Source organism: Aegilops tauschii, chromosome 1 (assembly GCF_002575655.3).
Source record: "Aegilops tauschii subsp. strangulata cultivar AL8/78 chromosome 1, Aet v6.0, whole genome shotgun sequence".
Taxonomy (NCBI): Eukaryota; Viridiplantae; Streptophyta; class Magnoliopsida; order Poales; family Poaceae; genus Aegilops; species Aegilops tauschii.
In genome coordinates this window covers 464,577,698-464,649,786 of record NC_053035.3, presented here as the reverse complement: position 1 = coordinate 464,649,786, position 72,089 = coordinate 464,577,698, and the positions used below count along the sequence as shown (strand labels likewise).

The window sequence follows — 72,089 nt, the reverse complement described above, 5'->3', positions numbered from 1 at the left end:
GTACAAAACGGACAATCTCTTTCAAAGTATCAGGATTTCATACGGAAACTCGTCTGTTACAAAGGGATTTCATTTTTTAAAACTTATTTAAACTCCTGACTTTTGTGTGTTTAAAATGCACCATTCAAAGCCACGGCATCATTTTTCAATCCTTTCTGACTTCATTTGTTATTTCTCATGCATTTACTAATTATTTTGAGCTATAAGACCCTAAAATTAAAAAGCTTTTCAAATGAACTCTGAAAAGGTTGAAAGTTGGCATGATATCATCATTTCATCCACAGAGCATGTGCAAGAAAGTTGAGAGGGTTACGGCAAAAACTGGATGCACTTCGTGTACAATACGGACAATCTCTTTCAAAGTATCAGGATTTCATCCGGAAACTCGTCTGTTACAAAGGCATTTCATTTTTTTAAACTTATTTGAACTCCTGACTTTTTGTGTGTTCAAAATGCACCATTCAAAGCCACATCATCATTTTTCAATCCTTTCTGACTTCATTTGTTATTTCTCATGCATTTACTAATTATTTTGAGCTATAAGACCCTAAAATTGAAAAGCATTTTAAATGAACTCTGAAAAGGTTGAAAGTTGGCATGATATCATCATTTCATCCACATAGCATGTGCAAGAAAGTTGAGAGGGTTACGGGAAAAACTGGATGCACTTCGTGTACAAAACGGACAATCTCTTTCAAAGTATCAGGATTTCATACGGAAACTCGTCTGTTACAAAGGGATTTCATTTTTTAAAACTTATTTGAACTCCTGACTTTTTGTGTGTTCAAAATTCACAATTCAAAGCCACATCATCATTTTTCAATCCTTTCTGACTTCATTTGTTCTTTCTCATGCATTTACTAATTATTTTGAGCTATAAGACCCTAAAATTGAAAAGCATTTCAAATGAACTCTGAAAAGGTTGAAAGTTGGCATGATATCATCATTTCATCCACATAGCATGTGCAAGAAAGTTGAGAGGGTTACGGCAAAAACTGGATGCACTTCGTGTACAAAACGGACAATCTCTTTCAAAGTATCAGGATTTCATCCGGAAACTCGTCTGTTACAAAGGGATTTCACTTTTTAAAACTTATTTGAACTCCTGACTTTTTGTGTGTTCAAAATGCACCATTCAAAGCCACATCATCATTTGTCAATCCTTTCTGACTTCATTTGTTATTTTTCATGCATTTACTAATTATTTTGAACTATAAGACCCTAAAATTGAAAAGCATTTCAAATGAACTCTGAAAAGGTTGAAAGTTGGCATGATATCATCATTTCATCCACATAGCATGTGCAAGAAAGTTGAGAGGGTTACGGGAAAAACTGGATGCACTTCGTGTACAAAACGGACAATCTCTTTCAAAGTATCAGGATTTCATACGGAAACTCGTCTGTTACAAAGGGATTTCATTTTTTAAAACTTATTTGAACTCCTGACTTTTTGTGTGTTCAAAATGCACCATTCAAAGCCACGTCATCATTTTTCAATCCTTTCTGACTTCATTTGTTATTTCTCATGCATTTACTAATTATTTTGAGCTATAAGACCCTAAAATTAAAAAGCTTTTCAAATGAACTCTGAAAAGGTTGAAAGTTGGCATGATATCATCATTTCATCCACAGAGCATGTGCAAGAAAGTTGAGAGGGTTACGGCAAAAACTTGATGCACTTCGTGTACAATACGGACAATCTCTTTCAAAGTATCAGGATTTCATCCGGAAACTCGTCTGTTACAAAGGGATTTCATTTTTTAAAACTTATTTGAACTCCTGACTTTTTGTGTGTTCAAAATGCACCATTCAAAGCCACGTCATCATTTTTCAATCCTTTCTGTCTTCATTTGTTATTTCTCATGCATTTACTAATTATTTTGAGCTATAAGACCCTAAAATTGAAAAGCATTTCAAATGAACTCTGAAAAGGTTGAAAGTTGGCATGATATCATCATTTCATCCACAGAGCATGTGCAAGAAAGTTGAGAGGGTTATGGCAAAAACTGGATGCACTTCGTGTACAAAACGGACAATCTCTTTCAAAGTATCAGGATTTCATCCGGAAACTCGTCTGTTACAAAGGCATTTCATTTTTTAAAACTTATTTGAACTCCTGACTTTTTGTGTGTTCAAAATTCACCATTCAAAGCCACATCATCATTTTTCAATCCTTTCTGACTTCATTTGTTATTTCTCATGCATTTACTAATTATTTTGAGCTATAAGACCCTCAAATTGAAAAGCATTTTAAATGAACTCTGAAAAGGTTGAAAGTTGCCATGATATCATCATTTCATCCACATAGCATGTGCAAGAAAGTTGAGAGGGTTACGGCAAAAACTGGATGCACTTCGTGTACAAAACGGACAATCTCTTTCAAAGTATAAGGATTTCATACGGAAACTCGTCTGTTACAAAGGGATTTCATTTTTTAAAACTTATTTGAACTCCTGACTTTTTGTGTGTTCAAAATGCACCATTCAAAGCCACATCATCATTTTTCAATCCTTTCTGACTTCATTTGTTATTTCTCATGCATTTACTAATTATTTTGAGCTATAAGACCCTAAAATTGAAAAGCATTTCAAATGAACTCTGAAAAGGTTGAAAGTTGGCATGATATCGTCATTTCATCCACATAGCATGTGCAAGAAAGTTGAGAGCGTTACGGCAAAAACTGGATGCACTTCGTGTACAAAACGGACAATCTCTTTCAAAGTATCAGGATTTCATCCGGAAACTCGTCTGTTACAAAGGGATTTCATTTTTTAAAACTTATTTGAACTCCTGACTTTTTGTGTGTTCAAAATTCACCATTCAAAGCCACATGATCATTTTTCAATCCTTTCTGACTTCATTTGTTCTTTCTCATGCATTTACTAATTATTTTGAGCTATAAGACCCTAAAATTGAAAAGCATTTCAAATGAACTCTGAAAAGGTTGAAAGTTGGCATGATATCATCATTTCATCCACATAGCATGTGCAAGAAAGTTGAGAGGGTTACGGCAAAAACTGGATGCACTTCGTGTACAAAACGGACAATCTCTTTCAAAGTATCAGGATTTCATCCGGAAACTCGTCTGTTACAAAGGGATTTCATTTTTTAAAACTTATTTGAACTCCTGACTTTTTGTGTGTTTAAAATGCACCATTCAAAGCCACGGCATCATTTTTCAATCCTTTCTGACTTCATTTGTTATTTTTCATGCATTTACTAATTATTTTGAACTATAAGACCCTAAAATTGAAAAGCATTTCAAATGAACTCTGAAAAGGTTGAAAGTTGGCATGATATCATCATTTCATCCACATAGCATGTGCAAGAAAGTTGAGAGGGTTACGGGAAAAACTGGATGCACTTCGTGTACAAAACGGACAATCTCTTTCAAAGTATCAGGATTTCATACGGAAACTCGTCTGTTACAAAGGGATTTCATTTTTTAAAACTTATTTGAACTCCTGACTTTTTGTGTGTTCAAAATGCACCATTCAAAGCCACGTCATCATTTTTCAATCCTTTCTGACTTCATTTGTTATTTCTCATGCATTTACTAATTATTTTGAGCTATAAGACCCTAAAATTAAAAAGCTTTTCAAATGAACTCTGAAAAGGTTGAAAGTTGGCATGATATCATCATTTCATCCACAGAGCATGTGCAAGAAAGTTGAGAGGGTTACGGCAAAAACTTGATGCACTTCGTGTACAATACGGACAATCTCTTTCAAAGTATCAGGATTTCATCCGGAAACTCGTCTGTTACAAAGGGATTTCATTTTTTAAAACTTATTTGAACTCCTGACTTTTTGTGTGTTCAAAATGCACCATTCAAAGCCACATCATCATTTGTCAATCCTTTCTGACTTCATTTGTTATTTTTCATGCATTTACTAATTATTTTGAACTATAAGACCCTAAAATTGAAAAGCATTTCAAATGAACTCTGAAAAGGTTGAAAGTTGGCATGATATCATCATTTCATCCACATAGCATGTGCAAGAAAGTTGAGAGGGTTACGGCAAAAACTGGATGCACTTCGTGTACAAAACGGACAATCTCTTTCAAAGTATCAGGATTTCATCCGGAAACTCATCTGTTACAAAGGGATTTCATTTTTTAAAACTTATTTGAACTCCTGACTTTTTGTGTGTTCAAAATTCACCATTCAAAGCCACATCATCATTTTTCAATCCTTTCTGACTTCATTTGTTCTTTCTCATGCATTTACTAATTATTTTGAGCTATAAGACCCTAAAATTGAAAAGCATTTCAAATGAACTCTGAAAAGGTTGAAAGTTGGCATGATATCATCATTTCATCCACATAGCATGTGCAAGAAAGTTGAGAGGGTTACGGCAAAAACTGGATGCACTTCGTGTACAAAACGGACAATCTCTTTCAAAGTATCAGGATTTCATCCGGAAACTCGTCTGTTACAAAGGGATTTCATTTTTTTAAACTTATTTGAACTCCTGACTTTTTGTGTGTTCAAAATGCACCATTCAAAGCCACATCATCATTTGTCAATCCTTTCTGACTTCATTTGTTATTTTTCATGCATTTACTAATTATTTTGAACTATAAGACCCTAAAATTGAAAAGCATTTCAAATGAACTCTGAAAAGGTTGAAAGTTGGCATGATATCATCATTTCATCCACATAGCATGTGCAAGAAAGTTGAGAGGGTTACGGGAAAAACTGGATGCACTTCGTGTACAAAACGGACAATCTCTTTCAAAGTATCAGGATTTCATACGGAAACTCGTCTGTTACAAAGGGATTTCATTTTTTAAAACTTATTTGAACTCCTGACTTTTTGTGTGTTCAAAATGCACCATTCAAAGCCACGTCATCATTTTTCAATCCTTTCTGACTTCATTTGTTATTTCTCATGCATTTACTAATTATTTTGAGCTATAAGACCCTAAAATTAAAAAGCTTTTCAAATGAACTCTGAAAAGGTTGAAAGTTGGCATGATATCATCATTTCATCCACAGAGCATGTGCAAGAAAGTTGAGAGGGTTACGGCAAAAACTTGATGCACTTCGTGTACAATACGGACAATCTCTTTCAAAGTATCAGGATTTCATCCGGAAACTCGTCTGTTACAAAGGGATTTCATTTTTTAAAACTTATTTGAACTCCTGACTTTTTGTGTGTTCAAAATGCACCATTCAAAGCCACGTCATCATTTTTCAATCCTTTCTGTCTTCATTTGTTATTTCTCATGCATTTACTAATTATTTTGAGCTATAAGACCCTAAAATTGAAAAGCATTTCAAATGAACTCTGAAAAGGTTGAAAGTTGGCATGATATCATCATTTCATCCACAGAGCATGTGCAAGAAAGTTGAGAGGGTTATGGCAAAAACTGGATGCACTTCGTGTACAAAACGGACAATCTCTTTCAAAGTATCAGGATTTCATCCGGAAACTCGTCTGTTACAAAGGCATTTCATTTTTTAAAACTTATTTGAACTCCTGACTTTTTGTGTGTTCAAAATTCACCATTCAAAGCCACATCATCATTTTTCAATCCTTTCTGACTTCATTTGTTATTTCTCATGCATTTACTAATTATTTTGAGCTATAAGACCCTAAAATTGAAAAGCATTTTAAATGAACTCTGAAAAGGTTGAAAGTTGGCATGATATCATCATTTCATCCACATAGCATGTGCAAGAAAGTTGAGAGGGTTACGGCAAAAACTGGATGCACTTCGTGTACAAAACGGACAATCTCTTTCAAAGTATTAGGATTTCATACGGAAACTCGTCTGTTACAAAGGGATTTCATTTTTTAAAACTTATTTGAACTCCTGACTTTTTGTGTGTTCAAAATGCACCATTCAAAGCCACATCATCATTTTTCAATCCTTTCTGACTTCATTTGTTATTTCTCATGCATTTACTAATTATTTTGAGCTATAAGACCCTAAAATTGAAAAGCATTTCAAATGAACTCTGAAAAGGTTGAAAGTTGGCATGATATCATCATTTCATCCACATAGCATGTGCAAGAAAGTTGAGAGGGTTACGGCAAAAACTGGATGCACTTCGTGTACAAAACGGACAATCTCTTTCAAAGTATCAGGATTTCATCCGGAAACTCGTCTGTTACAAAGGGATTTCATTTTTTAAAACTTATTTGAACTCCTGACTTTTTGTGTGTTCAAAATGCACCATTCAAAGCCACATCATCATTTGTCAATCCTTTCTGACTTCATTTGTTATTTTTCATGCATTTACTAATTATTTTGAACTATAAGACCCTAAAATTGAAAAGCATTTCAAATGAACTCTGAAAAGGTTGAAAGTTGGCATGATATCATCATTTCATCCACATAGCATGTGCAAGAAAGTTGAGAGGGTTACGGGAAAAACTGGATGCACTTCGTGTACAAAACGGACAATCTCTTTCAAAGTATCAGGATTTCATACGGAAACTCGTCTGTTACAAAGGGATTTCATTTTTTAAAACTTATTTAAACTCCTGACTTTTTGTGTGTTTAAAATGCACCATTCAAAGCCACGGCATCATTTTTCAATCCTTTCTGACTTCATTTGTTATTTCTCATGCATTTACTAATTATTTTGAGCTATAAGACCCTAAAATTAAAAAGCTTTTCAAATGAACTCTGAAAAGGTTGAAAGTTGGCATGATATCATCATTTCATCCACAGAGCATGTGCAAGAAAGTTGAGAGGGTTACGGCAAAAACTGGATGCACTTCGTGTACAATACGGACAATCTCTTTCAAAGTATCAGGATTTCATCCGGAAACTCGTCTGTTACAAAGGGATTTCATTTTTTAAAACTTATTTGAACTCCTGACTTTTTGTGTGTTCAAAATGCACCATTCAAAGCCACGTCATCATTTTTCAATCCTTTCTGTCTTCATTTTTTATTTCTCATGCATTTACTAATTATTTTGAGCTATAAGACCCTAAAATTGAAAAGCATTTCAAATGAACTCTGAAAAGGTTGAAAGTTGGCATGATATCATCATTTCATCCACAGAGCATGTGCAAGAAAGTTGAGAGGGTTACGGCAAAAACTGGATGCACTTCGTGTACAAAACGGACAATCTCTTTCAAAGTATCAGGATTTCATCCGGAAACTCGTCTGTTACAAAGGCATTTCATTTTTTAAAACTTATTTGAACTCCTGACTTTTTGTGTGTTCAAAATTCACCATTCAAAGCCACATCATCATTTTTCAATCCTTTCTGACTTCATTTGTTATTTCTCATGCATTTACTAATTATTTTGAGCTATAAGACCCTAAAATTGAAAAGCATTTTAAATGAACTCTGAAAAGGTTGAAAGTTGGCATGATATCATCATTTCATCCACATAGCATGTGCAAGAAAGTTGAGAGGGTTACGGCAAAAACTGGATGCACTTCGTGTACAAAACGGACAATCTCTTTCAAAGTATCAGGATTTCATCCGGAAACTCGTCTGTTACAAAGGGATTTCATTTTTTAAAACTTATTTGAACTCCTGACTTTTTGTGTGTTCAAAATTCACCATTCAAAGCCACATCATCATTTTTCAATCCTTTCTGACTTCATTTGTTATTTCTCATGCATTTACTAATTATTTTGAGCTATAAGACCCTAAAATTGAAAAGCATTTCAAATGAACTCTGAAAAGGTTGAAAGTTGGCATGATATCATCATTTCATCCACATAGCATGTGCAAGAAAGTTGAGAGGGTTACGGCAAAAACTGGATGCACTTCGTGTACAAAACGGACAATCTCTTTCAAAGTATCAGGATTTCATCCGGAAACTCGTCTGTTACAAAGGGATTTCATTTTTTAAAACTTATTTGAACTCCTGACTTTTTGTGTGTTCAAAATGCACCATTCAAAGCCACATCATCATTTGTCAATCCTTTCTGAACTCATTTGTTATTTTTCATGCATTTACTAATTATTTTGAACTATAAGACCCTAAAATTGAAAAGCATTTCAAATGAACTCTGAAAAGGTTGAAAGTTGGCATGATATCATCATTTCATCCACATAGCATGTGCAAGAAAGTTGAGAGGGTTACGGGAAAAACTGGATGCACTTCGTGTACAAAACGGACAATCTCTTTCAAAGTATCAGGATTTCATACGGAAACTCGTCTGTTACAAAGGGATTTCATTTTTTAAAACTTATTTGAACTCCTGACTTTTTGTGTGTTCAAAATGCACCATTCAAAGCCACGGCATCATTTTTCAATCCTTTCTGACTTCATTTGTTATTTCTCATGCATTTACTAATTATTTTGAGCTATAAGACCCTAAAATTAAAAAGCTTTTCAAATGAACTCTGAAAAGGTTGAAAGTTGGCATGATATCATCATTTCATCCACAGAGCATGTGCAAGAAAGTTGAGAGGGTTACGGCAAAAACTTGATGCACTTCGTGTACAATACGGACAATCTCTTTCAAAGTATCAGGATTTCATCCGGAAACTCGTCTGTTACAAAGGGATTTCATTTTTTAAAACTTATTTGAACTCCTGACTTTTTGTGTGTTCAAAATGCACCATTCAAAGCCACGTCATCATTTTTCAATCCTTTCTGTCTTCATTTGTTATTTCTCATGCATTTACTAATTATTTTGAGCTATAAGACCGTAAAATTGAAAAGCATTTCAAATGAACTCTGAAAAGGTTGAAAGTTGGCATGATATCATCATTTCATCCACAGAGCATGTGCAAGAAAGTTGAGAGGGTTACGGCAAAAACTGGATGCACTTCGTGTACAAAACGGACAATCTCTTTCAAAGTATCAGGATTTCATCCGGAAACTCGTCTGTTACAAAGGCATTTCATTTTTTAAAACTTATTTGAACTCCTGACTTTTTGTGTGTTCAAAATTCACCATTCAAAGCCACGTCATCATTTTTCAATCCTTTCTGACTTCATTTGTTATTTCTCATGCATTTACTAATTATTTTGAGCTATAAGACCCTAAAATTAAAAAGCTTTTCAAATGAACTCTGAAAAGGTTGAAAGTTGGCATGATATCATCATTTCATCCACAGAGCATGTGCAAGAAAGTTGAGAGGGTTACGGCAAAAACTGGATGCACTTCGTGTACAATACGGACAATCTCTTTCAAAGTATCAGGATTTCATCCGGAAACTCGTCTGTTACAAAGGGATTTCATTTTTTAAAACTTATTTGAACTCCTGACTTTTTGTGTGTTCAAAATGCACCATTCAAAGCCACGTCATCATTTTTCAATCCTTTCTGTCTTCATTTGTTATTTCTCATGCATTTACTAATTATTTTGAGCTATAAGACCCTAAAATTGAAAAGCATTTCAAATGAACTCTGAAAAGGTTGAAAGTTGGCATGATATCATCATTTCATCCACAGAGCATGTGCAAGAAAGTTGAGAGGGTTATGGCAAAAACTGGATGCACTTCGTGTACAAAACGGACAATCTCTTTCAAAGTATCAGGATTTCATCCGGAAACTCGTCTGTTACAAAGGCATTTCATTTTTTAAAACTTATTTGAACTCCTGACTTTTTGTGTGTTCAAAATTCACCATTCAAAGCCACATCATCATTTTTCAATCCTTTCTGACTTCATTTGTTATTTCTCATGCATTTACTAATTATTTTGAGCTATAAGACCCTAAAATTGAAAAGCATTTCAAATGAACTCTGAAAAGGTTGAAAGTTGGCATGATATCATCATTTCATCCACATAGCATGTGCAAGAAAGTTGAGAGGGTTACGGCAAAAACTGGATGCACTTCGTGTACAAAACGGACAATCTCTTTCAAAGTATCAGGATTTCATCCGGAAACTCGTCTGTTACAAAGGGATTTCATTTTTTAAAACTTATTTGAACTCCTGACTTTTTGTGTGTTCAAAATTCACCATTCAAAGCCACATCATCATTTTTCAATCCTTTCTGACTTCATTTGTTATTTCTCATGCATTTACTAATTATTTTGAGCTATAAGACCCTAAAATTGAAAAGCATTTCAAATGAACTCTGAAAAGGTTGAAAGTTGGCATGATATCATCATTTCATCCACATAGCATGTGCAAGAAAGTTGAGAGGGTTACGGCAAAAACTGGATGCACTTCGTGTACAAAACGGACAATCTCTTTCAAAGTATCAGGATTTCATCCGGAAACTCGTCTGTTACAAAGGGATTTCATTTTTTTAAACTTATTTGAACTCCTGACTTTTTGTGTGTTCAAAATGCACCATTCAAAGCCACATCATCATTTGTCAATCCTTTCTGACTTCATTTGTTATTTTTCATGCATTTACTAATTATTTTGAACTATAAGACCCTAAAATTGAAAAGCATTTCAAATGAACTCTGAAAAGGTTGAAAGTTGGCATGATATCATCATTTCATCCACATAGCATGTGCAAGAAAGTTGAGAGGGTTACGGGAAAAACTGGATGCACTTCGTGTACAAAACGGACAATCTCTTTCAAAGTATCAGGATTTCATACGGAAACTCGTCTGTTACAAAGGGATTTCATTTTTTAAAACTTATTTGAACTCCTGACTTTTTGTGTGTTCAAAATGCACCATTCAAAGCCACGTCATCATTTTTCAATCCTTTCTGACTTCATTTGTTATTTCTCATGCATTTACTAATTATTTTGAGCTATAAGACCCTAAAATTAAAAAGCTTTTCAAATGAACTCTGAAAAGGTTGAAAGTTGGCATGATATCATCATTTCATCCACAGAGCATGTGCAAGAAAGTTGAGAGGGTTACGGCAAAAACTTGATGCACTTCGTGTACAATACGGACAATCTCTTTCAAAGTATCAGGATTTCATCCGGAAACTCGTCTGTTACAAAGGGATTTCATTTTTTAAAACTTATTTGAACTCCTGACTTTTTGTGTGTTCAAAATGCACCATTCAAAGCCACGTCATCATTTTTCAATCCTTTCTGACTTCATTTGTTATTTCTCATGCATTTACTAATTATTTTGAGCTATAAGACCCTAAAATTGAAAAGCATTTCAAATGAACTCTGAAAAGGTTTTCTTTCTACTTACAACAAAAAACTTATTTATTTTATTTCTAATTACTTATGTCTTTTACTCTAATTATTTTATTTTTATTTATTTTACTGCTGCTATTTTTATTTATTTTACTTGCTGCTATTTTTACTTAATTAATTAAGGTTTATTTATTGTAGTTACTATAGTTTATTTTATTTTATTAAGGTTTATTTAGTTTTATTTATTTTATTAAGGTTTATTTATTTTATAAATATAAAAAATGAACATAGATGCACTTATAGAGAAAATTCAACCTAAATTCATACTAAATTTCTATGAAATTTATTATGAATTTAAGTCAAATTTCCTGTATAAGGGCATCTATTTTCACTTTAATAGAAGCTCAACAAGGCATAGAGGGACGGGCTTATAAACTGGTGTGAGCGCCCTTCGGTTGGCGAGGTGGGACTAAACACTGGCCGTAACTACGACCAGCCCTTTAGTCCCGGTTTGTGGTATGAACCGGGACTAAAGGGTGGTGGGCCAGGAGCGTGGCCCATTGGTCCCGGTTTGTACCACCAACCGGGACCAAAGGGTCCATACGAACCGGGACCAATGCCCACGAGGCCCCGGCCGGCCCCCTGGGCTCACGAACCGGGACCAATGCTCACATTAGTCCCGGTTCGTGACTGAAACGGGGCTAATGTGAAAACTGCCCTGTGACCAATGCCCTGTTTTCTACTAGTGCATAGTGCTAATTCCTTTTAGGATGTCCCAAGTTTGGTGCCTATGATGTGTCTGGGACTCCCCATATACGCATGTGATGCGCCAAGGATCCTGGCCCGTTTCTGTGACCCTAGCATCAATGTGGTACACAGAGTCTCCCAAGATCTCAACATTACAATTGTTATTCCAAAACATACCAAGTCTGCCGCTTCTTACTTGACTGCTTATTGCATACGAATTATAAAGAACTAAAGTTCCAGCTAAAGCTTCTACACGTGCTCCACTTTTCTGTGTTTCAACAATACATAGCACGGTAGGGGTAAACTTCATCGCGAACTCGCGAATTTCTCGAACTGTTGCAGGTTTACCCGCTCCACGACAGTTCCAACAGAAAGCACTGATTGGGCCCGGCGGTTCTCCTTTAGGGAGTCCGCCAAATTCTTAACAGAGATATTGAAACCAGAATCACCAATCTTGTTCGCTTTGGATCTCTTTTTGGAGGTGGACTAAGCACTGAGTTGCTCCCCACAGGCACTAAGGCCAGCTGATCGGGTCCCAAAACAGAACCATGCATAGAAGCTGAAGCGCTGCTGACCTGTCCTGTGCCGCTCGCCCTTTTACGAGAAAACTCCTCCATGTCTGTATCTTGAGCCGGTTCAGACTGTTCTTCCTCATGTGTTTGCTTCTCCTGATCATCCCCATCAAAGCGGTTATTGCCTGGGTTCTGTCCCCTTCCACCAGTATGCCCTCCTCTGCGGCCACCGCGGCGGCCTCGGCCACCACCAGGCCCTCTGCCAGTTCTCATGTACCAGCGCGCCCCACTACTAGGGAAAACCTTACCAGTAGCGCGGGCGCCAGCTCTACTGCTACGGCGCTACAACTATTTTATAGCAGTAGCGCTTGTTTAGGCCAGCGCTACTGGTAAGTTGAGATACTAGTAGCGCAACACTGGAAAGCGCTACTGGTAAATGAGCGCTGCTGGTAATATTTTGGGCCACGCCACTGCTAACATTTATGTTTTTTTAGCATTTTGGCGTTGTACATGTTTAAACAGATATATCTTTTATACAATAACAACTCATCATGAACTAGTTTGTTTAAATAGCATATTCATTACCACTTTTCATCACCACCAAACAATGTTCGTCAATGAGACATCATATAACAAGTTGGTCACTGGTCATAATCACAACTCCTCATCATCATCATCAACTCTAACACATTATAGCACATAATAACACATTCTAGCTATGACCTACTCCTCTCATAGGACCTACTCTACCCTCTCTTAGGTAAAATATCATAAAACAAGATAGGCATTGACTCTCCATTAAGGAAAATTGACTCTCCATAATAAAGAACGGAGATCATCCTGTCTCCAAGTCTTGGCCTACGCACAATGTTGCTTCCAAGTAGCTCTCTACGATGGTTCAAACATTTTTTGAAATCATTTATTATCATGGCTTCCTCGCTTTTAGAAATCCGGTATGGACAAGAGTGATGTGGATACTGCAGTTGACCTGGTCGTGGTGGCCGTAAGCTCATAACATCAACGCGACCTCTCGGCAACATCAGATGAGGCACACAATCCATCGGGATTTTCTGTTCAAAAACATAGTAATAACTTTGTAGTTAGCAATGTAGTTTAGTTTTAGAAGAATTTATGCAAAAGATGCACGGATGTCGTAATAGTAGAAAATCTTACCATGCTATCTCCATTGATGTTACCGTAGTTCAACACGTGCACTAGTGGCACGTATTGACCATAATGTGGAGGAGTTTGATAATAGCTATTGTAATTCTCAAGATTAGTAAAAAATGCGATAAGACCATCTTTCTCCTTATAAGTTAATTGTGCTTCATCATTGTAGTAGTAGGTTCTGTCTACCACTTTCCGTACATTTTTTGAAGAATGAAAATAAGCTGTCAATGGAAATAAGCTGTCAAATATTTTGAAATAAACAATATAAATTACTTAATAAATATGTTTGAGAAAGTCACACAGCGGTAGAACTGGAAGCGTGTCAACAAGGACCCAAATGGTCATATTATTTTCGTCGATGTCAGGATCACCAAGATCGAAGGTGACAAGCATACCCTCATGAAAATCATACGCCTTGCAAAGGGCTTCCCAATTAAGGCAACCAAAATTGGACGAGTTCACAGAACTGTATAGATTTACAGAAAAATCATAACCATGATGGGTCCTTAGTTGAATCTTTGTCTCCATGCTTTCATGATCTTCAAAACCCATCTTCTTCAAGACATAGCGTCTTGCATGGCATGGGATAAGCTAGTCGAATTGTAAAAGACAGAAATTACACGTTCAAGAAGCAGAGAAGTCGTGCAAAAAATAACAAAAACACTTGTCGTCGTTGCGTACCGTTTCAACATCGAAGGTCTCTTGGAGCTTGATGCTGAAGCGCCGACCTTCTACCAGGTGAGGCCTGTCGCACAGACCGCGCTCATCTTCGCAGTACTCGCACGTAGCGAATTTCCTTTCGTCGTCAGACATTTCCTAATATGTAATTAATAATCCATCATCGAATACATATATAGTAGTTTGTAGCAAAGATCATCATATAACAACTAAAACACCTAAAATTTGTAGTTTGTAGTAGTTTGTAGCAAAGATCATCATCGAACCTAGTTTGTAGCAAAGATCATCATATAATCCATCATCGAATACATATATAGTAGTTTGTAGCACAAACCGCGCTCATCTTTTGCATTCAATAAGCAAATAACTAATAGGTAATTAATAATCCATCATTGAATACATATATAGTAGTTTGTAGCAAAGATCATCATATAATATCACTAATACATCTCGAATAATAGCTCCTCTAGGTTCAGTGGGCCGCGGTGGACACCCAAAGAGAAGGAACCATCACCGGATCATAGCTCCGGTGAGATCCGCAAAGAATCTGCCAGGTATTGGAGAACGTGTCGTCCGCCAACGCAACCATGTAGCGCTGGACGTGTGTGTCCTCCTCCGTGACACGGTGTTGTACCACCTGCGCGGGGGACTCAAGCCTCTGCACCGATGCAGGCCCACGTGACCGCCACCAAAGAAGCTCCGGGTCGACGACGGGCTGGGTCCTCACTAAGCTGCGCTCACCAGAAGGTAGCACAACCCAGTACCAGCCCGGCGGAGCCCAGCCCCGGACATGGCCCCTCGGCTCAAGCAGGAGTCCTCCGCCGAGTCGACGATGAGGATGCGGGATAGGCATCGTCGACGTCGAGAACAAAATGCTTAATTATGAAAACAAAATTAATAAACACTTAGCAAAATTCGGCATGACCTTTGCTAAAAGCAGGACATATCGAGCGCCTGAAATTTCCAGAACGTAAACGAATCGACATTTCTGGCAAAACATAGGCCACTCGGTTAAACAACTAAGATTGTGACATGTTCAAAATATGACATATATCCACTTCAAATTTGCATATAACAAGAATAATTGTTTTTACTAAAAAAATAACAACAAATGTGATAGTTCAAAATATGATCCTAAGATTAACTAGCTAGGGTTCATACTACATTATCCTAAGATTCATACTACATTATCCTAAGATTAAACAACTAAGATTAAACACCAAAGATTAAACAACTAAGATGAAAAACCTACATTATCCTAAGATTCATACTACATTATCCTAAGATTAACTAGCTAGGTCTCATACTACATTTTCATATGATTAAACAATAAGATTAAAAACCTAATTTTTTTAACTTGCTACGGTTCAAAAGAAACTAGGGAGGAGGGGGGAGGAGGGAGGAGGATGTACCTCTCGGTGGAGGAGGGCCGGCGCGGGAGGAGAGCCGGCGCGGGGGCCGGGGCAGCCGGCGGGGAGGAGGCCGACGCGGGGGAGTGCAGCCGGCGGGGAGGAGGGCCGGCGCGGGCGAGGGCGGCCGACGCAGGGAGGAGGGCTGGCGTAGGGGACGACAGCGTGCAGGGGACACCGGCGGCGCGTGGGGGATTGAGGGAGGAGTGTGGAGTGTGTGAGTGAGCTGAGTGATGAGGGCCGGGGGGCGCGAGCAGGCCGGGCCGGGGGCGCGCGAGGGAGGGAGTGGGCTTAACAGCAGCGCGGGTAATGGGCCAGCGCCACTGCTAAGCCCACTAGTTGTAGCGCCGGCGCACATCACACGCTACAGCTAAGTGGCCTGCCCTTTTGGCCCCGGCGGCCGGCTAAATAGTAGCGCGGCCCGCGCCAACCAGCGCTGCTGCTATTCAGTAGCAGTACCGCCCGTTGTGGCCGGCGCTACTGGTACATACCAGTAGCATGGGCGCCCAAACAGGCGCTACTGCTACAATTCTATGTATAAGCATTTTCCTAGTAGTGCCCTCACACTACTAGGAAAAGGGCTATAGATGGAATGGCCACTAATGGCGCACCAGACACGTGGTGCGCCATTGCTATATAGCAGTGGCGCACCATGTGCTGGTGCGCCATTAGTGTGAAAGACACTAATGGCGCACCAGCCACACGGTGCGTCATTAGTAACAATTTTTTTTCCAAACATACTAATGGCGCACCAGGGCACAGTGCGCCATTACTAGTTCTAACTAGTAATGGCGCACCAGCCAGATAGTGCGCCACTACTAAATTTTTTTATTTTTTTTTCTTTTGCAAAACTACTAATGGCGCACCAGGGAACAGTGCGCCATTACTAGTTTAAACTAGTAATGGCACACTGTTCCCTGGTGCGCCATTAGTGTTTTTCTTGCAAAACTACTAATGGCGCACCACCAACACGTGCGCCATTAGTAACCAGGGTTACGAATGGCACATTAGGTGGTGGTGCGCCATTAGTAACCTGGGACAAGCTAGATATTTTGGACAGCCACACCTACCCACTCACTTTCCCCACTTCATTATCTCCACCTCCTACTCCAAGCTTGTCTCGGCTGCCTCCTCCTCCTCACCTCATTTGCACCATAAATTCATCCAAATTAAGTGGTTAAATTACCTTTTTTTTTGATAGGTAAGTAAGGGGGAAGCTATCTTTATGTTGTTCTCCCTCTCGAACAACGTGCACATGCACTTTTTATGGCCTAGCTAGATCTATGTATGCTTGTGGTGTTGCATATGTTTGTGGTGTTGCATATATGTTTGTGTTTGCAGGTACCGGTATTTGAAATGCGATAGTTGCCAATATTTTGCCGGAATGTTGATTCATTTCCGTTTCGGCGAGAATTTTGGCACTATGCATTCTTTTTGGTCCTATTTTTAGGGAAAGTCATGCCAAATTTTTTCTTGGTTCTAAAATATCGTTTTGCTCTACCCCGCAGGCGACCATGGTCCGCACGATGACCGAAGGCATCGTGAATAGGTTTTTGAGCTCCGCGAAGGCCGAGATGCTTGAAAAGAACGAGACAAAGATAAGATGTCCGTGTCGAAGATGCAAGCTGAAGAGCCTTATTGCGGACCGGGATTCCGGGCAGGTGCGGGACCACCTGCTCTTGCGTGGTTTCATGGATGGCTATCGGTGGCAAGGTGATGAAGATGACTATGAAGTCGTCCATGGGGGTTGGGCAAGAAATGAGGATGGGCAGCAAGACAACCACCGCGGCTCGGGCGGGCGAGAAGACGAAGAATCTCCAGGACATGATCACGACGGTGATGCTGTACACAGTCATCATGTAGAAGATGACGGACATGATGATGAGGAAGATGCGGGAGCAGACAAAGGGCATGATCATGAAGATGATGATGCCGGCGGAGCAAACAAGGATGGACCATCGATGGGCTGGGTGCAGGACCCTCATATTCAAGAGCTGCTTCTCAAGCAGACGGATAACGCAAGAGCTGCCGCCCGAGAGAAAGCCAAGCTGGATCAACTGGAGATAGACGCGGTTACTCCATTGTATGAAGGATGCAGGCCCGAGGATACCCGCCTGAAAGTAACGCTCATGGCTCTGGAGATGAAGGTAAAACACAAAATGACCGACGCATGCTTCGACGAGAACATGTCATTCTGGCACGAACGTCTTCCCAAGGGGAACAAGTGCCCGACCAGTTTCGAGGAGGCGAAGAAAATCGTGTGTCCTCTGGATTTACCGCACGTGAAATACCATGTGTGCATGAACAATTGCATCATTTATCGGGACGAGCATGCGGAGTCTACCATATGTCCGGTGTGCGGCGTCACTCGATACAAGAAGAGGAAGAAAGCTCCTCGAAAAGTGGTGTGGTACTTTCCGATCACTCCTCGTCTGCGGTGGTATTTCACGGACCATAAGGTAGCAAAGCTCCTACGTTGGCACGCGGATAGGGAGGAGAAGAAGCGAGAAGATGACGCAAATGATCCAGAGATAAATAAAAAAGACAAGATGCTGAGTCACCCTAAGGATGGGAGCCAGTGGCAAGAGTTGAACTTCGAACAACCAGAATTTGGAAAGGATCCAAGGAACATCGTGCTGGGCGCGAGCACCGATGGAGTCAATCCGTTTGGCAGCCAGAGAAGCACACATAGCACCTGGCCTGTGTTTGTGTGGATGTACAACCTTCCCCCCTGGTTGTGCATGAAGAGGAAGTACATTCACATGAGTATGCTAATTGAAGGGCCGAAACAACCAGGGAACGACATCAATCTGTATCTGGGGCTGCTGAAAGAGGAGCTAGACACGCTGTGGAAAACACCAGCCAATACGTGGGACGCCGCAGAGAAAGAATATTTCCCTATGAGAACCGCACTGCTCACGACGGTGCACGACTATCTCGGTTACGGATATCTCGCGGGGCAGGTGGTCCACGGATTTTCTGGGTGCGTCAGGTGCATGGATGACACAACGTATCGCCGGCTAGATAGAGATCCCGGGTCTTCGAAAACCGTGTTCATGGGACATGGAAGGTGGCTTCGCGACGATGACCCGTGGAGGAAATGCAAGGATCTGTTCGATGGTGAAACCGAACCCCGAAGACGCCCGCGTACGAGGAGCGGCGAGGAAATAGACGAGCTGTTGAAAAATTGGAAAGATTGCCCACTGCCGGGAAAGAAGCGAAAGGCGCCAGAGCCACTGCTGAAGGTATGGAAAACGAGGTCTGTTTTCTGAGACTTGCCGTACTGGAAGATCCACCGTGTGCCTCACAGCCTTGATGTCATGCATATCACGAAGAACGTGTGCGAGAGTCTGCTTGGTACCCTGCTCAACATGCCATAGAGGACCAAAGATGGGCCGAAAGCAAGGGCAGACTTGAAATCAATGGGCATCAGGGAGGAGCTTCACGCTAATGATGATGATGATGGTGAGGCGAAGCAGGACATGGAAAGTCGTCGCAAAGGCAAAAAGGCCAAGAAGACCGGAAATGACTTGATTTTAGTTATCAGCATACTTGTAGTTAGGTATCCCCTCCTGTTATTTTTTTGATGAGATGCTTAAGGCAGCTAGTGGGTTCTGTTGTTATCAATCTTAAGGCAGCTAGTTTCTGTAAATCTAGTCTGAAACTAGTAGAGCTCTTGGTGATTTGCAAATTCAGTTTAAATAAAAATTTGGTACATGACTACTGATCATGTATGAAAGATGTTGCTACTGGATGAGCACAAGAACTACTGTTATATTGCTTGTTTTTTATTTGATGATTCTTAAATTGTTTTCTGAAGATTGCTGAAGAGCACAACTTTCTGATCTTTGAAGACTGCAAATTCACTGACATTGGGAACACAGTAACTACGCAATAGGAAGGGTGAGAGCAGAGTAAAAGTAAACCACCTATTAAGTTTGTTTATTTTATATTTACTGGCATAAGATAACTAGGGCTTGATGTATGGAGGCTTGTCTACTTGCTGCTAATACAACATAATATTTGATATAAGCAGGGTGAACAACCTTCAGGTTCCGGGAATCTACTCAAGGCTACACAGTTGCTGTAAGTATTCCATTTTCTAAAGCTTATCACATAGTACTAGCATTTTCTTCCGGTGCAAAAGAAAAGGGTTGTTGTTTGTCTTTTGTATAAAATGAACTGAAAACACTTAGATACTTATTAATGTTTCCTAACACGAATACTTCCTGTAAAGTTGATTTTATAAAGATGTGTGATATTTGTTTCTGAAACTGAAAGTGCTTCTATCTCAAAAAAAAAGAAGCGAAAAATTAAAAGTGCTCATTCTAGTGGCAGGCACAGCTCCTGTCACTTGTGACCATTGCTGCTGGGAGCTTGATGGCATCTTGCCGCACGCCCTTCCCTTTTAATGTAGCTCCTTAGAGATCTACACCACCTTGTATACTATTCAGAGAAATGTATAACACTTATGTACCCAAATTGTATTTGTTTTTTGTGTACCCAAATATGTACCACCTTGTATAGAGGTACCCAAATTGTATAGAGGTACCCAAATATGTACCCAAATTTTTTGATGGTTTTTGTTTTCTGTGTTACTGACAAAAATGCATTTTCTGAATTTTTGCTGTCAAAAACTGTATGTGCAATCTCCAGAACAATTATGCTTATGCTGAGAACTTCATGTATGTGAAAACTGCCATAGGTGCTGTGTTGTGTGATTCTTCATGCTTATGTGAAAACTGTATGTGCAATCTCCAAATGTGAAAAACTGTATGTGCTGTCATAGGTGTTGTGCTGTCAAAAACTGTATGTGCAATCTCCAGAACAATTATGCTTATGTGAAAATTGTATGTGCAATCTCCAAATGTATCATCATAATGTAGGTGTTGTGTTGTGTGATTCTTCATGCTGAGAACTTCAGCTTTTTCAACTTGCTGCTGTATCATCATAATCTAGGACTTTTGATGCTGCTGCTGTACCCCGAGAGGCCCTTGAGTTTGCCGGAATGTCGATTAACTTCCGTTCCGGCAAATTCGGTACTCCATATGTCCTATTTTCAGCAAAGGTCATGCTGAAATTTTCCGTGAATTTTAGCATGACTTTGCTAAAAATAGGACATATGGGGTACTTGCGACTAATGCATGGGCCGGGGTATCTTAGTACTTAATTAAGTAGGATCAACTGCCCCTTTATTCTTGCTGCATTAAACCATAGGTGGCAATAGAGCCAAGTGATTAGGCCCAACTTAGAATTCTCCTTCCCAGCTTAGCTTTTAGGGTGCCTCGGTGTCGATGAGAACCTAAATGATGTACGCTTAGGCTTTTAGGGTGCCTCGGCGTCGACAAACCCTAAATGATAAAAGCTTAGCTTTTCGGATGCCTTGGTGTCGACAAACCCTAAATGATGAGACCATGATCTTGTTCCTTGACAATAACCAACTTTTTGACCAAACTTTTTTCCTATTTAGAGCGAAACATGGCCCACAACGATGAGGCCGGCGGTTCGGGCGGCAAGCAATTCTGGGAGCTATCCCAGGAGATGGAGGAAGAACCTCACCGCTATGAGGACGCCGCCACGGAAGACACCGATCCTGACTACACAACCCCTAGTGGCGTCGGGGATGACACCACTGATGGTGCCGCCGAGGATGCCACCACTGATGATGGCGGCGCACGCACAGATGGCAGCCAACCGAAGAGGCAACGGAAGGACCGGCGCCCGAACGTGCTCGGCACCGTCAAGGAGGAATTTACTGAAATGAACTCCGACGGGCATCCGACGGCGCCCAAACATTCTCCGGAGCACCGTCTCGATCAACACCGAGAACCTAAGGCATAAGGACCGAGGGAATTTGCGCAGCCTCCTCTTCACAAAGCTGCACAAACGATACAAGTTCCCCGCTGAGTTTGCAAACACACGCCTCTCAGGGAATAAAGTGAACAGTGCCGCCCTCACGAGGATGAGCATGGCCCTATCTACATGGAGAAGCACGGTGAAGGCAATGATTGAAAAAGGTGATAGTTATGAGAAGATCAAGGCGAAATATCCTTTGATGAGCGAAGATGACTACAAGGAGTTCAAGATCAAGTGCGAGAGCAGCGCAACCTCCGAATCAAGTCAGTGGGGGAAAGAAATGCGGGAGTTGAACTTAGGGGTCCACCAACTCGGTCCCGGCGGTTACAGAGTGGCGGAGCCTATATGGGACAAGGAGGACGCGGAGCGTGCCGAGCAAGGCCTACCGCCCCGCTTCGAGAAATTACGTGACAAGCAGACCAGGAACTTTGTCAGGGCCTGGTACAAGGAGGACCCGGTAACAAACGAGCTTACCACGGATCCGAAGACCAGGGCGCTTGAGCTTGTTCTGGTAAGGAATACACCCCCGCGTAATTAGCTCCATATGGTTGCATTCTAATTAATGAAGCCAAATTTCTAAATGGTTCACATTCCTTCTGCAGGAGGCTGAAAGCAGTAGCGCGGGGTCGTCTCAGAGCTCCCCTTTTGACACCCCTTTAAATAGGGCGTTGAACGTAATGAAAAACAAGGATAAGCTCAGTAAGCCGTCGTCAGCTGGTCGTGTGGCCGGCAAAGGCTTGTCCACAAAATGGTCGTCATACTATACTGCTGGTGGGCGAAAGGAGAAAAAGACCAGCTCGGAAAGCCAGTCGCGCGAGGTTCAAGAACTCAAGGCACAAGTGGCGCGGATTCCGGAGATTGTCCAAGAGCAAGTGCAACAACAACTGGGAACGACGCTCACCGCCATTGTGCCTACCTTGATTCAGGGGCTGACGACGTGGATTGCAGGCGGCCAACAGGGGCCTCCCCCGGTTCCCAGCTTCACGGCCAGCAACTCGCACAACGCGCAGTCGGCGCCATTGGTGTCTCCGGCGGAGGCGGTATTCGTGTCTCCGGCGCCGGCACGGGCATTGGACCTTAATGCACCCGGGTGTACGCCGGCCGGCACCTCGCCAGCAAGCGGCCCCTCCGTCAGTTGCACGCGCACGTCCGTCGTTGGCGGTGCCTCGACATTAGCCGAGCTCGACGGCATCACGGTAACTAAGCCTCTCGGCCGATGACTTCATCTCCTTGCCTTTGACTGGGAATCCCTGACGCCCTACATGTTTTCGCAGGGCACCACCGATGTTCCTTGCACTCTCCTGCAGTTCGTGGGCGGCGAGTTGGTCGATGTCGCCAAGGGCAGAATCGTTCAACCGGGCAACCGCGTGTTCCACGGTAATCCGATGCCACCCACCTTGTATAGGGTTGAACTGGTTCGGGTGCTGCCAGGCTGCGACGAGTTGTTACCTCCGATTAGACCTGCTGGGGCCGACGAAGATGATGTGATGACCCTCAGCGCCTGTGTAAGCTGGCCCCTGCTTTGGCCGAAGAGCCAGATTCGTTTGGGGGCGGGGGACACCACCCCACAGACAAGACCGCCAGTCGTGCCAGCGCCAAGCCATGGCAAGAACGCCGCAACGCTACCGGACATGCCAGACATCCCTATGGCACAGGATCCGGACATGCATATGGCACAGGATCCGGACGATGACGACAACGACGGCGGTACATTTTCCAACGTCGATAAGTACTTTGCCGAACATGGGTACGGTGACGAGTTCTGCGGGCCTCCTTCTCAAGAACCCAACCCTGAAAAAGACGACCGCGATCTAGCTGGTACGGCGGAGAAACCCAATTGCAACAGGCGTCGTCTGGCGTTCAGTTCTCAGGAGACGCCTCCAGCTGCCGCCTTCACCGAGCCTCAGATAGCTGAGGTGCCAAATATTATCAGCCCCAACACGCTCAAGAAGGCGGTCTGTGAGCAGAACTCGATCCCATTACAGCAGATCAGGAAGAAGGGATGGAAACAAAAGACTAACAAGGGCGCCAGTGCGAGCCAGACGGCACCGAGTATGATCCGTGCTCAGGACGGGCCACCTTCACCTAAGGATATCTCGAGGAGGGTGCATGTGGCGGGTAGGCCGATGCTACCGACAAATATGCTCAATGCTGCAACCGGTGCTATGCGGAGTCTCCATGACAGTGTTCTTTCTTTGGAGAAGCGGCGTCTCAGAGAGAATGATGTGGCATACCCGGTTTTCGTGGCCAAGGTGCCAGAGGGCAAGGGCTTTGTGGATAGCGCCGTCGGGGGTACGATCGTCCTGCGGTTTGATGACATCTTTGCTATGCTTAACCTTCATCCGCTGCACTACACATCCGTTCGGCTGTTCTCGCTGAGTATGGAGATGCGGATCATTAGAGACAAGACCCCGGACATTGTGATAGTCGACCCCTTCTACATGCGTGCCAAGATCTTGGGCAGCGCTGGGGACCGGCAAGTCGCGAGTTCACACCTCGAAGGCGTCATTCTGGCAAACCCAGATAAGGATAACTTCCTCGTGCCTTACTTTCCCAAGTAAGTCATCTCCTAACCGCCCCGTAACATATGATTTCTTAGATTTCGATCGTTCTTTTTTTTCTAACATTCTGTGTTCTGTGCAGTGACACACATTGCGCACTCATCCTCTTAAGCCCGAAATATTCCATGGCCACGTATTTCGACCCTGACCGTGGCTCCAAGATAGACTACACAAATATCAAGAAAGTTCTTGATGATGCTCTCCCCGGCTACGCCGCATCTGGAAGCACCTTTAAGAGGCCATCTCGTAGGTATGGCAGGCACGTGTTCACCCACAATACGACGTTCCCCTACGTCAAGCAGCCGCCTGGCGGTCAGAAGGATGCCTACTACGCCCTCCATCACATGCGGGAGATCGTACGGGACCATAATCACCTTCTGCTACCAAATAATCTCAAAGATTGGGCCGCAAGCTTGGCGGCAATCCAGGACGCGGACATCCGACAAGAATTCTTTCGCATCCAATCGGAGTTTGCAGAAATCATCCATCAAGATGTCCTTCGTACCTCGGGGCAGTTCTACCTCAAATTTCAACCGTCCAACAGCGAGATAGACACACCGCTACAAATGCAGGCTGACAACGCCCGCGACTTCATGACCATCACGACAGGCGGCGGCTTCATCCACGCTCCGGTCCCATGAGTCGAGTCGAAAGTAGTGATGCTATGTGTAGTTCTGAAACATTGATTAGCTCTTGTTGTAATTAAACTTTAATGAACTTGTATGTCTCTTTGGTTTGGACAGTCGTTCAACTTAGAAGTAATCGATGCTATTTATTAGTAGGACCATGAATCGTGCTATTAATGTCTTGTTTTTCTCTTCCGATCCTTTTGTTGCATACTTATATATTGCTTATGTATTGTCTGTTGTTTGGCTAGTGCATAGAGATGCCGTCGTATGTCGTGTACAAGGGTAAGGTTCCCGGAGTCTACGATGACTGGGAGGAGTGTCGGAGACAGGTTCACCGTTTCAGCGGTAACAGTTACAAAGGGTACACCACTAGGGCGGAGGCGGAATCTAGATACGCGCGCTATCTAGCGGGAGAGAGGAGGGAGCGTTGGAGGAACCGGATGAAGACCAGTTTCATCGCGATGATGCTCATCGTGATGACCGCAGCTCTCTTCTATGTGATGGTAGTTTAGATGATCGATATCGACTTGTAATATGAAGTCAAACTCGCTACTCGCGGTCTCGAGACTTGTAATGTTCTATCTTTGTTCGGTCTTTTGAATTCGGAGACTAATATGATGAATTGTATTCGGAGACTAATCTTCTATTGTATTCGATGAATCTGCTGTTGCTGTGTGGTGCTGCTTATATTCTGTCCAATAATATATTTTGTAATCTGTGCAAAAATCAGAAAAGAAAAAAATCCCTAATATACATACTAATGGCGCATCACACCGCAGTGCGCCATTAGTATGCCAAAGGATACTAATGGCGCATCACCACGCAATGCGCCATTAGTATGCCAAAGGATACTAATGGCGCATCACCACGCGGTGCACCATTAGTATGGCTAGGCACATGGGTAAATATGGCCCCCTGGGAGGCTTACTAATGGCGCACCGTGGCCTATACTAATGGCGCACTGCCTGGTGCGCCATTAGTAGGCAAAACTGGTGCGCCACTTTTTCTAGTAGTGTCAGATCTTTGAACACTAAGGCAGAAGGTGGATGCACACTAGACCCGTGTTCTTTGAAGAGATGTCCCAGCATACCACATACTGCACACCAATCGGGCAACTTTTCATATTTAACCCGATAAATCTGACGCTTTCCTCCCCTTACCATTGACACAGCATTCTTCAAAGGCTTCGTCACATCAATTCTAACCCAAACACGATGGAAATTTCCAGCAAAATCCTGTGAAGGAGGCTCAGCAAACAGAACCTCTCCTACCCTGCCAGCAAGCTGTTCAATAAGGTGAGCAAACAAGTCGGGGACGTCATGGATCTGGATCGAGATATCTATTGTATCCAGCTTGATGGTGGTCGGTTTCGTCACCCCATCGTATGGTTTGATAATGACAGCATCTCCCCTGAAGTGTCATGGCCCGTCTTGCATCATCCTCTCCCAGTCACCAAGACACGAAAATTGGATGGTGTATAGATTATCTTCCAATGGCCTGAATTTGACCTCCTGAGCAAGGTCCCATGCAGATCTCATGTTGCGAAAAAACCACGTCTGGCTGTAGGTTTTGACTGAGTTCACCCTCGCGATAGCAACCCAACGAGCTCCATCTTCGGGAAGATCGGCCTCATCGCATACTACATCGTCCAAGTCCTCTTCCTTGAGCCCAAGCTCTTGCATCATCTTCTCTACGTCGCTAACCCCCGCAGCACTAGGGTTTTCGTCAGAAGCCATGTCGTAGTCTCACCCGATGGAGATCAGATCGGGTTGGAACAAGGGAACCCTAAGAACATCCCGCTCCCACAAGCCAGCCCCGCCCCTAGCGATGAACGTGGAAGGAGCGGCGAAAGCGGGCAGGGGAGGTTGATCGGCGGCGACAGGGACGACCAAAACTCCAGGAGGCAGCGAATCGCCTTGGAGAAACAAAACCCTAACGTGAGGGAACTAAAGGGCTTCAGGAGCGCTCGTTAACTAGTTGCTCTCGCCTGAGTGCGCTGTTTCCAGGAATTGACGAAATCACTAATTAAGGAGTACTCGTTGCAAAGAACACTCCATCTTCCCAGGTCACGACAAGTGGCGCACATGCAACGCGCCACTTGTCGCAACCTGGAAGTTTTCCCTTTTTCGTATATTCGTTTATTCAAAACGTTTTATCACTTAAACTGTGCGTCCAAATCTCAAACCGTTTTCACCATTGGATTCCTCACGTCGAGATCTTCAAAACTAGATCTCATGTTGATAGGTTTTGACGAATTTTTTTTTCACGAAAAAAACCAGACGAAAAAACCAAACCGGGAGCACGATTTTTTTCCTTTCCGAAAGAGGCACGCCCGTGCCTCTCGCGAAATCACAACCGTGCCTCTCGTGGAAGCAAAACCGTGACTCTCGTGGAAAGAAAAAAAAAACAGAAAACGCGTTTTTTCCTTTCCGAAAGAGGCACGCCCGTGACTCTCGCGAAAGCACAACCGTGCCTCTGGCAAAAGCAAAACCGTGACTCTCGCGAAAGAAAAAAATAATAAAAAACGCGTATTTTTTCCCCTTTCCGAGAGGCATGGCTATGACTCTCGTAAAAGCACAATCGTGCCTCTCGCGGAAGCAAAACCGTGACTCTCGTGAAAGAAAAAAAAAAGAAAAAACGCGTTTTGTTTTTCCCTTTCCGAGAGGCACGGCCGTGACTCTCACGAAAGCACAACCGTGCCTCTTGCGGAAGTAAAACCGTGACTCTCGCGAAAGAAAAAAAACAGAAAACACGTTTTTTTTGTTTCCGAAAGGCACGGCCGTGACTCTCGCTAAAGCACAACCGTGCCTCTCGCGGAAGAAAAAACGTGACTTTTCAGGAAAGACAAAAAATAACGCGTTTTTTCGCGCAAAAAAAATTTTTTCCAAATTTTTTTTTGTCGAAACGCTAAGGAAGACCGGGGGAAAACCAAAACGTCGAAAAAACCCAGGGAAAAACTGTTTAAAAAGCCGAAAACGCGTGCGGAACAATAAAAAAACAAAATCTGGAGGGAGCGTCCAGAGCGTGACATGTGGCGAATGGCTGAGAGCGCGCCAAGTGACGCTGATCGGTGCGAGGCTCCCGAAGGAGCGCTCGTTAACTAGTTGCTCCCAGGAATTGATCAAAGCGTAATGGCCTCGCGTCCAGCTGCTTGGGCCTATAAGGATTTTTTATTGCTCTTTAGTAGGTTGGCTGGGCCTCACGTTTAGATGGCTATACTTGTTTCCCCGGCCCAGGGATGGCCCTGGCCGGGGCTCCTTTTCCCCATCGCCTCCTCTTCACCACCACACCCTCACAAACCGCGATGTCTCAAAAAAAAAACCTCACAAACCGCAGCCCCGATTCGTGCCGGGTTCGGATCGCGTCGGTTTTCCTTTTTCGGAAAGGATCGCGTCGATTTGACGCTCCGATTCGCGTCCAATCCACGCGAGGCGCCAATTTAAGCGGCATCTCTCTCCCCAAAATCCAAACCGAGACGCGAGCCCCTGCCCTGCCCCCTGTCCTCCTGCGGCGTTCCAGTTGGAGAGCAATGCCGGGGCCCAGGAGCAGGAAGCGCGCGGCCGCGGAGGCCGGCGGCTCGAGCAGGACGGCGAGGCCGGCGCCGGCGAGGCGGGGGACGGCCAGGCCGGGGACGGCGGCGCCGGAGCGCTTTGCCGAGAGGCGGAACCTGGTGAGCACCGAGCAGACTCGATGTAATTCGCCGCCGACTCTTCCCCGGCTGCGTGCTTGCTTGTTTGCTAGGCTTGTAGCTCCGGTGTCTTCCGAGTAGCGGAGAGCTGATTCTGCCGCGAGGCCTACATTGGTCGGGTCTCACAAGGGAGAGCAGGGGTGCGATGCTGACTACTTGCCGATCAGTAGTTGCAGCCTGTTGGACTAGTTTACAGCACCTGCATTGTTGTATCAGATGGATCAGTAATTACTTGTCGATCAGTGATTTTGCCGCGAGGCTTACAGGGCATGTTTTTGCCAGCCCAATCACAGCATATTTTCCCACTCTAGGAACAGATATAGACGATCGCTGTAGCGGCGATTTTCTACACGCGCACTGGCCTGCAAGATAATGTGCTAATGGTTTTGACAAAGCTGTCCGTCAGAAGTTTCTTTGACCACACTAGTGCTACTATCGCTGACCCTGATAAGCACTTTTTGATGCTCTGTTATATGATTTGAAGTGTCTGACCACTTCATGAGTATGCATAAATGCATTATCCCTTGCGTACAATGTTGCTGTATCGCTTTTTGCTCATCCTGACTTATGGTTTGTTGCTGTGTTCAGGAGGATCTTTGGTTGTCGGCCTTCCCCATTGGAACCGAGGTCTGTGCACATACCTATCTACTGTTGCGCATTATTTTGACAACTATGCATTGTGCAGTTCTGCTTGCTCTTATTGATTATCTATATCTGTTCCTACAGTGGGGAAACATTGACAAGATAAAGGAGTTCAACTGGAACTTTCAAAATTTAGAGGTATATATAGGACATGTGACTCTGCTGGGCTTCTAGTTGATATTATTGCTTCTTTACCGCATGATTCATGGTTCATTGTTGGTGGGCAGAAAGCTCTAGAAGAAGGGGGAGAGCTGTATGGGAAGACAGTTTACTTATTTGCAAACACCGAACGTAAGTATGCTCTCTCTTGGGATACGTTGAAGTTTATATCTCTGATGCATATCTGCATATCAGCTTTCGAAATATTTTCGTAACCGGCAATAAACTGGTGTCACTGAGGGTATCGTTTCTTGTTTGAATCATCTGGGGTAAATTTAGTTGTGAAGTGTACAATATAGCCGAGGAATCTGTTTGTGGTTTAGAAAGTTTCAGTACTGATGCCGTAGAGCTACTTTTGCGTGGTTTATTAGTGCTGAAATGTTTCCTCTACACAGCCAGCAAGTAAATGATCCTTTGTTAGATCTTTTTAAAATTAAAATTACTCCGTTGTTTCCTTATATGATGAGAAATGTCAAGGTTGGTGGCTAGTACATTTTGCACTTTGCAGTTGGTTGGTATTTCTGGGGTTTATGGATGTTAACATTGATTTGTTCCACCATTCGCATCATAGATATACTGGATATTAAAAGTGGATGTGTTGCAGAAACAGAATCATCACTGTTATCTGTTTAATTTTTTCTTGGACTGTACTAGCATGTCGAATAGTTACCACAAAGCAATTTCTCGGATTGACTTATTTCTGTTGGTCTGCAGCTCAGCAGTTGCATGTTAATGGCGAACAGAAGATGGTATTTGTTCCTACTGTAGTCGCTGTGGGTTCTCATTCCTTCCCTTGATTCGAACATTTATTCCATAGTTATGTTTACCATCTTTGTCTTTAAGTTCTGTAGTGCACTGATAAGAAATGCATTGCCTGAACAGGAAAATGTTTCTGCGATACACCATATCTTGAGTTACATCTTCTCATGGTTATGCTAGCCAACTATTTTGTTTATCTCTTGCATTACAGAAAATGCACACCTGTTTCACCATTTGTAGGCATAAACTACAAGAACTATTTTTTAAAATTGCATGTCTTTCTATTAGCAATCCCCTTGTTCTTGCTGGAGATTTTACCACTGTGAACCATGGTACTGCAGGATTAAAAACCTTTAATAGTCTTGATCCTGATAAGAACATTTACTTGTCCGTACCTCTATTATTATTCTGTAATAATGCCAGTCTCAAAGTATTCCTTCCTGGTATACCTCTTATGTATTCCGAAAGGAGTCAATAAGCCCCATATTCTTGCCACATTATTTACTCCAAAACATTTCATTGGTGCGAGTTACTGCCTCTAACCCATGCTCTCAAATGTTTTTCCTATTCTGCTGAAAGTAGCTTGCAGTGGGAAATGTTTCTTGGCATATTTGTAGCTTATGATTGTTTCATCGATTGAGACTAGATATTTTCTACTCCCTCCATTTTTATATACAAGGCCACAAACTCAAATTACAGGTACCAAGATAAAATTTAATACATGTTTTGCAACTTAACTTTTCTGTTCGTTTACTGTGATCATTAATACATCGCATGCATGCAAGAAAGCTGAGTGGGGGAAGTAGCTAGTATCATTATGACTGAATGCATGCAAGTATTAAACAAGTTGCTAGTACGAGGAAACATCATTAATTTTTGTCTCGATTGCTGTTGGTGGCCTTGTATAGATGCAAAATTTATATTTCATAGTGACCTTGTATAAGTAAATGGAGGGAGTATTTATTTTCTGATGCTAGATCTCAGTTAGCTCTTGCAACTATGTGTGTGGTGCAGGTTGATTGTCCTTGCGCCCCTTCAGATAAAGTTGGCATAAATTATGTCCAAAGGGCATATGAAGAAATACTACCAATGAGAGCAATGAAGATGTCCTGGGTGCCCTATGTTCCACTCGAGGACCGGTATGTCCATGCTATCTGTATGAGTCGCATTTGTTTATTTCTGCTTTGGCCTTTTGGGTGACTATATGTTCTTATATTTGTTTGCCCATCGTCGCAATTTTGCAATGTTGTTCACTTCACTTTTTACTTGGTCTACAGGCTCAGCAGGATTGAGGGTTTGAAAACAAAAATATTCACTCTTCATTGCTCCCAGCGAAGGTCAGTTTTATTCGCAGTATTCTCACTCCTCGCTTACAGTTGGTGCTTGAAGGCATACATTCATGTTACTGTTATTTTTTAGTTTACCGGGGATGTTGTCATGCAGTAATATGTGGCGTGTAACTGTCTCGAACCTCAACCTTTTTTTTGTGAGTCGATACATTATCTTAAGTTTGTATTTATTACAGGTCTGCGCTGAAGCATCTGAAAACTGAGCGAGTCAAGAAGTTTGACTACTGCATGCCATGTAAGCTGCATTAATTGGGATTATTTTTCGTAGGGCTGAACTCTATAGTTGCATGTATAAGGAAATAGTTGTCATTGCGTTTGGATCTCCTTACTATCTAATAACTTTAGAGAGGCTCTATTTCTGTACCCATATGTGACTTGGTCCAGCCTAGCATGTTAACTACACTATCTGAATTTACGCATGAAGTTCTGTGAGGCTGCGACTACCTGTAGTTAAATGGTTGCAATGCAACAATATGTTATGGAGTTAGTAGCCCTTTCCTAATCGATTGCTGATTAAACCGAGTGACATTTGAGTTACATGTTATGCTATGGGATTAGTAGCTCCTTCCTACTTAATTGCTGATTATACTGATTGGGAGTCAGGTTACATGTGACTGAGTTGATTGCTTGATTTGCTCTTGTTGGATGCCCATATTGCATTAACAAAATTATAAATTGCATACATTTGTACTCTTATAGGTAACTAATAACATTTTAAGATTAACGCTTGCTTATTCTCCGTCTCAATCAAGACTTCTCTTGCAAAAAATGGTCTTTCTTTCCAATTGTGTATTGCATATGAGCATTGGTTTGATCTTTGATGGTCTTTGTACATTCAATCCAAATTTGTCACCACATGCCAAAGCTCAAGGTTCAGATTATCACACAAATAACCTCAGCTCAACACATCCACCTAAACAATTAAACAGCAGACCGTGGGATTTAAAAAAAATACATGCACACATCCTTACGTTGTTCGACGGGTAGATTAGATGGTTTGAGTTAGATACGTTATATTTGAAGTGTTTGATAATATGGTTTTCTGCAGATTATATGTCGCTTATTTCTCCTGAAGAGGACCATGATACAACTGTCGATATCATATATCCTCTAGAACCCCCGGTAAGCTTCTTTTCGTAGGTCCATTGTTATGAGTATGGCCTAAATAGTTATGAACTTTTGTTGCACCTCTTATATATACTTTCTTAAAGGAAGCAGTTCACTATATTTTCATCTAGGAGTCATAATTACTAAATTAATAAATTAAAAAATCTCGCAAGAGTACTTTTTTGTTTTTGTCGCCGCAATCTGCATCTAAACTTAATCCGCATGAGCTACCTTTTCGGGCTTATATGGGAATAAATAAAGTTGGGGTAGCAGATTAACTCGAAGTGGCGAAAGGTGTGACCCCCTGGCCCCTGCTACGAAATCTCACCCCTAGTTCCACTTAGTAATATAGTACACAGGATTTTGATTGCAATAGCTGTTAATTGTTGTTATCATAAACTTTTGTGATTTCTGTTGCAGATAGTTTGCCCGTTTGACTGGGAAATGGATAACTATGAGGTGTGTGTATATTTGTTCTTTACTCTGATGGCGCACTATCATTTGAAGAGCATCTGTGTCCAATCATTGTGTTGCAATGCAGGAGTTTACTGACGACCTAGTTAAAGCTGAGGAATTGCCAGAGGATGAGAAAGAAAATTTTAAGGTGCACATTGCAGTGATTTATGTGCTTGGTCTATTATAAAGGATACTTAGCATAGCCTATGATCATTTTTTCTTGATAAGTTTTCTTCTTTTTTTGACCTTGAAGACTGCAGGGCTTACACCCCACAGCATTTTGTTAATGATAATAGTAGGAACAATACAGTGCTTCCTCAAGTTGAGGAAAAATAAAAAGAAGAATAAAACAAGAATCTAAAGAAGGCTATACAAGGGAGGGATAATTACAATGTTACACTTAACCAACTCTCCTCAAGGAGGTAGGAAATCAATCCACTTAAGTAAGGCCTCTCTATACTTCCGTTTGATTCTATGAGAGAGCTGAGTGAGATCATGAATGAAGCCATTTCTCCACGCCCTGAAAGATGGTTTCATGTTCCTGAAAGCTCTGTCATTCCTGACCTTCCAAATATTCCACCACGCAGTGAATACCACCTCCCCAAAGAATGGTTTGTTGAAATCCTTTCTAGCATGGCATGCAATCTCCACCATGTCATCACTGTCTTTCCATATAATTTGCAGATAAATCCACACCCGAACACTGAAATTGCATTGGAAAAAGAGGTGGTTTCTGTCCTCCAGTATCCTAGTTGGACAAAGTACACATTCAGACCCATCATTAATCCTCCAGTGCCTCCTCTGGATCATGTCCTTAGTGTTAACCCTGTCCATTATAACAAGCCAAGCAAACATCTTGATCGACATTGTACAGCAACTCCTCCAGATCCACCCCAGGATGGGGTTTGCTACCATTGGCTGATAGACAAAGTCATAAAACTTTTTTGCAGTATATTCAGACTTCTTGCCATGCCTCCACCCCCAAGAGTCATGACAGGTACTGTCTATATGGAAAGACCCCATTAAGGACGAGAGCTGCTGTAGATCCTGAAAGGCTTGTTCAGAAAGAGGCAAGTAAAAAAGGTCTTGGAAACTACTAGCCTGAAAGACTTCCCTGACTGAGAGGTTTTTGTGGAGACAAAAGGAATAGAGCCTAGGAAATCGATCTTGAAGAGGGACATAACTGTTTCCAATTTGCCAATGATCAGACCAGAACAGCACAGTATCTCCACTATGAACATCAACCGAAGTAACTGCTCTGAAATTATCCATCAACTTGCAGACATCTCTCCACCAAAAAGAGCCACAAAGAATAGTATCATGTGGAATCCTTTGGAAATAGTAAGAATCCCAGACTAACTGAACCCAAGGCACATCCATCTTATTATAAAATTTATTCAGATGTTTCAGAAGGAGAGCTTCATTTTGCAAACCAAGGTTTAAGATTCCAAGCCCCCCCTTCGATTTAGGCTTGCAAACAAGTGGCCAGGCAGCCAGAGAATGGCCCCTCTCCTGACCATATTTCCTCCATAAACACTGCCTCTGAATCCTTTCCAACTGCTTCAAAATACCATGAGGAATTGACAAGCTGCAAAGGAAGAAGATAGGCAAAGAAGAAATGACAGAGTTTACTAATTGTAGTCTACTCCCTTGAGGCAAAAACCAAGAACTTGTTGTCAATCTTCTCTCCATACAATCCACTAGGGGAAGTAGATCCACAATCTTGGGCCTGGTAGTCCCCACCGGCAGACCTAGATATGTGAAAGGCATTTTGCCTAACTTACATCCAAAAAAGGCAGCAAGATCAGTAGCAACCTGGTTAATCACATTAATAGGATACATGGAGGATTTATGGAAGTTAATCTGAAGACCAGTTGCCTCTGAGAAAGAATATAACACTGATTTCAGTGCCCCCAATTGACCCTTGTCAGCATTTAAGAAAAGCAGTGTGTCATCAGCATATTGGACAACAGGGAAATCAGGATCATGGGTTGGTAGTGGCCTGCTTATTAAACCCTGCTGAAGAAGATCATTGATCAATGTCTGCAAGAGGTCAGCCACAATAACAAAGAGCAAGGGAGAGATTGGGTCTCCTTGCTTAACTCCACATTTGCATTTAAAATGGTTACCGGGAACTCCATTCAGCAAGACAGAAGAAGTGCCTGATGACAACAACTGCTTAATCCATGTAATCCATCTTTTGTCAAAACCTTTTGCAACAAGAATCCTTATGATAGCCTCATGCTGGATAGAATCAAAAGCCTTTTCAAAGTCTAACTTAAGCAAAAGGATGGGCCGTTTAGACTGATTACACTGATGGATATATTCAAAGGTCCAAGCAAGGCAATCCTGGATAGTTCTTGATTTTATGAAACCATACTGATTTTTATGCACACATTTGATGATCTCCTGTTGAAATCTATTAGCAGCAAGCTTTGTAAGAAATTTCAGACCAACACTAGTGAGTGAAATAGGCCTAAAGTCTCCCACACTCTCAGGTGTCTGTTTCTTTGGGATCAGAGTAATGTATGCATCATTGAGATTTTCTAACTGAACTGTTCCAGCATGAAACTCATGTACCAGCTGAATAAAATCAGCAGATATTATGTGCCAACACTTTTTTTAAAAATTCCATTGAAGCCATCAGGCCCAGGTGCCTTATCAGTAGGCATTTCTTTAATAACCTGTTCAATTTCCTTTAGATCAAAAGGTTTTGTGAGCACCTCCAAGCCCTGAACCCTAGGTATTAAAGACAATATGTTCTCATCCAAAGATATTGGCCGAACCGTCCCCATTCTGCTTTTGAAGGAAGACAAGAACTCTTTGGCCATTTCCTCATGATCTGACATGACAGAGCCATCAGACAACAAAAGGCTAGCAATAGAATTCTTTCTATATCTATCAGTTGCCATGGCCTAAAAGAACTTGGAGTTTTCCTCTCCCACTTTGATATACCTGATGGTACATCTCTTCCTCCAGTATAGATATTGCATGTGCAGCAGATGCTCATGGTGCAGTTTAGTGACTTTCCTGAAATTGCTCTAAGGTCTGGAAAGAGACCTCATGTCCTCAAGATTGTCCAACCAAAGAATTACCCAGTTGCATTTCTCAATTAACCTTTTAATATGTGATAAACCTTTCTTCCATTTCTTCAATGCAAACCGCAAAGCCTTTAATTTATCAACAATAATTGCTGAAATATGGGTCTTATGAGAAGGACGAGTCCAAACCTCCTTCACACAATCCATAAAACCAGCCTGATGGACCCAAAAATTTTCAAACCTGAAAATATGCGCCTTTGGAATTGATGTACTGATGGTAACCAGACAAGGCACATGATCAGACGCAGTCTTAGCCAAAGGAGTCACTTGCGTCATGGGGTATAGGTTAATCCAACTGGCAGAGGTAAAAACCCAGTCTAGTTGTTCCACAAGAGGCGTGTCCTGCATGTTAGACCAAGTAAACTTTCTTCCCTTTAAAGGAAGTTCCAGCAGTCCCAAATGGCCAATAATTTCATTGAAAATAAACATATCATTGATATCGCCACCAGGGAGGTTCCTATTTTCAGTGGAACGAATAAAGTTGAAATCCCCCATCAACATCCACTTCTGGTCCGGGTCGATGTCCAAATTGTAGATCCAGGAAACAAACTCATCACGCAACTCACCCTGACAGGGGCCATAAACATTAACCAGAAACCACTGTTCGTTATTATGAACAGAGGTAAACTGCATAACAATAGCGTAGGGTTTAACTTCTAGCAGAGTGCCATGAAACACGTCAGATCGCCACGCAGTTAAAAGACCCCCAGAGGCACCTCTAGAGGGGGACTCAACAAATTGATCAAAGCCATAGGGACAGATGCTTTTCATAGTTGTACGCGAGCATGAGGAGAGCTTAGTTTCTTGAAGACAAACCACAGAACACTGACTTTCAGTCACTTTCTCCTTGACAGAACGCTGCCTAGCATCAGAATTCAGACCGCGAACATTCCAACATAAAATTTTCCAACTACGCGTTGACACACGATTCATTAATCACTGAGGAATAGAAGAACAGATATAGCATGACACACAATGCCATACCACCCAGAAGATAACAGAGTTCAGTACCACAATGTGCCACTTCCCGAGCCGGACGCAGTTCAACAATAAAGAAAGCAAACATAACAGGCTCTCTAGGCCTTGACATAGTAGCTAACATAATCATTAAGCTGAAGATGCAGAAGAATCCTCCTGTGGATTAGCCATAAGCTTGTCCACCGATAGAAGGGAAGGATCAATCTCCAGCTCCGCGCCCATAGCCTGAAGAACATGAATTGGGGTATGCGGTGGTTCAGCAGGCTGTGCATCTTCAGGGCCATCCGCAGAAGTGGGCTGGGCCTTGTTCTCCATGGGCTTGGCACGGGGGCGCTTCTTTGATGGCTGAAGCGAGAGCTGCTCGAAAACCACATTTTTGAAGCCATCTAACTTTGCCGCGCTCCGAGTGCAACGTCTCAGTGACGTATCAACAACAGGAGCCTTCTTCTTCTCTCTCTGCTTTCTCGCGGTAGTTTGCTCCACAGAGAAAACCACAGATGATGATTCAGCAGAGACAGAGACAGCAGAATTACCAGATGCAACTTCTTTAGAAACAGAAACTGAATCAGCCGGCGGCCACTGGGCGCTTCACCATGACAGGTCTTCTGACAGTAGCAACCATGGGCAAGGAAGCAGTCAAACAAGACATCTTTCTGGATTCATCAAAAGCAATGGACCAAGACCTCTTGGAATAAATGATTGTGCCCATCGGTTTGAAGAAGATAGACCTTGGCAAATCATCATCTGTGGTTCTGGAAAGACCTCTTCCAAATCATCTCCGGAGGGAGAGGAGGTCTAGCCACAATGCGTGACATGCCAATAAAGATCTCATGTTGTTGAATCACGGGAGGTTGGTAAGGCACAATTGCCAGCTGATTCTCCTCGAAGACAGGATGCTGCTGAAGATCTGGGAGAGGCAAATCATGTTGCTGTTGGATATCAATGCCCTGCTCCTGTTGGTCCACAGAAACTGATCCCTCCGGCTGATCAATCACAATAGAAACTTGATCCTGTTCAGGAGCAGCCGGCTGCAGGGCCTGCTCATCCTCTGCTTCATCTCCCCACATGGCATTACCCCAACCAGGCACTTCATCATTCACAGGTGGAGGGGGAGGAACGACAGGTGCATCATTCCATCCCAACATTGGGTATGGTGGCAAAACAAACGACAAGTTATCCGGTACCAGATTACCAGGCAACGGATGGGGGTTTCCATCCAGAGGCATTGGGTCTTCGTCGTTTGGTATATGATCCGCAAAATCCGCACCAAGAACATAACATGCAGCAGTCCAAGACACTTGAGCACCTCCCCATTCCGCATAATCACCAAAAACAACATCTCTTGGAACCAACGGCGTATCTGGAAAGCTAGCCTCAACCAAAGTCCGGACAAGGTAAGGATCCTCACTGTCCCGAGAAATAAACTTTTAGAAAGTGCCTACAGCCTGCGAGATGTATTCTGTAGTGCGGTAATCCAGAGGAATCCCAATGAACATTAACCAGCCCTTACGAAAACCATGTGTTCCCTTGAATTTCCCCCCCTCATCATGCTTCATAAATCTAAAAAAAACGATCGTTGCCCAACGGAAAAGGTGCATGCTGAATCAAGGTGTATCTAACTGACAGATCCCTGACTTGGAACAAACCCACCCCATGAAACGACGGCTGAGCAGATCGGACCAGAATACCTCTCTTTTGCAGAAACTGGACAACCTCTTCCCGCACCGGGCCGAGCGGCCCCTCAGGTGCAGGCATCACCTCTGTGACCATGAAGTCCTCATGACGACGGGGCGGACGAGCAGCAGGCGTGAAGAAGGTGCGAGGAAGCCGACGATCGCCGCCATCAATGATGTGGTGGCCAGTGTGACGCCCGGATAATTAAGCTACAGTAACACTCTACTAATGATGCCACGTAACCTCGATTACTGTTGCTAATTTCACGTTAGTTCAAAACCGATTCAAATTCAAATTCAAGATCAAGCAAACAATAAAAGTTTTTAAATATTAAAACTAAAATGTTCGGAGGGAGCCAAATAAATCCTAAGTAATAATGGTGGAGAAACCAACATTTTTAAAAGTATTTGAATGCGCTAGAATAAATAAAACAGTGACTGAAACAATAACTTAAATACTTTTTAATTAATAAAGAATACAAGGTACTTTACTTTTGTCCCAAACTTTTTGTGAGAACAGTTGATTTTTACAAATCTAATTTAGGAGTGGGTTTCACTTTTTGTAAAACTATAAACTATTAATTAAGTAAGAGAAAACAGAAACAAGAAAATAAATAAAACAAAAAGGAAATACAAAACAAAAAAATAAAATAAAACAGAAGCCCCCCTGCCCCACTAGGCCTTAGCCCAGCAGGCCCAGCCGGCCGGGTAGCGCCTCGGGGCCGTTCCGCCTTTCACTGCTGTAGCGACCGAGCGCCCGAGCGCGCTCCCGCCAGACCACCTCACCGGCGGCGCCGGAGAGGATAAGGGCAAAGCCACGGGTTCCCCTCGTCTCCCCACCCCACATGCCCCCTCGCCCTCCCCCAAAACCCTAGCGCGCCACAATCCCCCTCTCGTCCCCTTCCTCGCATCTGTTCGAGATGCCCGAGCGCCCCCGTCGCCGTCGATCGCCGTAGCCATGGCCACCGTCGTCCGTTCGTCGCCCCGGCAAGTCCTACAGCTCCGCCGTGGTCCTCTACTTCCACTACACCGCTGGATCGAGCCCCGGAGCCCCTCGCGTGGCCGCACTCTTCTTCTTCTCCGGCTCGGCCACCGCATCGTCCTCGTCCTTGATCTACGCCACCGGTCCTCCCCGAGCCCTCTGCCCAGACCCCACGCTCCCCCGGTGAGCCTCTGCGCCGGATGCGCCCTCCCCTGCCTCCTCTGATCGTCTGTAGCGCCCGTTCCACGCTCACCCGAACGCACTGCCACCTGGCCTCGTCGCCGGCGTGGCCACGGTGACCATTTGGTCCCGTGCGTGCCAACGTTCCGCTTCTCGCGTCGAGTAGGCACCGTAGGCACCTCGCGTAGCTCGCTTTGTGCCCCGTAACCCCGTTCCCGTACCTCGCCCGAAGAACCTCGCCGCCGGTGAGCTCGATGCGCACAGCTCCGGCCACCGCAGCCTCCGCCACCGTCACAGATCGCTCCGCCGTCGTCTTGTCGTTCGAACGAGCCCGACCGCGCCCAAAATAGTGCGGTGTGGACGAATCCCGCCCGGCTCCGGCGTAGATCCGCCGCGGAAGAGGCTCGCCGGAGCTCTCTCCGGCGCCACGCCGACGTGGCCACCTGGGGCCACCCCGCTGGGTCACTGACCTGTGGGCCCGGCCCCCTTGTTGACCAGTTGACTAAGTCAACTATGATGACTGGGCGGGCCCTGCCTATGACATATGGGCCCCGCCCACAGAACGTGTAAAAAAACAAGAATTAAAACAATTAGAAAAAAATTTAATAATAAAAATAAATTTAATTAATTAAGTTAATTTATCATATTTAATTAATCTAATTAACCTGTAGTTTAAATAAACAGTAATTAGTTTAACCTAAACCCTAATTAACCTAACAGTGTATGACAGGTGGGTCCCACTGGGCCCACATGTCAGTTTGACCGGTCAACACCTCTGTTGACTGCTGACGTCATGATGACGTCAACAAACACTGTTCTGGATAATGTTGAATTAAAGTAATTAAATAAATCCTAAAATGATTTAAATCTTTTAAAATTAATATAAAATAAACCGTAGCTCGGATGGAAAAACTTTGGACATGAAAGTTGCTCAGAACGACGAGACAAATCCGAATACGCAGCCCGTTCGTCCGCCACACATCCCTAACCTATCGAACTCGCAACTTTCCCCCTCCGGTTCATCTGTCCGAAAACGCGAAACACCAGGAATACTTTCCCGGATGTTTCCCCCCTTCGCCGGTATCACCTACTACCACGATTGGGCACGCCTAGCATCACGCTTTGTCATGTCATGCATCGTCATGCATTTGTTTGCATTGAATTTATTGTTTGTTCCCCCTCTTCTCTCGCTGGACACCGAGACCGACGCCGCTACTACCCAGTACGACTACGGTGTTGACGACCCCTCCTTCTCGGCTGAGCTTCCAGGCAAGCCCCCCGCCCCCTTGATCACCAGATATCGCCTATTCTTCTCTATACTGCTTGCATTAGAAGAGTGTAGCATGTTACTGCTTTCGGTTAATCCTATTCTGCTGCATAGCCTGTCATTGTTGCTACAGTTGTTACCCTTACCTACTATCCTACTGCTTAGTATAGGATGCTAGTGTTCGATCAGTGGCCCTACACTCTTGTCCGTCTGCCATGCTATACTATCGGGCCGTGATCACTAGGGAGGTGATCACGGGTATATGCTTTATACTTTATATACATGACACATGTGGTGACTAAAGTCGGGTCAGCTCGCTGAGTACCCGCAAGTGATTCTGATGATGGGGCTGAAAGGACAGGTGGCTCCATCCCGGTAGAGGTGGGCCTGGGTTCCTGACGGCCCCCAACTGTTACTTTGTGGCGGAGCGACAGGGCAGGTTGTGACCACCTAGGAGAGAGGTGGGCCTGGCCCTGGTCGGCGTCCGCAGATACTTAAAAATAACATGCTTAACCAGATCTTGGTATTTGATCTGAGTCTGGCCATTTGGTCTATACGCACTAACCAACTACGCGGGAACAGTTATGGGCACTCGACGTCATGGTATCAGCCGAAGCCTTCGTGACGTCAGCGACTGGGCGGCGCGCGCCAGATTGGACCGCGTAATGTGACTTCCTTTGTAATGGAGGTTGCTAGGTCTGCTTCCGCCCGCCCTCGCAACGTGCAGGTGTGCAATGGGCGATGGGCCCAGACCCCTGCGCCATAGGATTTAGACCGGCGTGTTGACCTCTCTGTTGTGCCTAGGTAGGGCTGCGACGTGTTGATCTTCCGAGGCCGGGCATGACCCAGGAAAGTGTGTCCGGCCAAATGGGATCGAGCGTGTTGGGTTATGTGGTGCACCCCTGCAGGGAAGTTTATTTATTCGAATAGCCGTGTCCCTCGGTAAAAGGACGACCCGGAGTTGTACCTTGACCTTATGAAAACTAGAACCGGATACTTAATAAAACACACCCTTCCAAGTGCCAGATATAACCCGGTGATCGCTCTCTAACAGGGCGACGAGGAGGGGATCGCCGGGTAGGATTATGCTATGCGATGCTACTTGGTGAACTTACCATCTATTCTCTTCTACATGCTGCAAGATGGAGGTGGCCTGAAGCGTAGTCTTCGACAGGATTAGCTATCCCCCTCTTATTCTGGCATTATGCAGTTCAGTCCACCGATATGGCCCTTTACACATATACCCATGCATATGTAGTGTAGCTCCTTGCTTGCGAGTACTTTGGATGAGTACTCATGGTTGCTTTTCTCCCTCTTTTCCCCCTTTCCCTTCTACCTGGTTGTCGCAACCAGATGCTGGAGCCCAGGAGCCAGACGCCACCGTTGACGATGACTCCTACTACACTGGAGGTGCCTACTACTACGTGCAGCCCGCTGACGACGACCAGGAGTAGTTAGGAGGATCCCAGGCAGGAGGCCTGCGCCTCTTTTGATCTGTATCCCAGTTTGTGCTAGGCTTCTTAAGGCAAACTTGTTTAACTTATGTCCGTACTCAGATATTGTTGCTTCCGCTGACTCGTCTATGATTGAGCACTTGTATTCGAGCCCTCGAGGCCCCTGGCTTGTATTATGATGCTTGTATGACTTATTTATGTTTTAGAGTTGTGTTGTGATATCTCCCCGTGAGTCCCTGATCTTGATCGTACACGTTTGCGTGCATGATTAGTGTACGGTCAAATCAGGGGCGTCACAAGTTGGTATCAGAGCCAACTGCCTGTAGGAAGCCCCATTCCACACTCCTTGGCTGAAGTCGAGTCTAGACATTGCAAAGCTTTTTACTAACTTGGCTGTGCGGCTTACGGCCCACATCACCATTGGGTGGTATTAGGATCTTTTACTCCTCGTCTATGCTCTGGGACTCTGATCTCTCTTCTATTCGGGTTAAATGATTTTGCTAATTCTAACTCTAGGTTCTCGTAACTATTTCTCTCGAAGAGCCCTCATTCCGGAAGATCACTTGCTTCGTTAGAAGATTCTGAGGATATCCCTCGATATTTTCCCGAGACCCTTGTGCTCCTCGCCTTTGCAATCCACTGTCACCGATATATCCCTATGGATATCTATATGCACTTGTCATTCTCTTGATCATCCCTCGTCGCTCTTGTTGATACAAGATGCCTTGAAATGTTCGTCGTTGTCCCGAAAATCCTTGGAGTTTACTGTCTTGCAGTTTTATTTCGCATGAAACCCTTACGGGTTTTTCCTCACATTTAGCGAGGATCCGTTCTTCTCAATTGTTCATGTGTCTCACATAATTCTTCGGAATACTTTTCGATCATTCGAAAATCCTCTGCAGCCGGTTATTCTTGAAATTCTTGCCTGCTTGCATTATGGTTAATTCCATATGACTAGTAGTCCTCGATAACATCCCTTGTCTTAGTCATTTTGAGCCTATTGGTTCAATATGTGCGTACGCACGCAGTCATCAGGTTATCCTTTTAAAATTTTCTTCCCGACTCAGACGTCATTCAGGACATGAGTTGGTTCTCGGCAATTCAAACCTTTATTGATTGTCCAACTAAGTGTTTTCAACTTATCCATCCTTGATCAGAGCGTCTGCTTCTGATTCTTCATTTTGGAAACCATAAATTCTTTATATTTAAGCATCAGACTAATCAGGTGATTCTTGAATCTGATGCCTCTGCATTCTTTCTTCCTTTGAGTGAGTACCGATACTCACATTAGCTCCGTTGCGGATCGCCCGATCCATTGTTGGATTGTTATCCGATAGTGTCATTCATATTGAATCACCTTGTGAGTTCTTCCCCTGATACATAGTGCCTTTGGTAAAATTGTATCCTCTGCTTGGCCAACCATGCTTTGCTTTCGAGCTTGTGTATTTACTTTTGAAACTTGTGGTATATGTTTCTAAGATGCCCCGATGGGTTGAACCTACGCCTTCCCTAATCCGTGTGAACCCGAAAGATTTGATGGGTCATACTTATCTGGTATTGCATCAGGTAAAAACTTTCAACAACTAATGTCATTTTCGAATACGAGAGGTGAATGAAAGGTTATGCGTTGAACAAGTGGGAGTCGACCTTGAACCCTGTGTTCATGCCCATGGACACGATGTATACCTTATCATGGAAGCTTCTCCTAAAATAATTATCCCCTTGTTATAAGTTCATCTTGTATCTGTGGACGTGGTTCCGACCATGTTTCTCCTTGATTCCATTTCTCGTGCTAGTTTGAGCACTTGTCTTCTGCAGAGCAACACCCTAGTCCAACCTCTACTTTGATCTGTCGTCGAGTATTACCCCCCTAGTATCTCGAGATTATCATGGAACTGCATAACTTCTTATGAGTTCTTCATCAGGTGCTACATTCTCACTGATTCCAATATTTCACGGGCTTTGAGTTATTAAACACTCAAAGACACCGATAACTGACTCGAGTCCGCATCGCGATTAAACAACTCTTGGTAACCTTCATTACTTACGAGTTTGAACTCGATCACGTCATTCCTAGCCTGCTTGGCTATATCCTTGTCGTGCCGATTTTAACTGTGCTACCTGGTCCTTCTTCCCAGAGCAAGAATTTCGACGGTGAGCTAATCTTACGTCGATCTTCCTCGTCATACCATTTGTCCTTGAACAGCAAGCTTGATTTCGAGTTTGTGTCGTACTCGTGGTTCCAATAACCTTTCGATTCATCATTCCTTTGACTTGGTGTCATCACCGATTGATTACATCTTCATGAAATCTCTCGACAATTGTGTCGTGATCATCATCAACATTCTGAGCTCTTACAGGATATCAATCGAATTCGTGATGAGAAATACCATCCTTACCCCTCGAGGATTGTGTTATCATCGACAAACATTCTTGCCTCCCCCCAACACAAACTTGTTCATGTTTTGAGTTGTACCTTGATTTCCTTGCTATCTAGCTTATATTGTGTTCTACCTTGAAGTATTACCATCTGTATGTCGAGGATGTTGTGAGAATTGCTCCACCTCTTAGAAATTCTTGGTATGATGATACTTCTCACCATCACCATTCTTCCTTGGTCCTCGTGTTGTTTTTAACCAGGATACTAATATGCTAAGGATGCTGCTTGAGTTCTGTACTTCTAGCAACCCTATTGCTTTGAAGTTAACGATCGACAGTTCGTTCTTAGACTGCTGGTTATTGAATCGTCACTCTAACATTGATCTTGCCGCCTAAGGTCATATTTCGGGCACACCTTTCAACTAATGATTGACAGTGTATGTTTTCCTCGAGCATACAACATTATATCATTTGAATTGACAAGTGTCATCTTCTTGTTCACATTATTGTGGAAATCCATCTGTTTGGAATTCTCGATGAATTGTCGCTGAGCCCATCAGCCACCTCCTCATCCCCTCCTTGGTTTAATGATGAACTATTGTTTCAGGAACCCGCTCCCATAGTTCATTTCCCGAGAATCTTGCAATGTCATTTCATCGATTTGTGTCGCACCTTTTCTTCTTGGACATCCTGAGGCTGAGGTATCATGACACCAATCGGATCTGAAATCTCGGTCAGATATGATGGTGGGGACAACTTTCCAGGAGTTATGATGTTGGTCCTTTGATGACCCGGTAATATGATGTCATGCCTAGCACCCCTGGCTGGAGGACCTATCATTATATTTCTTTTGCAAGGATAACCATTCTTCCTGGAGGAAATTGTAGGACTTATTTTATAAGTTGCTCCTGATGGATCATTTGTGTATCCAAAGTCTGGCCCTTGATTGAAACACCATATCATTGCTACCTCGAAGCATGACTATGATACCCCGCTCTTCAACAAGAACATTGGAGGCGCGATGCTAAATGTTTCTTGGTCAATTATCGAAAACACCATTGTTTGGGTAATGACATGAAATTCCTCTCCCCTTACCTAAATGGTTCTCTACTTTCTATCCTATCATGGATACCATGCTTTGCTTGTCCTTGGGAAGATTGTACCCCTGAAATATGTGTTTAAACACATTTTCCTTTCCATTGTTCTGTTTAATCTGATAATCATATTTTCCTTTCCCTTGTTTGGATTAACCATTCTTGTGATCTATATGATCTAAGCAGTAATATTCTCCTACTTATGTAAACACCTCGGTGTACAATTCTGTCAGTAAGACCTTGTTACTATTGTTGATGGCATTTCGGTAGCCACCGATGGACGAGAACTTTGCCTAATGGTCCGCCTCATTCAACGAGCAGGAATATGGTTCTCTTCGTCCCTCGCCCTTGGTATCGATGTTGTTGCCGACATAACTGACAGGCTACCCTCCGACATGCCTTGCTATCGCGACCGTGCAAGATCTCAGCCCCCTTTCTACTTTATACCACATGGTGGGTCCATAACCCACCGTTCCACAGGATCGAAACCTGACTCTCTTGTACACCCTGCCGCCGAAGTTATTCCTAGAGCTTGACTTCGTATGTAGTTCATGGGCCACCTGCCTAGTGATCTATTCTGGTATCAGACGCAATACTTAATCTCATTGCTCTGAACCCCTTTCACCCTCTGTTTCAGGCAACAGACGGTTGCCTACCCGCTTGGAGCTTCTTGTTGCCCATCTCTAGCTTGCTCTCGATAACTTTCTTGCATTTCAACTCGAGAGATGCTTCTATGCCACGTTCACTGAGATAGCCCCCAGGCACCTAACGTATGTTGAGCTCCGTCCTTCTCGAGTTTTTCCCCCTTAGCTTTCCGTAAGCACGATGGAGATCCTGAAGGAAGAATGACGACTTCATCAGAATGACCTGAAGCAGACAAATGAAGACGTCAATGTAATGGATCGAGAAGAGCAACCAAGACCAAGAAGAATCGTTAGAATTTTGTAACCTATTCTTCCCCCTTACTCCCGTCTTGAATCTCGGGACGAGATTTCTTGTACTGGAGGAGAATTGTGACGCCCGGATAATTAAGCTACAGTAACACTCTACTAATGATGCCACATCACCTCGATTACTGTTGCTAATCTCGCATTAGTTCAAAGCCGATTCAAATTCAAATTCAAGATCAAGCAAACAATAAAAGTTTTTAAATATTAAAACTAAAATGTTCGGAGGGAGCCAAATAAATCCTAAGTAATAATGGTGGAGAAACCAACATTTTTAAAAGTATTTGAATGCGCTAGAATAAATAAAACAGTGACTGAAACAATAACTTAAATACTTTTTAATTAATAAAGAATACAAGGTACTTTACTTTTGTCCCAAACTTTTTGTGAGAACAGTTGATTTTTACAAATCTAATTTAGGAGTGGGTTTCACTTTTTGTAAAACTATAAACTATTAATTAAGTAAAAGAAAACAGAAACAAGAAAATAAATAAAACAAAAAGGAAATACAAAACAAAAAAATAAAATAAAACAGAAGCCCCCCTGCCCCACTGGGCCTTAGCCCAGCAGGCCCAGCCGGCCGGGCAGCGCCTCAGGGCCGTTCCCCCTTTCACTGCTGTAGCGACCAAGCGCCCGAGCGCGGTCCCGCCAGACCACCTCACCGGCGGCACCGGAGAGGATAAGGGCAAAGCCACGGGCTTCCCTCGTCTCCCCACCCCACATGCCCCCTCGCCCTCCCCCGAAACCCTAGCGCGCCACAATCCCCCTCTCATCCCCTTCCTCGCCTCTGTTCGAGATGCCCGAGCGCCCCCATCGCCGTCGATCGCCGTAGCCGTGGCCACCATCGTCCGTTCGTCCCCCCGGCAAGTCCTACAGCTCCGCCGTGGTCCTCTGCTTCCACTACACCGCTGGATCGAGCCCCGGAGCCCCTCGCGTCGCCGCACTCTTCTTCTTCTCCGGCTCGGCCACCGCATCGTCCTCGTCCTTGATCTACGCCACTGGTCCTCCTCGAGCACTCTGCCCAGACCCCACGCTCCCCCGGTGAGCCTCTGCGCCGGATGCGCCCTCCCCTGCCTCCTCTGATCGTCTGTAGCGCCCGTTCCACGCTCACCCGAACGCGCTGCCACCTGGCCTCGTCGCCGGCGTGGCCACAGTGACCATTTGGTCCCGTGCATGCCAACGTTCCGCTTCTCGTGTCGAGTAGGCACCTAGCGTAGCTCGCTTTGCGCCCCGTAACCCCGTTCCCGTAACTCGCTCGAAGAACCTCGCCGCCGGTGAGCTCGATGCGCTCAGCTCCGGCCACCGCAGCCTCCGCCACCGTCACAGATCGCTCCGCCGTCGTCTTGCCGTTCGAACGAGTCCGGCCGCACCCAAAATAGTGCGGTGTGGACGAATCCCGCCCGGCTCCGGCGTAGATCCGCCGCGGAAGAGGCTCGCCGGAGCTCTCTCCGGCACCACGCCGACGTGGCCACCTGGGGCCACCCCGCTGGGTCACTGACCAGTGAGCCCGGCCCCCCTGTTGACCAGTTGACTAAGTCAACTATGATGACTGGGCGGGCCCTGCGTATGACATATGGGCCCCGCCCATAGAACGTGTAAAAAAACGAGAATTAAAAGAATTAGAAAAAATATTAATAATAAAAATAAATTTAATTAATTAATTAATTAAGTTAATTAATCATATTTAATTAATCTAATTAACCTGTTAGTTTAAATAAACAGTAATTAGTTTAACCTAAACCCTAATTAACCTAACAGTGTATGACAGGTGGGTCCCACTGGGCCCACATGTCAGTTTGACCGGTCAACACCTCTGTTGACTGCTGACGTCATGCTGACGTCAGCAAACACTGTTCTGGATAATGTTGAATTAAAGTAATTAAATAAATCCTAAAATAATTTAAATCTTTTAAAATTAATATAAAATAAACCGTAGCTTGGATGGAAAAACTTTGTATATGAAAGTTGCTCAGAACGACGAGACGAATCCGAATACGGAGCCCGTTCGTCCGCCACACATCCCTAACCTATCGAACTCGTAACTTTCCCCCTCCGGTTCATCTGTCCGAAAACGCGAAACACCGGGAATACTTTTCCGGATGTTTCCCCCCTTCGCCGGTATCACCTACTACCGCGATTGGGCACGCCTAGCATCACGCTTTGTCATGTCATGCATCTTCATGCATTTGTTTGCATTGTATTTATTGTTTCTTCCCCCTCTTCTCTCGCTAGACACCGAGACCGACGCCGCTGCTACCCAGTACGACTACGGTGTTGACGACCCCTCCTTCTCGGCTGAGCTTCCAGGCAAGCCCCCCCCCCTTGATCACCAGATATCGCCTATTCTTCTCTATACTGCTTGCATTAGAAGAGTGTAGCATGTTACTGCTTTCGGTTAATCCTATTCTGCTGCATAGCCTGTCATTGTTGCTACAGTTGTTACCCTTACCTGCTATCCTACTGCTTAGTATAGGATGCTAGTGTTCCATCAGTGGCCCTACACTCTTGTCCGTCTGCCATGCTATACTATCGGGCCGTGATCACTAGGGAGGTGATCACGGGTATATACTTTATACTTTATATACATGACACATGTGGTGACTAAAGTCGGGTCAGCTCGTTGAGTACCCGCAAGTGATTTTGATGAGGGGGCTGAAAGGACAGGTGGCTCCATCCCGGTAGAGGTGGGCCTGGGTTCCTGACGGCCCCCGACTGTTACTTTGTGGCGGAGCGACAGGGCAGGTTGAGACCACCTAGGAGAGAGGTGGGCCTGGCCCTGGTCGGCATCCACGGATACTTAAAAATAACACGCTTAACGAGATCTTGGTATTTGATCTGAGTCTGGCCATTTGGTCTATACGCACTAACCAACTACGCGGGAACAATTATGGGCACTCGACGTCGTGGTATCAGCCGAAGCCTTCGTGACGTCAGCGACTGGGCGGCGCGCGCCAGATTGGACCGCGTAATGTGACTTCCTTTGTAATGGAGGTTGCTAGGTCTGCTTCCGCCCGCCCTCGCAACGTGCAGGTGTGCAATGGGCGATGGGCCCAGACCCCTGCGCCATAGGATTTAGACCGGCGTGCTGACCTCTCTGTTGTGCCTAGGTAGGGCTGCAACGTGTTGATCTTCCGAGGCCGGGCATGACCCAGGAAAGTGTGTCCGGCCAAATGGGATCGAGCGTGTTGGGTTATGTGGTGCACCCCTGCAAGGAAGTTTATCTATTCGAATAGCCGTGACCCTCGGTAAAAGGACGACCCGGAGTTGTACCTTGACCTTATGACAACTAGAACCGGATACTTAATAAAACACACCCTTTCAAGTGCCAGATATAACCCGGTGATCGCTCTCTAACAGGGCGACGAGGAGGGGATCGCCGGGTAGGATTATACTATGCGATGCTACTTGGTGAACTTACCATCTATTCTCTTCTACATGCTGCAAGATGGAGGTGGCCTGAAGCGTAGTCTTCGACAGGATTAGCTATCCCCCTCTTATTCTGGCATTATGCAGTTCAGTCCACCGATATGGCCCTTTACACATATACCCATGCATATGTAGTGTAGCTCCTTGCTTGCGAGTACTTTGGATGAGTACTCACGGTTGCTTTTCTCCCTCTTTTCCCCGTTTCCCTTCTACCTGGTTGTCGCAACCAGATGCTGGAGCCCAGGAGCCAGACGCCACCGTCGACGACGACTCCTACTACACTGGAGGTGCCTACTACTACGTGCAGCCCGCTGACGACGACCAGGAGTAGTTAGGAGGATCCCAGGCAGGAGGCCTGCACCTCTTTCGATCTGTATCCCAGTTTGTGCTAGCCTTCTTAAGGCAAACTTGTTTAACTTATGTCTGTACTCAGATATTGTTGCTTCCGCTGACTCGTCTATGATCGAGCACTTGTATTCGAGCCCTCGAGGCCCCTGGCTTGTATTATGATGCTTGTATGACTTATTTATGTTTTAGAGTTGTGTTGTGATATCTCCCCGTGAGTCCCTGATCTTGATCGTACACGTTTGCGTGCATGATTAGTGTACGGTCAAATCGGGGGCGTCACAGCCAGCAGGCACAAAGCGCTGAGGATTGAGCTCATAGTTAGCCATGGAAGAGCCAGAAGCTTGTCGGGGGTTTTCTTTGGCTTGGGGAGAGGGAAGATGCAGTGGGGGCGGCGGCGATGGGACTGGACAGTCTATCCCAATAACTCCGGCTCTGTTCCCATGAGAAGCAGCAGATTCCGATAAAATCATTTTTTGTTGCACCGAAATTGGCTTCCAAACCAATCCATTGGAGCACGCGAAATCATTACAGTCGCGGCTAGAGTGACCTGGGCGAGAGCAAGCCGAACAGACCGCGCGCATTCCACATGCCGCTGACAAGTGGCCCCTCTGCGAGCAAATAGTGCATGTAACCACACGGTCCACCATGTCATCGACCATAGCTTCAAACTGCCTCGCAGCCTCTCGTGAGGAGGGGACATCTTGACAATGGTCGAGAGGGCTCGGACCCGGAGGCGTGGAAGGCCCAGAAGAAATTGGGCTAAGCAGCACAGGTGGGCTAGAGGCCTGGTGGGCCTCCAAAGCAACTGGGTCGGAAACCTGACAATTGATTTGAATAGGAGGCAGACCCGCCTCCGCGAAACGCGCGGGCGTAATCCCAGCATGCACGGGGGATAGTTCCTCAGAAACCGGATCAGTCACCGGCGCAGATGATGCCGGCCGGCTCAACTCCGGCAAAGGAGTGACTGTACCAAAAACAATGGGTGGACGAGCCACCGTCCAAAGCAATTCCGTGGGAGGGATTGCTGTATGACTACACGCTCATGAACAGGAAGATCATACCCAGCATCCCTAATAGGAATTCGTAAAGGAGAAGGTTAGAGAAAGGAAGCGCGAGCTGAAACAGGTTCACAGCTAACCAAGATATTATTTATTTTCGCCTGAGATTTTAGTGTATCCTAATACTATGCTGCTGCGAAACTTCTGCAGGCCAAAGAAGCCAGAAAAGAAGCTATTGATAACATGGACCCTGAGAAAAAGAAGGCATTTGAAAACATCAAATTTCACAAATTTTATCCTGTAAATGCCCTGGACGCTCCTGATTTAAGCATACAAAAGGTACGCACAGATGCTACTCGGTATTCTAGACTGGACCATAAGAGCTTGTGCTGGATTTGATTATGTATCTATAATTGTGTTTTGCAGGCAGATTACATCAATAGATATTATATGAAAGCGCACAAATGGAGTTGAAGACCAAATGACCTATCCTCACATTTTGTGTGAGCATTACGAATTAACTTGCCCTGAAGAGCCAGTAAAGAATTTGAAAGTCATAGGAGATCATCTTGGTCAATATATTCAGATTCGGTCCCTTGTTGAACCATGGATCGGATGAATTATGGCACCTGAAGTGTATTTGTCCTACAGTTACACTCAAGACAGACTCCTGCCAAGCCTTAAGAGCATCTCTTGTGCGTTCTTTTTCGTTGTGCACATTGTAAATTCCAGTAGGGGATGGATGTAACGGTCAGAAGGCAGACCTTGTTACGGTAATGGACTGGCCTAGAAAAGAGCTCTATGTGAATCTTTGAGTCCTCAGATTTTGCAACGTTGTAGCAATAGCTCTATTTGATTCCGTATGGCTTGCTGCTGTTTTGTTAACACGTTTGTAGCAATCTCAGCAAGGTGAATTATTTGGATGCCCATTGCCTGGAACATTTTTATGTATGTATCCTACTATGGCACTCGGTCCCTGGGTGACACCGCAGCGATACCTAGCTCCACCGCCAAACCAAGCCGGAGCGCGAAGGCCGCTTCTCAGCATTGCTTCTGCAAGTTTGGAGAAGTGAAGAGACCAGTCGGTATGGCTACTGGTACAAGCAGCTGCCCTCGTACCGTATGTTGGCCACAGTTCTGGAACTTTGGATGAATTCCTTCAACTTCATATAAAAAAGAAATGAGTCCCGTTTCAGTACAACGGCACCGATGTTGGCTATGTTGTAGCGCGAAAAAAAATATACTTGCACGTCGTAACCGAGTACAGCTAGCCACTAGAGACAACGGCTGCTAATGACTGATCCAAGCGCAAATAATTTATGAATTAACACTAACGGCACATTCACTGTAGCAGCATTCCTTGCTGCACAGTACGGAAATTTCTTTTTTGAACACGCACCGTACATAATTTTGAATTACTTGCAAACATTTTGGAAAACATGACCAGATTTTGGAAAAACAAATCTGTTGAAATTTCTATACATTTTTTTGAGAAAACTGAACATTATTGGAAAGTTCCAACATTTTTCAATAACAGAATGAAAATTCGAAAACTAGATCATTTTCCAATAAAACATTTTCTTGGAGATGTGAACATTTTTTAAAATTCTTCGATTTTCTTTGAGTTTATGGACAAATTTGAAAACATGCACAATTTTCTAATTTGTGATTTTTTTTAAAACCAGACATTTTTTGAAATTCCCCGAACATTTATGAAATTTTCGAACATGAAAGTTTTTCGAATTTGTGTAGAAATTTAGGAAACAAGGATATTTTTTGAAATTCTCAAACATTTTTCAAACTTCGTCAAACATTCTTGGAATTAGCGAACAAATTTTAAACATGAATAAAATTTTAATTTGCGAACAATTTGGAAAACAAGAACATTTTCTACAATATCTGAGCATTTGTTTTATTTTGTGAGCATTGTTTATTTCCTAATATTTTATATAAGCACAATTTTAACATATCCGAAGAAAAAATGAAAATGGGAACATTTCTTAAATTTGGGACAGATGTATGAAAATGCAATATTTTTAAAATTTATGTACATTTTGTAAAGGGATTAAATTGAAGAAAAGGAAAAAAGAAGAAATAATGAAAAAAGAAGAAGAAAAAATGTTATAAAAGGAAAACAAATATATCAGAAAAGAGACAACAAAGGAAAAAACTGATAAAGGTTTCCCGGTTGACCGCACTGTGAAAAGCTGAAAGTTGGCAGGCCCATGTGTCGTCACTCACATCGAGGTCTATGCAAATCCCCGACAGTTTGCCCAACGAGAGGCAAAGACGGCGTCACGCATAGGAGGCCGCCCGACTAGGTCTTTTCCCACCTTTTTTTTTTTCCTTTTGTACGTTTTTTGTTTCTTTTTCTGTTTTTTTGTTTTTCCTTTTTCGTTTCTCTTTTCTTTTTCAAAAAATTTCACGCTTTTAAAAATATGTTCCAAGTTTCAAAAAAATCTTTGCGCTTTTAATTTTGTTCATTAAATACAAATATCCGTAACTTGCATACGGTGTCGGAAATCGTTCAACCCAGGCATGAATGCCTACCACGGGCATGCCCACTTGCTTACAAAAAGTTTGGTCATTTCAAGAATGGCAACAAATAGACAATATTCAATGGAGGATGTCCAAGTGGCTAGAAGGTTTCATCTGAGAGCACGTTGTTTTTTGACATCCTTTGAAATGACTCCAAATCTTTTGCATGGCCTTGTATGAAAAATTTAGAAAACCATGCCAAGTTGTTTGGATTTTCGACAAGTTTTGCATTGTCTAAAGTTTTCTCGCTTAAAAAAGGCCGATAAGTGGCTAGACGTGTTGCAACATGCATATAGTGTCTGAAGTCGTTCAAACATGGCATTGATGCCTATCATGGGCATTACCACCTGCTTGCAAAAGTTGGGATCATTTGAAGGTTGTCCAAAAATACACCATGTTCAACTAAGAGTGTTCGGATCTGTTTGAAAGCACATTGTTTTGAAATCTGTCAAATGGCCCCAATTTTTTTGCACTAGCTTGTATGACCAACACAAGGCACCATGCCAAGTTGTTTGGATTTTTGACAAGTTTTGCATTTTATAGAGTTTTTTCGATGAAAAAAAGGCAAATACATGGCCGAACGTGTCACAACGTGCTTATGGTGTCAGAAGTCGTTCAAACTAGGCATGGCTGCCTAACATGGGCATGACCACATGCTTGCAAAAGTTGGGGCAGTCTTGAGATTTTCGAAAAACAATACTATGTTCAACAGAGAGTGTTCGGGTAGACCAGAAGGGTTCGTTTGGGAGTACCTTGTTTCTGGACATCCCTTAAATGGCCTCGATTTTTTTTCATGGCCTTGTATAACCAATTCGAGGCACCATGCCAAATCGTTTGGGTTTTCGACATGTTTTGCATTTTTTAAAGTTTTCTTGGTGAAAAAGGCCGATAAACGGCTGGACGTGTCGCAAGGCGCATATTGTGTCGGAAGTTGTTCAAACCTGACATAGATGTCTACCATGGGTATGTCCACGTTCTTGCAAAATTTGGGGTCATTTTAAGAATGTTCGTAGACCATGTTCAACGAAGGGTGTTCGGTAGGCGAGAAGGGTCCGTGTAAGAGCACATTGTTCTTGACATCCTTTAAATGATCCCATTTTTTTCCATGTTCTGGTATGAACAATTCAAGGCACCATGTCAAATTATTTTGGTTTTCGTCAAGTTTTGCATTTCTTGAAGTTTCTCGGTCAAAAAGGCGAATAAATGGTTGGATATGTCGCACCTTGCATATGGTGTCCGAAATTTTTCAAACCTAACATGGATGTCTACCATTGGCATACCCACCTGCTTGAAAAAGTTGGGTCATTTGAAGGATGTCCAAACATAAACTATGTTGAACAGAGGGTGTTCGGGTAGGACAGAATGCTTCGTCTGAGAGCACGTTGTTTCTCAACATCCTTGAAATGGTCCCAATTTTTTTCATGACCTTGTATGAACATTTCAAGGCACCATCACAAGTTGTCTGGGTTTTCAACAAGTTTGCATTTCTGGAGTTCTCAAGGTGAAAACGGCCGACAAATGGCCGGACGTGTCCCAACGTGCAAACGGTGTCAGAATTTGTTTGAAACTGACATGAATGCCTAACATGAGTGTGACGCCCGGATATTTAAGCTACAGTAAATCTCTGCTAATGATGCCACGTCACTTCAATTACTGTTGCTAATCTCGCGTTAGTTCAAATCCGATTCTAATTCAAATCCGAAATCAAGCAAGCAATAAAAGTTTTCAAATATTAAAACTAAAATGTTCGAAGTGAACCAAATATTGCATAGAGAATTACGGTGGAGAAACCACACCTTTATAAAATGTTTAAATACTCTAAAATGAATAAAACAATAGCAAATACAATTATTTAAATGCTTTTAAAATAATAAACAATTTCAAATCTAAATTGTTATAAGTATTAAACTATTGAGGCAGTGACATAATTTGTAGCATCTATTTAGGTGCCACTTTGGTATTTTACTAAAACTAAAATAAAAGGGAACTAAAAGAAAACAGAAAAGAAATAAAATAAGTAGAAAGAAAATAAACAAATAATTAAAATGAAATCCTCCACCCCCCGCCTAGGCCTTGGCCCAGCTGGCCAGCCCAGCTCGCCCCCTGGCCTATGACTTCCCCGGTCGAAACCCTAACCGCACCCACGATGCCCACTACCCCCCTCTCGGTCCACTCCTCCCCCCACCCGCACGATCTCCTCGCTCCTCTCCCCCCCACAACCCGATCTAGATCGGGCAACTGCCCCTACCCCATCGCCCCACATCGCCAGCACCCCGATCTCGTCGCCGGACTTCCCCACCGCCGCGACGCCCGCGTCGACCCCCTTCCCTGCGGTCACCATCGCACCTTCGTCGGATCTCCACCAACCCCGCCGCCGCTCGCCGTCCCTGGAGCCGCCTCGACGCCGTCTGCCTCGATCCCCTTCGTCGGACGCCACCGCTACCTCGCCGTCGATCCTCTCGACTCCGGCACCCCCTGGCTCCCCTGAGCCCCCTGTCGGCCCTCTGTGAGCCCCCCACATCCTCCCCTCTTCCCTTGAGCTCTGGCTCCCCCACTAGCTAGCCCCGCTACCGCGTCCGAGAACTCGTCGCCGCCGTTTGACTCTCCGCCGTGGCCACAGCCCGCAGGACTCGCGACCGAGCTTTGCCTCGTGTTCCTGGACTCCCCAGGAACCATCTGATGCCCTTTGGTCGCCTCGCCATATGCTGCAACCTTGAAACCGAGCTTGCCGAGATCCGGCCATCGCCATTGCCCGTCGTCGGCGTCGCTTGGGACCTCCCTCACTCCCACCCCTAGCACCGTTAGACGCGGGACTTCACGCGCGTTCGAACGCAACCAGCGACGCCCGTTTTGGTGGCCTGTAACCGATTTCCGGCGACATCCCATGCGTCGTCGCCGTGTTTTGGTCGCCGGCGACTAAACGTCGGCGCCGCTGACGTGTCCGCTTAACCTAGCCGCTTATGACGCCAGTGCCACTGACTGCTCGGACCCGCCTTCTAATTAATCACAACTTAAGTAAACTGGCTAAATAACTAACCTAAATACTCCCTGACATGTGGGGCCTCCCCTCTAATTAGCCCTGGGTTAAATTTAACCACTGATTAAATGGTTGAGACAATGACAGGTGGGACTACTCCACTGTTCTAGTGGATAAGGCTGACTTGTCAGCGACTGACTCAGCTGACTGGACCCATCAGTCAGCCTCTCAGTCGCATTTGCTGGGTACAGTTCTGTGTACCCATAGTAATTAAATATTAATTTATTTTCAAATTAAATTAAATCCAAAAATTAGTAAATCAGTTAAAAGTTTGAAAATTAATATAAAATAAACCGTATCTTAGATGAAAAAACTTTGTACATGAAAGTTGCTTAGAATGACGAGACGAATCCGAATATGTAGCCCGTTCGTCTGCCACACATCCCTAGCATAGCGAACATGCAACTTTCCCCCTCCGATTCATCTATCTGAAAACACGAAACACCGGGGATACTTTCCCGGATGTTTCCCCCCTTCGCCGGTATCACCTAGTACTGCGTTAGGTCACCTCTAGCACCGCGTATTGCCGTGTTACGCTTTGTGATGCTTTGATTGCTCTGTTATTTATTGTGTTCCCCCTCCGTTACTTCTTTTCGGTAGACCCTGAGACTGCCGGCGACCCCCAGTACAACTACGGTGTTGACGACCCCTCCTTCTTGCTAGAGCAACCAGGCAAGCCCCCCTTGCATTAGAGTAGTGTAGCATGTTACTGCTTTCGGTTAATCCTATTCTGCTGCATAGCCTGTCATTGTTGCTACAATTGTTACCCTTACCTGCTATCCTAATGCTTAGTATAGGATGCTAGTGTTCCATCAGTGGCCCTACATTCTTGGCCGTCTGCCATGCTATACTACTGGGCCGTGATCACTTCGGGAGGTGATCACGGGCATATGCTATATACTTTATACTGTTACATTACTCATGATACTGTTCGGAGATGGGGGCTGAAGGGGCAGGTGGCTCCATCCCGGTAGAGGTGGGCCTGGGTTCCCGACGGCCCCCGACTGTTACTTTGTGGTGGAGCGACGGGGCAGGTTGAGACCACCTAGGAGAGAGGTGGGCTTGGCCCTGGTCGGCGTTCGCAAATACTTCAAAATAACACGCTTAAGGAGATCTTGGTATTTGATTTGAGTCTGGCCACTGGCCTATACGCACTAACCAACTACGCAGGAACAGTTATGGGCACTCGACGTCGTGGTATCAGCCGAAGCCTTCGTGACGTCAGCGACTGAGCAGCGCACGCTGGATTGGACTGGAACGCCTGCTAGGCTAGGCCTGCTTCCGGCCGCCCTCGCAATGTGCAGGTGTGCAATGGGCGATGGGCCCAGACCCCTGCACCATAGGATTTAGACCGGCGTGTTGACCTCTCTGTTGTGCCTAGGTAGGGCTGCGATGTGTTGATCTTCCGAGGCCGGGCATGACCCAGGAAAGTGTGTCCGGCCAAATGGGATCGAGCGTGTTGGGTTATGTGGTGCACCCCTTCAGGGAAGTTTATCTATTCGAATAACCGTGCCCCTCGGTAAAAGGACGACCTGGAGTTGTACCTTGACCTTATGACAACTAGAACCGGATACTTAATAAAACACACCCTTCCAAGTGCCAGATATAACCCGGTGATCGCTCTCACACAGGGCGACGAGGGGAGGATCGCCGGGTAGGTTTATGCTATGCAATGCTACTTGGTGAACTTACCATCTACTCTCTTCTACATGCTGCAAGATGGAGGCTGCCAGAAGCGTAGTCTTCGACAGCACTAGCTATCCCCCTCTTATTCTGGCATTCTGCAGTTCAGTCCACCGATATTGCCCCTTTACACAGATACCCCTGCATATGTAGTGTAGATCCTTGCTTGCGAGTACTTTGGATGAGTACTCACGGTTGCTTTTCTCCCTCTTTTCCCCCTTTCCATTCTACCTGGTTGTCGCAACCAGATCCTGGAGCCCAGGAGCCAGACGCCACCGTCGCCGACGACTCCTACTACACCGGAGGTTCCTACTACTACGTGCAGGCCGCTGACGACGGCCAAGAGTAGTTTAGGAGGATCCCAGGCAGGAGGCATGCGCCTCTTTCGATCTGTATCCCAGTTTGTGCTAGCCTTCTTAAGGCAAACTTGTTTAACTTATGTCTGTACTCAGATATTGTTGCTTCCGCTGACTCTTGTGTATCCGAGCTTATGTATTCGAGTCCTCGAGGCCCTTGGCTTGTAATATAAAGCTTGTATTATTTTAATTTGTGTCTAGAGTTGTGTTGTGATATCTTCCCGTGAGTCCTTGATCTTGATCGTACACATTTGCGTGCATGATTAGTGTACGATTGAATCAAGGGCGTCACAAGTTGGTATCAGAGCCGACTGCCTGTAGGAATCCCCCTTTCCAACTCCTTGGCCGAAGTCGAGTCTAGACATTGCAAAACTTTTACTAACATGGGTGTGTGGCTTACGGGCCCACGTCGCCATTGGGTGGTATTAGGATCTTTTACTCCTCGATCTTTACTCTGAACTCTGATCTCTCTTCTATTCGGGTGAAATGATTTTACTAACTCTGACTCTAGGTTCTCGTAACTACTTCCTCCCGGAGAGCCCCTTGCTCCAGATGATTGCTTGGTGCACCGAAGGATTCCGAAGACACTCCTTGATGTTCTTTCGAGGCTTTGAGCTTGTTGCTTTTGCTATCCCCGACCACCGATAAACCCCTATGGATAATTCCTCGCACATACCAAGTATCCGCTCATCACCAGTGGTTCATGTGTTTCAAAAAAATTCTTCAAAATACTATTCAAATTTCTGAAAATCCTCAGCAACCTATTGCTCCTGGATTCTTTACCTTCTTGCATTATGGTTAAATTCCATATTTCTAGCAATCCCCGTGGACATTCTTTGTAATTATCATTTTGAGTCCGTTGATTCAATATGTTGCGAATGCTCGCAATCCTCAATCAGATCCTAGAATTCATCCTTTTGGCTCAGACGTCATTTTAAACATGAGCTGGATCTCGACCAATCAAATTGCCATCGATTGTATCCCTAAGGCTATTCAACTTATCCATCCCTAATCAGAGCATTGCTTCTGATCCCTTGTCTTGGAATTCATAATTCCTTTGCAATTGAGCTTTGAATTAGTCAGTTGTTTCTATCATCTGATCTCGTTGCATGCTTTCTTCTTCTAGTTGAGTACCGATGCTCACATCAGATCCCTTATGGACCACCAGATCATTTGTTGAATTTTTTATCCGACAACGTCCTTCATATTCAATAACCTTGTGAGCCTTTCCTCGGATACATAGTGCCTTCGGTAAATTGTATCCTCTGCTTTCTCAACCATGCTCTGCTTTTGAGCTTGAGTTATTTACTCCTAAAGTTTGTGGTATATGTTCCTAAGATGCCCCGATGGGTTGAAACAACGCCTTGCTTAATCTGTTTGACCCGTAAGATTTCATGGGTCATACTTATCTGGTATTGCACCCGGTAAAACCTTCAACAACTAATGTCATTTTTGAAACACGAGAAGTGAATGGAAGGTTATGCTTTGGAGAAGTGGGAGTCGACCTTGAACCCTATGTTCATGCCCATGGACACGATGTATACCTTATCATGGAAGCTTCTCTCAAAATAATTATCCCCTTGTTATGAGTTCATCTTCTATGGTTTGATCATTTACAAATGTGGTTTCGACCATATTGTTCTCCTTGGATTTCATTTCTCAGTCAAGTAAAGGCACTTGTCTTCTGTAGATCAATACACCATTCTAACCTATATTCTGCCCTACCATCGAGCATTACCCTCTAGTACCACGATAATATCAAGAACTACATAACTTCTTATGAGTTCTTCATCAAGTATTATTCTCACTGCTTCCAATTTTTCCTGGGTTCTAAGTTGTTAACCACTCAAGGACACCGATAACTGATTCGAGTCCGCACTATGATTCGACAACTCCTATTAATCGTCATTGCTTACGGGTTTGAACTCGAGCATGTCAATCCTAGCCTGATCGGCTATCATCATAGTGCTAATTTTAACTGTGCTACCTGGTCCTTATTCTTGGAGCATAATTTTCAACGATGAGCTAAGCTTACGTCGATCTTCCTCATCATATCATTTTGCCTTGAACAGCGAGCTTGGTTTCGAGTTTGTGTCGTACCCATGGTTCCAATAACCTTTCGCTTCATCATTCCTTTGACTTGATGTCGTCGCTGATTGATTGCATTTTCAAGAAATCTCTCGACAAATGTGTCGTGATCATCATCAACCTTATGAGCTCTTCCAGGATATCAATCGGATTCATGATGAGAAATACCATCCTTGCCTCGATGATTTGTGTTATCATCGACCACTTTATTGTCTTCCCTCCAACACAAACTTGTTCGTGTTTTGTGTTATACCTTGAGTTCCTTGCTACCTAGCATTGATCTTCTTTACCTTGGAATATTACCACCTTTTATGTCAAGAATGTCGTGGGAATTTCACCACCTCTTAAGAATTCTTGGTATGGTGATACTTCTCACCATCACCATTCTTTCTTGGGTCCTCGTGTTGATTCCAACCAGGGTACCAACAAGTGAGCTGTTCTGTTTGGATTCTGCCCTTCTAGCAACCCTATTGCTTTGAAGTTAATGGTCGGCCGTTCATTCTTAGACTATTGATTATTGAATCACCATTCCAATGTTGGTCGTGCAACCCAGCCCATATTTCGGGTGCACCTTTCAACCAATGTTTAACTGTGTATGTTTTCCTCGAGCATACATCATTATACCATTTGATCTGACAAATGCTATCTCCTTGTTCACATAATTGTGGAAATCCATCTTTTGTTAATCTTGATGAATTGTCGCTGATTCCATCAGCCACCTCCTCATCCTCTCGTTGGTTTACTGATGAACTCTTGTTTCGTAACTCGCTTCCATAGTTCATTTCTCGAGAATTTTACAATGTCATCTCGCCAATTTGTATTGCACCGTTTCCTCTCAGGCATCCTGAGTCTGAGGTATTTGGACACCAATCAGATCTGAATCTCGGTCAGATATGATGGTTGGGACATATTTCCAAGCTTATAACATTGGTCTCTACATAACCCGGTAAGGTGGTGTCTTTGCTTAGCACCCCTGGCCAGAGGACCTGCTGTTATAGTTTCCTTTTCAGCAAGGTTATCCATTCTTCCATGATGAAATTGTAAAACTTATTCTATGAGTTGTTCCTGATGGTTCCTTTGTGTATCCAAAATCTGACCCTTACATGATGACCATGTCAATGCTATCTCGAAGCATGTCTGTGGTACTCCGATTCTTTCTACAAGAACACTCGCAGCCCAATGCTAATTGTTTCTTGCTCAACTATCCAAACACCGTTGTATGGGTGATGTCATGAAATTTCTCTCCCCTTACCTAAAGGGTTTTCTACATTATATCCTGTCACGGATATCATGCTCTGTTTGTCCTTGGGAAGGAAATACCCCTGAAATATGTGTTTTAACACATTTTCCTTTCCATTGTTCTGTTTAATCTGATAATCATATTTTCCTTTCCATTGTTTGGTTTAACCTTTCTTGTGATCTATATGATCTAAGCAGTATTATTCTCCTGCTTATGTAAACACCTCGTTGTACAATTCTGTCAGCAAGACCCTGTTACTATTGTTGATGACATTCCGGTAGCCACCGATGGATGAGAACTTTGCCTATTGGTCCGCCTCGTTCAACGAGCAGGAAAATGGTTCTCTTCGTCCCTCGCCCTTGGTACTGATGTTGTTGCTGACATAACTGATAGGCTATCCTCTGACATACCTTGCTTACATGATCGTGCAAGACGTCATCGCCCTTCCTACTTTTAACCCACATGGTGGGCCCATAACCCACAGTTCCACAGGATCGAAACCTGACTCTCTTGTACACCCTGTTGTCCAAGTTATTCCTCGCGCTTGACTTCTTATGTAATTCACGGGCCACCTGCCAAGTGATCTATTCTGATATCAGATGCAATACTTATTCTCGTTGCTTTGAACCCCCCTCACCTTCTGATTAGGCCATCCAATGATTGCCTGCCCATTGGAAACTTCTCATGGCACCTTCTTACTTTACTCTCGATATTTTCTTAAGTATCTACTCGAGAGTTACTTTCTACTGCATTCCCTGAGTAATCTGCTAGATAGTCAACCTTGTAAGGTCCGTTCTTCCGAAGTTACCCCTTGTCCTTTCATAAGTACGATGAAATTTCCGAAGAAAGGATGATGACTTCATCATGATGACTTGAAGCAGAGAAATGAAGACATCAATGTAATAGATCGACCTCTTCGAGAAGAGCAACAAAGACCGGGAAGATTCGTTAGAATTTCGTAACCAGACCCCTTTCCCCCTTGTTCCACCTCTTAAATCTCGGGTATTTAAGCTACAGTAATTCTCTGCTAATGATGCCACATCACTTTGATTACTATTGCTAATCTCGCGTTAGTTCGAATCCAATTCTAATTCAAATCCGAAATCAAGCAAGCAATAAAAGTTTTCAAATATTAAAACTAAAATGTTCGAAGTGAACCAAATATTGCATAGATAATTATGGTGGAGAAACCACACCTTTATAAAATGTTTAAATACTCTAAAATGAATAAAACAGTAGCAAATACAATTATTTAAATGCTTTTAAAATAATAAACAATTTCAAATCTAAATTTTTATAAGTATTAAACTATTGAGGCAGTGACATAATTTGTAGCATCTATTTAGGTGCCACTTTGGTATTTTACTAAAACTAAAATAAAAGGGAACTAAAAGAAAATAGAAAAGAAATAATATAAGTAGAAAGAAAATAAACAAATAATTAAAATGAAATCCCCCACCCCCCGCCTAGGCCTTGGCCCAGCTGGCCAGACCAGCTCACCCCCCTGGCCTATGACTTCCTCGGTCGAAACCCTAACCGCACCCACGATCCCCACTACCCCCCTCTCGGTCCACTCCTCCCCCCACCCGCATGATCTCCTCGCTCCTCTCCCCCCCACAACCCGATCTAGATTGGGCAACTGCCCCTACCCCATCGCCCCACATCGCCAGCACCCCGATCCCGTCGCCGGACTTCCCCACCGCCGCGACGCCCGCGTCGACCCCCTCCCCTGCGGCCACCATCGCACCTTCGTCGGATCTCCACCAACCCCACCGCCGCTCGCCGTCCCTGGAGCCGCCTCGACGCCGTCTGCCTCGATCCCCTTCGTCGGACGCCGCCGCTACCTCGCCGTCGATACTCTCGACTCTGGCACCCCCTGGCTCCCCTGAGCCCCCTACCGGCCCTCTGTGGGCCCCCACATCCTCCCCTCTTCCCTTGAGCTCTGGCTCCCCCACTAGCTAGCCCCGCTACCGCGTCCGAGAACTCGTCGCCGCCGTTTGACTCTCCGCCGTGGCCACAGCCCGCAGGACTCGCGATCGAGCTTTGCCTCGTGTTCCTGGACTCCCCAGGAACCATCTGATGCCCTTTGGTCGCCTCGCCATATGCTGCAACCTTGAAACCGAGCTTGCCGAGATCCGGCCATCGCCATTGCCCGTCGTCGGCGTCGCTTGGGACCTCCCTCACTCCCACCCCTAGCACCGTTGGACGCGGGACTTCACGCGCGTTCGAACGCGACCAGCGACGCCCGTTTTGGTGGCCTGTAACCGATTTCCGGCGACATCCCGTGCGTCGTCGCCGTGTTTTGGTCGCCGGCGAAGAAACGTCGGCGCCGCTGACGTGTCCGCTTAACCTAGCCGCTTATGGCGCCAGTGCCACTGACTGCTGGGACCCGCCTTCTAATTAATCACAACTTAAGTAAACTGGCTAATTAACTAACCTAAATACTCCCTGACATGTGGGGCCTCCCCTCTAATTAGCCCTGGGTTAAATTTAACCACTGATTAAATGGTTGAGACAATGACAGGTGGGACCACTCCACTGTTCTAGTGGATAAGGCTGACTTGTCAGCGGCTGACTCAGATGACTGGACCCACCAGTCGGCCTCTCAGTCGCATTTGCTAGGTACACTTCTTTGTACCCATAGTAATTAAATATTAATTTATTTATGAATTAAATTAAAACCAGAAATTAGTAAATCGGTTAAAAGTTTGAAAATTAATATAAAATAAACCGTATCTCAGATGAAAAAACTTTGTACATGAAAGTTGCTTAGAATGACGAGACGAATCCGAATACGTAGCCCGTTCGTCTGCCACACATCCCTAGCATAGAGAACACATAACTTTCCTCCTCCGGTTCATCTATCCGAAAACGCGAAACACCGGGATACTTTCCCGGATGTTTCCCCCCTTCGCCGGTATCACCTAGTACTGCGTTAGGTCACCTCTAGCACCGCGTATTGCCATGTTATGCTTTGTGATGCTTTGATTGCTCTGTTATTTATTGTGTTCCCCCTCCGTTACTTCTTTTCGGTAGACCCTGAGACTACCGGCGACCCCCAGTACAACTACGGTGTTGACGACCCCTCCTTGCCAGAGCAACCAGGCAAGCCCCCCCTTGATCACCAGATATCGCCTATTCCTTCTCTCTACTGCTTGCATTAGAGTAGTGTAGCATGTTACTGCTTTCGGTTAATCCTATTCTGCTGCATAGCCTGTCATTGTTGCTATAGTTGTTACCCTTACCTGCTCTACTAATGCTTAGTATAGGATGCTAGTGTTCCATCAGTGGCCCTACACTCTTGTCCGTTTGCCACGCTATACTACTGGGCCATGATCACTTCGGGAGGTGATCACGGGCATATGCTATCTACTTTATACTGTTACATTACTCATGATACTGTTCGAAGATGGGGGCTGAAGGGGCAGGTGGCTCCATCCCGGTAGAGGTGGGCCTAGGTTGCCGACGGCCCCCGACTGTTACTTTGTGGCGGAGCGACAGGGCAGGTTGAGACCACCTAGGAGAGAGGTGGGCCTGGCCGTGGTCGGCGTTCGCGGTTACTTCAAAATAACACGCTTAACGAGAATTAGGTATTTGATCTGAGTCTGGCCACTTGCCTATACGCACTAACCAACTACGCGGGAACAGTTATGGGCACTCTACGTCGTGGTATCAGCCGAAGCCTTCGTGACGTCAGCGACTGAGCGGCGCACGCCGGATTGGACTGGAACGCCTGCTAGGCTAGGTCTGCTTCCGGCCGCCCTCACAACGTGCAGGTGTGCAATGGGCGATGGGCCCAGACCCTTGCACCATAGGATTTAGACCGGCGTGCTGACCTCTCTGTTGTGCCTAGGTAGGGCTGCGACGTGTTGATCTTCCGAGGCCGGGCATGACCCAGGAAAGTGTGTCTGGCCAAATGGGATCGAGCGTGTTGGGTTATGTGGTGCACCCCTGCAGGGAAGTTTATCTATTCGAATAGCCGTGTCCCTCAGTAAAAGGACGACCCGGAGTTGTACCTTGACCTTATGACAACTAGAACCGGATACTTAATAAAACACACCCTTCCAAGTGCCAGATATAACCCGGTGATCGCTCTCACACAGGGCGACGAGGGGAGGATCGCCGGGTAGGATTATTCTATGCGATGCTACTTGGTGAACTTACCATCTACTCTCTTCTACATGCTGCAAGATGGAGGCTGCCAGAAGCGCAGTCTTCGACAGGACTAGCTATCCCCCTCTTATTCTGGCATTCTGCAGTTCAATCCACCGATATTGCCCCTTTACACAGATACCCCTGCATATGTAGTGTAGATCCTTGCTTGCGAGTACTTTGGATGAGTACTCACGGTTGCTTTTCTCCCTCTTTCCCCCCTTTCCATTCTACCTGGTTGTCGCAACCAGATGCTGGAGCCCAGGAGCCAGACGCCACCGTCGACGACCACTCCTACTACACCGGAGGTGCCTACTACTACGTGCAGGCCGCTGACGACAGCCAGGAGTAGTTTAGGAGGATCCCATGCTGGAGGCATGCGCCTCTTTCGATCTGTATCCCAGTTTGTGCTAGCCTTCTTAACGCAAACTTGTTTAACTTATGTCTGTACTCAGATAGTGTTGCTTTCGCTGACTCTTGTGTATCCGAGCTTATGTATTCGAGCCCTCGAGGCCCCTGGCTTGTAATATAAAGCTTGTATTATTTTAATTTGTGTTTAGAGTTGTGTTGTGATATCTTCCCGTGAGTCCTTGATCTTGATCGTACACATTTGCGTGTATGATTAGTGTACGATTGAATCCAGGGCGTCACAATGAGCCTGCCCACCTCTTGCAAAAGTTGGGGTAATTTATCCATAGTTTAAAAAAACATCAGTTGAGAGGAGTGTGGCAGACAAGGCCAGATGGGTGCCTCTGTGAGCATGTAGTTTTTCCTAATTTGAATATTTTTGTCATTATCAATGAACTTTTTCTTATGTCCTAACCATTTCTTGAAATTATCAACAATTTTGGAATTTCAAATTGTGTATGAAATTTTACAAACTTGAACCCTTTTTTTAAAATTGTTAAAAATTTCCAACAATAGATGAATTTAAATAAAAATTGAAACCACATAATTTTTAAAAACTTCATTAACTTTTTATGAAACACAAATATTTCTTAAATTCGTGAATATAAATTTGATAACAGGAACATTTTTTTGTTTACTCTAGAATATTTTTTAAAATTGTAAACAATATTTGAGAACAAGAACATTTTTGGTCCAAACGATATTTCAAGTTTTTTAACATGTTACAAAAGGACAATAAATTTAAAAAGAAGAAAGATGAATTAATAAAAAAATAAAAGAAAAATGAAAAAGTAGAAAAAAAACGCTTAGACCTTTGCTCAAGTATGATGGCATTGCTCCCGTCGGGCGCCTGTTGGGCCGGCCCAAGCATTCGCAGATTTGAAAAGAGTTCATCAATTTTGTTTTTTTTGTAGATTTTTTAAAAAGGTTAAAAAGTTGCAAAAAAAGGTTCTAGAAGTTGAAAAAGATCCAGAAATTTCAGAAAAATTAACGAATTTGATTTTTTCTTTTAAAAAGTTTGGGCATATGATAAAAATAAAAAATAAAAAATGAAAAGGAAAAAGGAAAAAAGAATAAAAAGGAACAAAACCCGGTTTAAAATATAAAAACAAAAAAACCCAGAAATACCAATTGGAAATTGGCTTGTTTCGCCTCAAGTTGGTTGCCCCGTGCTACTCATCACGGACTTGATGCAAGGCCGATTGGCAGCACCCTTGTCCATCATCCTGAAGACCTGGGTCTGATCCTTGGGTACTCCCCCTTTTTCTTTAATTTGTGCGCTTCCAAATGGGCTGACCCATTATTGTAGGTGAAGGCTTCTTCCGTATCGGCGGGTGACGTATTCTTGAGAAAGACCATCCTATCTTTTATTATGAAAGGGCATGGATATATCTCCACCGTTGATGTGTTTGGGGGAGGGGGGTGCCGAAGAAGTGAAAAGGAATGTGCAGGTCGCAGATGCAGAGTCGTTTACGAGGACCGGTACGCGCTTCCAAATGGGCCGACCCATTACTATAGGTGAAGGCTTCTTCCGTATCGGCGGGTGACATATTTTTGAGAAAGACCATCCTATCCTTTATTATGAAAGGGTATGGATAGATCTCGATCGTTGATGTGTTTAAAGAGGGTTGTGCCAAAGAAGAAGTGAGCACAGATGCATAGTCGGTTACGAGGACTGGTACGACTGGGTACGATTGTTCCACACCTCTGCTACACTAACAGGCGCCTATGTGAGTCGGAGAGGGACGAGTCTGGTACGAGCATGCCCGCTCGTACTAATGCCATGTTGCATCCTGGATGCCCGGGAAACCCATGGGAGGCTATCTCTTGTTCTTTGTCAATCTATAATCCTCACTGGATGGTTATAAGTTCACCTAGAGAGAAGGAAAACACTTGAGTCCATGGCGCGATCTTGGAACAAACGCCAAACATCTTATCAATGGAAAGATTCTCTAATCTTTCCATCTTTGCGGTGATTCTCCCCTGACCCCGTACCCCCCGCGCCGCCTCCCCGAGCGAGGCTGCCGGGGCGGCCTCCTCTCCCCTCTCCGTCCAGCACTCCCCCGTGCCTCCCCATTCCCGCCGCCGTCGTCGGCTGGCGCGGTGGGCGTTGCCCGCGCGGCGCCGTGGCATGGCCGCCGCCGGCGGCCTCTTCCTTTCCTCGCCGCGGACACCCGACTCGGGTGGGTCTGCTCCGGCGGCGGTGCAGCTCGGTGGCAGCGTTCCGGCCCTGGTCGGGTGGCGGCGGCCTGGCCCCTTGGCGACGGTGGCGGCTGGATGCGAGCGCTAGCCGGCGGTGCCCTGCAGGCCCAGATCTGGGTCAGCGTGGGCCGGTTTGGATTCCATCTGGTCGCTTCTGGCTGGCCTGGCAAGCTTCTTGCAACGGGGGTGGCGGCTACTGTGCTGCGTTGGCTGCAGCGCGGCGGCAGGAGCTTCACGGGCCCGATCTAGGCCCGGCGGGACAGTTGGCCTGGTGTACTCCTGCTGCTGCGTCTGGTCTGCTATCGCCTAAGCCGGTGGAGGTTGTTCCCTCCCATGCGGCTACGGTACTGCCGGCCCCTGTCTACGGTTGCTTCGGTTAGGTCCGGCCGGCCTCGCAGCGTTTGTCATGGTGAGACGTCGATGGTGTCCTCAAGATTGTGCTGGCGCATGTTGGTGGGCGGCAAGCGTGGTGGAGCCAACGATTGGTCCTGGGGTGTGGGGGTAGGGGTTGAGAGAAATCTCTGTCGGCACCGACGAGGTGACGCCTGTGGGCGCCACCATCCTTTTTGAAGGGCGTCGGGTGTACCTCTCCCTCACTTCTCTCCGTGTACCGGGAGAAATCCTAGGATCCGTCCGGGCAGCAGCGTCGTCATCGTCGCAGTCCATCTTGAAGATGTTGCTTGGTACGCGGCAATTCGGCGGCATAGGAGCGTGGTGGAATTCTTCGGAGGACGCAGCGGTTGCGGGATGCCGTCGCTTTTGTCGATCCGACGCTGTTGTCATTCTTTCTCTTATTTTTCTCTTATTGTTCTTTTGGGTGTGACTGTGCTGTTTGCCCCAGCGATGATCGAACAGTTGTGTCGGATGGTTGCTATATTAATATAGCGGGGCGAAAGCCTATTTAAGGGGAAGATTCTCTGATCAATGGCACAAGTTCACCGCATGGCACAAAGCCCCTTCCATGTTGAAGACATCGAGCTTGGTTATGCCATACCAGACATGCGCACCAAAAGAGTGAAGAGTGACCGATTGTGGTGGGATCAAGAAGGAGATACGTCTGTGGAAGAGGATGATCCGGGAGATGGAAGAGGAAGCTAAGGGGGGAAAAGAACCGGAGACACTAAAGACATCAGCTCTAGTGTCCTTGCACCTATGAAGTCAGTCCAGTGCTTTGGGGTGGAAAGCAAGATGCGATATGAGAGGTCTATGACGAGTCTTCATCACGGTCTACACTAATTCACCATCGTCATTAGACTTATCGCTTGGAGTCAAGGAAAAACTCCTGAATCGAATTGGCATTATTAAGATACAACACCGTTCGAGGGATGCTAAACAGGTGGCACACAAGATTGCTAGATTTTCTTATCATTCAGATCCTCTATTTTCCGGGACTGCAAAGTTTCATTTTGTGAGACGTTTGGAACGAAAACATGTATATTTGACAAAGCATGGAGAATCACTTCTCAAGTATTTGAATGACGTCAAGAGTAGGAGTAGAAGAACACAAGTAATACCAATACTGTGTGGTGGATGGGGCGACGTATCCGCATTCTGTGACTACACCGTCTACAACGTTGATAATATTCAATTTATTTCATGTATAACAGCAGGAAACCAAATTAGGGAAGATGTTACAGGCGTCCACTTCATCTGCTTTATTATCCCGATCAATGCTCCGGCTAGCGGTTAGGCGCTGTCCTGCTGCTCCTGCAGCGCCTGGAGCAGCGCCGAGCGGAGGTCGTCGGCGTCCTGCATCGAGGCTGGCATGTCCACGAGGACGTCTTGCAGGGTCACGCCCTGCACGTGGCTAACGCAGGCATGCTGCACCTGCAGCTCCAGTGACCGGAGGGCGCCCATCAGCTGCGCGGGAGCGTGGTTGGCAGTGGTGGTCACACGCACCGCGGCCCCGTCTCGTCCCACCATCCGCACGTCCACAGTTTCATCTACCTGCAGGAACTTGGAAGCTGGACCACCGCGAGAAGCGGCGGCCGCAGCTCCCTTCTCCAATGTCTTGTTGGCCTCGTCCTCCAAGTGCGCTACGCGGGTGCGTAGCTCCCCGATGTAGGTGGCGGCGTCAGCAAGGAGTGATGCCTTGTCCATACGGGACACGTTGGGGACGACAGCGCGGAGGTCGCAAAATCGACGGTTCAGTTTGTCGCGGCGCTGGCGCTCAGCCTGCACGTGGCCGACGGTTTGGCGAGAGTCGGAGCGGGGCCCGGGTTTCCGGCCACGCCGCTTACCATTGGACAGCGGCGTTGCCGGGACGCCCGACGGCAGCTCCGAGAGCTCAGGGCTCCGGGGAAGCGTGCTCCCCATAGGCGCCCACAGCTCCCTGTCCTCGTTCTGGGACATCGTGCCGTCGTCGAACAGCCATTGCTCGTGAAGCAGGGGCACAAACTCGATCACCTGTGTGCCCACCGTGGAGTATTGGGAGGACGGCGAAGGTGGAAGGAAGCAGGAGGACGGAGAGAGTAGATTGTCCATGACGGCACCTTGATATCGCTCCTGTGTCACCTAGCTAGGAGTGACAAGCAGAGATGCTAGTATGATCACATAAGATCGCTTGGGTACTTTTTATACTGGTGACAAGTTTGCGGTTATAACGTCGCCGAACGGATCGATTCTGTTCAAGCAGCGGCCTAGACACATCAACAGGAACTCGACTCGACGGGACTATGTATACTGCTGAATTCCCCGACAGAACCCAGATTTCTATTTTCTAAATCTCAGTCGAATGAGATTTGATTAAGCTGTGAAAAAAGTTTTGTTTTTTTTCTTGCATGTTATATCATTTAACTGAGACTTGATTAATTAAATATCAGTCGACTGAGACCTAGCCACTC

At 44.7% G+C, this 72,089-nt stretch overlaps 2 protein-coding genes across 2 annotated transcripts; one reads left to right on the top strand and one right to left on the bottom strand.

The window, feature by feature from the left end:
• Positions 1–27,899: 27,899 nt before the first annotated feature.
• On the top strand, positions 27,900–42,555 carry LOC109781477 (protein HEAT INTOLERANT 4). Its single transcript, XM_073501146.1, has 12 exons — positions 27,900–28,225; positions 28,832–28,870; positions 28,970–29,023; positions 29,113–29,176; positions 29,759–29,817; positions 30,818–30,942; positions 31,081–31,140; positions 31,329–31,387; positions 32,201–32,274; positions 32,680–32,718; positions 32,801–32,863; positions 42,250–42,555. Exons 1-12 carry the CDS (start codon positions 28,085–28,087, stop codon positions 42,352–42,354), a joined length of 882 nt encoding a protein of 293 aa, XP_073357247.1. The 5' UTR covers positions 27,900–28,084; the 3' UTR covers positions 42,355–42,555.
• Positions 42,556–70,847: 28,292 nt separating this feature from the next.
• LOC109781457 (transcription factor MYC1-like) lies at positions 70,848–71,730 on the bottom strand. Its single transcript, XM_020340063.2, has one exon. The coding sequence runs from the start codon at positions 71,728–71,730 to the stop codon at positions 70,933–70,935; it is 798 nt and encodes a 265-aa protein (XP_020195652.1). The 3' UTR covers positions 70,848–70,932.
• Between the last annotated feature and the right edge of the window lie 359 nt (positions 71,731–72,089).

Bases quoted from the DNA above. Each gene is read 5' to 3' on its own strand.
- LOC109781477 (XM_073501146.1), top strand. From the start codon at position 28,085: ATGCCGGGGCCCAGGAGCAGGAAGCGCGCGGCCGCGGAGGCCGGCGGC. The intron at 29,024-29,112 runs GTATATATAGGA...GTTGGTGGGCAG, and splicing joins GGAACTTTCAAAATTTAGAG to AAAGCTCTAGAAGAAGGGGG. The intron at 31,388-32,200 runs GTAAGCTGCATT...GGTTTTCTGCAG, and splicing joins GTTTGACTACTGCATGCCAT to ATTATATGTCGCTTATTTCT.
- LOC109781457 (XM_020340063.2), bottom strand. From the start codon at position 71,730: ATGGACAATCTACTCTCTCCGTCCTCCTGCTTCCTTCCACCTTCGCCG.